The following is a 72,089-nucleotide window of genomic DNA, read 5'->3' as shown; positions in this document are numbered from 1 at the left end:
TACTTTAAAGAAAAAATACACACCGGTATTCCATTTCTCCCTAAACATTTTAAGCATCGAAGTCTTTAACTATCATGTGAAATAGCATGTAAAAAAGTGGTAGTTTTAAGCTTTTCTGCTAATATAATATGGAATCGCGTATCTAATGAAATTAATAACGATATGATTATATTCGTGTACTGCGACAGGGCTGTGTAGGGCTGTTTCACCTCTTTCTTCATGTGACTTCCCTAGTAGCCCACTGGTCTATGTGCCTGACTACTAAACCTACAGGTTATGTGTTCAAATCCAGCTGGCTCTGCGACTTTTCTTTTAACAAACATTTCTTTGAAAAAAAAATAGCAATATTATGGACAATTAATTGATTTTTATATTTCTAAATATCACAATATGATCGAATTTAAGTCATTTTAATAGCAATGAATAGTCACCTATGCGTTACAATATAAACATTTCTATTGATTTAAATTGCATTTTGATTTAAATTGCAAACACGTGTTTAACATATCACACAATATCAAACCATTAAAGCAAAACCATGCTCCAATTATCAACAAATCTCAATATCTTGTACGAATTATTCGTGATACAAACCAAAAATAGCCCGCAAACTCTCTCAAATTCATCCAGTTATCATAATTCTGCCCCTTATGCAAAACCAAACCCTCCTCCCATCCCAGTTTATCCTCTTTATCATAAACAAAATCCACCTCAATTTTCAACATAAAGCATTACACAAAATCAATACCTCAACACTCCAAACTCAACAACGATAATTCACAAACAACCAGAACATGTAACTCCACATTCCCAAATAGACCTTATTTCCATAGACCTGCCTCTTATGCAAACCAACATCCCTCCTCTGTTCTCTCTCTCTGCTGGCGTTTGTAATCGTTTTTGTTTTTAAATAAATTTGAGCAAAGTTATGTATTTTAAAAATCTTAAGATTTCTATATATATGTCTTTATTTAGTGGTTTCATTAGTGACAAAGGCTAAACTTTTTTGGAAAAATGTATTTTATGTAAACCATGTTTGCTATTAATTCATTTAGTGCTAGAATATGTTCATTGTCTTCCAATGAAAGAAGGGTTCCTTTCGCTGTAGTCGGGAGACAGAAGCTTGCCACGCTCGGACTGTTACACCAACGCATTAGCATGTTAAAGCGAATTCATTGAGGAGCTTAGCTTTCTTAACTAGTAAGTACTGTACTTACTGGGTTTTGGAGGGGGGGAGGTGTCTTTCGCTGGAAATCTTACCCCCTTCAACTTTGAAAATACCTGTGAAACCAGTTTGCTTCGTCACAGCCAACACTCCCGCAGAGAGGAGGGTTGTACTTGCAGTGCATAGGTATAGATGGGAAAGCCAAGCCGAGCGCTATGCCGCCCACGTGTTATGCTCTTCGTTAATATCTAAGCCGGAACACATCATTATATCTCATTTTGTATTTCTTTAAAAAAAAAATCGTTTGCCCAGCCTAACAGTATTGTTGTTACTGTTTTTATCCTGTAAAGCACTTTGAGGAGCCACCTTTAAAGGCACCATATACAATAAAGTTCATTATTATTACTATTGTTAATTTGCTGGACAGAGAGGTGAACATTATTACGCAGAAGACAAAAATAGCGATTTACGTTGCATTGTGCATTGTGCTGCTGTAATACAGTTTTAAATAATTAAAAGCCTAAACACTATCAGCTTTATTTATGGGTTTGAAATAAAGGTGATTTAAATGCGATTTAAATCAATATAAATGTTTATATTGTAACGCATAGGTGACTATTCATTGTTATTAAAATGACTTAAATTCGATCATGTTGTGATATTTAGAAATATAAATTTGTTTGGTACGAGTGAGGTTTTATTTAATCTCTGACTCAGAGAAAAGTTTTATTTTTTCAAAGAAATGTTTGTTAAAAAAAAAGTCATGGCTCCAGCTGGATTCAAACACGCAACGTGTGATGTGTGAGTCAGGAGTCACAACGCCACCAGCAAGGTCGCATGAGGAGTGTTGAAAAAGCCCTACAAACATCAACAGTCATCGTACAGCATGTACTATTCTTGTGTTGCAGTACATGAATATAATTATATCGTTATTAATTTCTTTAGATACGCGATTCCATATTATATTTCCTTTTAATCAAATTCTAAAAGTATGCTTGTTGACTCCGGTGACACGTTAGTTGAAGACTTCAATGCTTAAAATGTTTAGGGAATTATGGAATACTGGTGTATATTTTTTCTTTAAAGTACCGAGACCAGCCATATACTGCATGTTTATGTTCCAAAATTAATATAGTTTATGGCCTTCACACGCGTTACAGTATGCTCCTATTCTTTTTATGCTCAGCTACAAAGCTGCCTTTATTTTTCTTCTCCATCACCACCTGGCGGCCCAGGTCTCCCGCGCCCCCAACAAATGACAGACAGCCCCTGCCCACCAATAGCGTGAGCCAACACACTGCCTGCGCACCCGAGAGAGAGAGAAAAGCGAGAGAGTAACACCCAGGGGTGCAGAAGCAGGGAACTATTTACAAGGAAAACGGATACTTCCCCAGACTGTACACCCGCTTCACTGTGGGACAGCCGCACTGGTCAGTGGCCTTCCTAAGCCCCGCCCTGACCACTTTCACTCCTGTCCTGCCCCTCCCCGCGCACCCCAGCCGGGAAGCTCTTCGGCTTCTGCCCGGGCAAATGCGCTACAATATGTAGTTTAGATATTTAGATATTTGGACCCTCGCGGCACCGAGAGAGCGTCTGCATTTATAACTTAGTTTTTAGAATTAGTCAAACAATATGAAGCATCTCTTTTTACTTTTAAGTCCCTTAATTATCATTAAGCACAGCTTTCTCACCACTTAGACTACTTTTTGATACCATCCTTAGACAAAGCAGAAACTTGTTGTTCTTTCTAATGACATTACAAGTGGAAAGATTACAGATTTTAATCGTCTTTAATTTTGTTACGTTATACATTTTAGAAACGTTTCATCTATACAAACACCACAAAACTATTCTAGATTGTATTTCTGAATGTTACACTTAGTTCACTGTTTTAAATACATCTAATTAAGAAAGTTAGGTGTTAGCATAAACTATTAGTAATCAATAATATTGAATTTAGCACTGTAATAAATTGTTGAACTTTCCCTTGCATCTTGCCAAAATATATTTTCATTGTTCAAATATACAATAAATCTGATGATCATATAATAAGTTAAATACAAAACTAAAGAAAAAACAGGGTAAAATATCATTCAAAATATTTTGCTAACAACGTTAACTGTTTATAAATAATAAAATTTATTAACCAAGAAGTAGGATGGCACAGTTGTTAGTATGCTTTTTGATTTGTTTCTTTTTCATAAATACAACAGTAGTACCTGATGTCTCAGTGGCTTTCAAAATTAAATTATGCGTGCAAACCTGTGAACTACAAAGATAACTAAAATATCCATCCATTTCAAATGGTGGCAAAGTGATTTGCATTGCTATCTTGCAGCGCTGGGGTCCTAGGTTCAATTTTGCTGTCCTATGTGTGTGGGCTTTGCATGTTTTCTCTGCGTTACATGGTTTTTCTCCATATGTGTGATATGACTCCCTCTCGCACTCCAGAACATACTGGTAGGTTAATTGTTTTATGGGAAAACTGGCCTTGGTGTGTGTGTGTGTTTGGCTCTGTCTGTCCTGTGATGGACTGGTGCTATGTCCAGGGTGTATTCTGCCTTGTGTCCATTGCTTTCTGGGATAGGCTCTAAATCCTCTGTATTGGATAAAGAGATTAGAAAATGGATGGAAGTAAAGGCACTGTGTGGATGGAACTATACACAGTGTTAGAAGCCCACTATGAAATGGCCCCATTCCTTCAATTAATGTACATGCAACACACAGTTCAATGCTAGCAACTACACAATAAAACGTGATTTAAATCAATATAAATGTTTATATTGTAACGCATACTGTACAGCCTCCATTTCTCTATAAAAATTTAAAAGATCGTTTGTGCAGCCTAAGAGGGGGGGTCTACTCTCAGTGACAGCTGACAATCCTCCATACACCCAAGTGAAAAATTAATAATGCCAATGTAAACATCGTATTTACAATTTGTTGATAATAGAAATGTTAAGTTCTCTAAAGCTTTGTGATAGTTTACCCAGGCAGCAAAAGATCAGCTACACTGGGAAGATGCGACACCGAAGATATGATTAATAACCTTTAAAATCTGAAGGGACACACACACACACACACACACACACACACACACACACACACACACACACACACACACACACACACACACACACACACACACACACACGATAGAAGCAGGAAGTAGAATGTCGTGGAATTTTATCAAAGACGAGCCAGGAGAGGTATTCTCATTCACTCAGTAGGGTCTTTATTCATATTGCAATATGGGAGCCCTGCTGTCAAAAAATCAATTAATTGTCCATAATATTGCTATTTTTTTTCAAAGAACTGTTTGTTAAAAGAAAGGTCGCAGAGCCAGCTGGATTTGAACACATAACCTGTAGGTTTAGTAGTCAGGCACATAGACCAGTGGGCTACTAGGGAAGTCACATGAAGAGAGAGGCGAAACAGCCCTACACAGCCCTGTCACAGTACACGAATATAATCATATCGTTATTAATTTCATTAGATACGCGATTCCATATTATATTAGCAGAAAAGCTTAAAACTACCACTTTTTTACATGCTATTTCACATGTTAGTTAAAGACTTCGATGCTTAAAATGTTTAGGGAGAAATGGAATACCGGTGTGTATTTTTTCTTTAAAGTACCGATTCGTGGAATCTAACTGGTTGACACCCTTCTGAAGCAGTTCCATAATATCTGGTATACGGAAAAGAAAGCGTTGATAAAAAAGCCTGGATTCTCATGTATCTGATACAAGTATCTTTTAATACAGTCTTTGATGTGCTCTTGAGGATCCTTGTGATATTTTGAGCTCTGGTTGAATGATAAGTGTCCCAGTTTAAATAATTTTCGTAGCTAGAAATTATGAAACTCTCTGTTAAAAGCAAGGGAGTTTTTATGTCCGTTGCAGTAAAAGAAAATGCCTGACAAAGTAGGGCTTGGACAGATTCCAAGTGCTTGTACAAATGTGCGGAAGAAATTAGCAAAAAAAGTAATTCCTTTATCGTATTGGCTAGCTAATGTCCTGTCTTCGTTAGTTAGATCCACAAAATGATGTGGTGTTTGTCAAAGAAAAAACTAAAAGTATTTTCGTTTAAAATGACGGTTAGAAAGAATGTGGACCAGCGTAATACTTTGAGTTTTCAGCTTGTCCAAAGTCATTCATTATTAATACTATTTGTAATATCTTCGGTAAAGGCTTTGATGCATAAATATTTCTGATAAAGGTAGGTTGTGTACTTTTGTCCAACTGAGCAATCTTGCTTTCATAAAATATACCAAATTTTTAATGACTTATGATTAACATGCTGTAATAGACAGTCTTTGTTGTGGTCTTGAGGATCCTTGTGATATTTTGAGTTCTGGTTTAATGATAAGTGTCGCAGTTTAAATAATTTTCGTAATTGGAAATTATGAAATGCTCTGTTAAAAGCAAGGGAGTTTTTATGTCTGTTGCAGTTTTTTTGAATCCCCAGCGGAACACATTCCATAAGAATCAATGCTTTTATATACCGCCTTTAAAGGTGGCTTCTCAAAACGCTTTACAGGATAAAAACAACAATAACAGCAACAACAACAATATTGTATTTCATTGCACTTTGACAGATCAGCCTTAAATCAGTTGTTGACTTTTCTCTCTTTACTACTGAACTTGTTTGGATTGACTGAGCTCCGTTCTGTACCACACAATGATCCCCCCAGAGTCTCTGTCCCGGGTGATTTGGGTTTTTTTTGACAGAGGGTAAAAAACTCTCTCTCTCGCTTGCCCTCCCCCCCGTGTATTGTCTGTTTTTTTTGTGCTGTCCTTTGACAAAACAAGGCTCGTCAGATAATGTGAATCGAAACCTGTTTTTCTAGCTTTTAAAGTCGTGCGATGTGTAAGCCACAATTAAAATAGAGAAAAAAGAGCTGACTGACAAGATTTAAGATGTGGCTATCAATGTTGGATTAAAAAAAAACACATTACCCGACGTTTGTTGCATTGCTTGAAAAATAACTTTATTTCGAGAGACTGGATAAGTAATTCAAGTGTTTTTTTTTTAACTTCCTGAAAAACAACTAATAATTTAACTATATGTGCAAACATTTTATGATATGTCGCTGTTGTGAATGTCTGTGGACATGTGCTGGATGGACAGGAGGCTCTACTGTACACAGAGAGTGGCAGGAGGGGGGGGGCAAGCCGATACATACTCTAAGAGTTTGATTAATAGGGAATATAATATAAAAATATAGTACTAAAAATAAGATAAACTCTACAGACATTCACAACAGCGACTGTCAGAAGATAGGACACAGCGGCTCAGACACCCGCTGAAGTGGCAATTATGTTCTGTATGGCTAATACTAAAGCCAATACTTTAATATTCTTTTCTGAATGTTTAACAATAGTGGGTACTGGCCTAATTCGGCCCTGCCCCCGTTGTTAGGTGTTAATGTGTTGTTGTTAAGTGTGTTTTTGTACCTGTTTCCCTGAGGTCTGACTTTTTTTCTGGAAAACCATAACTCTGGTCTTGTCCAGATTGACTGTCAGCACCCAGGTCTGACAGTGCTGCTCCAGCAGTGCCAGGTTCTGCCGCAGCCTCTGTTCTGTGGGCGACAGCAGGACCAGGTCGTCTGCAAAGAGCAGGAACTGGATTTCTGTAATTAATGCAGATCAGTAAATCAAGGGAAAAAACCGCACTCAAAATGCAATTTAGAGCGTTCTGGCAAGAGGAGACACCCAAATTAATAATGTAACATACCACTGTTTGTGTATGAACAAGGTTATACTGCTATATCCTTAGATACGTGATTAAAAATTTTTTTAAAAAAATTTGAATCCCCTGCGGATCACATTCCATAAGAATCAACGCTTTTATATATCGCCTTTAAAGGTGGCTTGTCAAAACGCCTTACAGGATAAAAACACAATAACAGCAACAACAACAATATTGTATTTCATTGCACTTTGAAAACCAAGTAATAACTTAACTGTATGTGCTGTAATCATAGCCGGCCCAGGGACGCCAAATATGTAATGTTGCCATAGCCAAAATGTAAATGTAGTGGCTCTCTGAATTCACATGTTCTGTAGGGTTTGGGCATTTACTGGAAAAATTATTAATTGTAGCAGTAAATCACAAAGTTGATTCTTTTGATGGCTTTATAATCCAACCATGCGATATAACTCAAACAACGCACACACACAGGTACTAATACACGAGGATACATTTATTAATACATAGAATATGCATGTAAACCTAACAGATCTTATCGAGAGGGTTATCAGAATACATAAGATATATATTCAGTTACAAAGAGTTACATATATCAAGAGGACATACGTTCAGTATATCATTCATTAAGACCGTTTCATAAATGAACTTGGTTATAACTTCTACATTAGATACTCAAAACAAGTACATAACTCTTAGGAATTAAATTGATATCAACTGGTTGGGATAACAATTGAATTCTCGAGCTGTAATGCATTGAAGTTGAATACTCATCCAATCTCTGGGGATTCAGATCTCCTGCGGGCACAAAGAAACAGTTGCAGGCTGTTGCTGTCCAATCCGCGCTCTCTGGCTCCGTGCCAGGCTGTGCTGTGCGGCTTGCGACGGTGCGCTGCTGATGCTCACTGTTGGCCACTGTTGGCCTCACTTTCTCACCGGAGAAAAGATGACTGTGTGTCCCAGCAAGTCAGGAAGAGGACCGGTTCGTTCCTGATGAAGAGCTAGTTCTGAATAGTGATTCAGCTGTCCACAGTTCAGACCTGTTCACGAGGCTTGCTGCTGGTGCTAACCTCGGGTGGATCCTCTGGTTACTCTCTAGGCAACACTGGCCGTTCCGTGGTTGTCCGGGCTGGGTCTCAGGATGGTCAGGAGGTTTGCTGCGAGAATGTCCTGCCCTTGGGAGCCTTCTGCTCCTGGGCCGTCCTGCCCTGGAATTCTCCTTTTAATTCCCTTTAGAACAGTCCACAGAATTCTCCACTGAATCTCCTGAATCTTACTGAATCTCACTGAATCTCTCAGGCTCTCTGTGTTGCCTGTTTTTACCTGGAGGAACTTCAGCTCGTTGATTGGCTGAAAATTCCATTGGCATCAGAGTCCCACGTGGGTTACTCGGCCCTACCAGTCCCTGATTGGTTGATCAAGGTGAGATATGAGTCACTTACTCCTGACACTAGGCGCCAATGGATGACCATTGATCATGATAGCCAGGCTTAGCTAAGTGCATCCCCCTTTGGGAGCTGTCCTTTATCAAAGGAACCTTAAATCAGGCTGCATGAATAGTTTCTCTATGGCTGCATCACAGAGATGAACAGAGATGGGGCCTCATTTGGGAAAGCTCAGAAACACTTAATTCTGCCTTATTAATAAGCCTCGCCGCTACAGTGCAAAGGTTTTATGATATGTCACTGTTGTGAATGTCTGTGGAGTGTATCTTATTTGCCTGTCTGTCCTGGCTCTCTCTCTCGCCCTCCCCCCCTCTCTCCCTCAATTCAATTCAATTCAAGGTGCTTAATTAGCATGACAGATGGGTACAATCAGTGTTGGGTATTTACTTTGCTTTGAGATGCCACTTTTAAAGGTGATATATAAAATCAAGGCTTTAACTTGCTTTAACTCCGCAAGTCTGAGTTCTCGTGTCTGTCCTATCCGAACTCGAAAGTATTACAATATGTATTTTTATAGCAGGTGGTGTACAGCTTTTTAGTATAGATTACACTTTTCTAAAATGTATTTAAAAAATAAAAACGATTACAATCTAATCTTTCCACGTTTGATCCCAAGATCCCAAGAAAAATAAATCTAAACGGGGAGAAAGCTATGCTGAAAGTTTATTAAGATACTTAGAAGACAACTATATCAATTTATGTTGCATTTGTCTGATTTTGAAAAATCTGAAAAAAATGTGTCAAAAAACACAAATATTTAAACCCGCGTTTGCGATTTAAATCAAAATGCGATTTAAATCAATATAAATGTTTATATTGTAATGCCTAGGTGACTATTCATTGTTATTAAAATGACTTAAGTTCGATCATGTTTTGATATTTAGAAATATAAATTTGTTTGGTGCGAGTGAGGTTTTATTTAGTCTCTGACTCAGGGAAACGTTTCATTTTTTCAAAGAAACATTTGTTAAAGGAAATTCATGGCTCTAGTGGGATTTAATCACAGACTGTGTGACGTGGGAGTCAGGAACCTAACCCACTGCGCCACCGGCAGGGTCGCATGCAGAGTGCTGAAAAAGCACTACAGAAACATTATCAACAGACAATGTACAGCGTGTACTATTTTTGTGTTGTGGTACATGAATATAATTATATCGTTATTAATTTCTTTAGATACGCGATTCCATATTATATTCCCTTTTAATCAAATTCTAAAAGTATGCTTGTTGACTCCGGTATCACGTTAGTTAAAGACTTTGATGCTTAAAATGTTTAGGGAGAAATGGAATACTGGTGTGTATGTTTTCTTTAAAGTACCGAGACCAGCCATATACTGTATGTTTAAGTTCCAAAATTAATATTGTTTATGGCCTTCACACGCGTTACAGTATGCTTCTATTCTTTTTATGCTCAGCTACTATGATTTCCCTTCAGTGGAAAAATTCCATATAAATATTCAATATTTAAACGGGCACAGTAAAGACATTAAATATACATATACATACTGTATACAGTACAGTTTACATACGGTAATATGTTTATGTTCCTAAATCAATCTCTTTTATGAGCATGTGAAAGGCATGGTGAATCGATTCTCAAAAATTACTGTACTTTGCATGATTGGAAACAAATGCGTGATTGCGAAATGCTGTGGTGTTACTTTTACAAAGACGGTCAATGAAAAAAAGAATGTGGACCAGGGCAATACTTTGAGTTTACAGCTTGTCCAAAGTCATTCGTTATTAATACTATTAGTAATATCTTCGTTAAAGACTTTGATGGTGACAGCTCAAACATGAGAGGTTGAGCTTTATTAGCTCCACCTTGCAGAAATTCCAGATACTATTATTTTGCTTGCGGTACTATAGGAGAATTTACGGTAACTTGTGGTAGACTGCGTAAAGCGCACTGCAAAATAATGCGGTATTGCCCACGCATTTTGAATGGCTGCATCTGTACTAGGATAAGAGCAGAAGTTAAGATTATATTATGGGTTGGGTACTGCATGAACAGATGTGTTCAGATGTCCAGAGTGTTCCTAACTGAACTAAATAAGATACATAATATAAAACAGATACATTCAAATATATCTGTTTGAATGTTTGTAAGTGGGCTTTAGAGGGATTGCGCAACCTTTTTTATTAACTTGCCTGGTAAGCTGGGTAACATCTGTATTGTACATGGTAGGAGTATTGGAGAATTAATTGATCAGGATAGCAATCTTGGTGAAGTTCAGGGGGGAGTATGTAGCCAAGTGTGTTGAGCCATGATTACTTTATGTAATCATTTTAGTTTGTTATGGTATTTTATTATTTTATTTTGGTGAACTTCCCCAAATTTAGTTCCCTTTTTTTATGTACATAGCTGGGTTTATGACATACCTTGTTGGTTGTTGGTGGTGGGGCATTAAATCATGCACATCCTGGGTGCAACAGGGATCACATTCTTAGGGTAAATTCTCAGATGCATTGTGGACGCTGATGGGGTAAGATGCATGTCTCTCTCCAATTAAATTCTGTAGTTTTATTTTAATCAATGTATTTTTGTTTTAAACGGTTAATAATGTGGTGTGATATATTGGTGACTCCTTTATTAAGCATGTGCTGCACTTTTAGGTTGCAAGTGATGTTTTATTTGATTAATTAGAATGTTAGGATGTCCAACCTTAAGGGTCTGTTATGATATGTTAGCGTGCCATAGAGGTGTAGTGTGCTAGTCTATCAACACATGGTCATCAAGGTTAGCATGCTAACATTTTTTTTTCTTTTTGTCTTTATTGCAGGTTAGTGTTGCAATGTTATTTCTGAGAATATTGCGGTTGTATGTTAAATTAATGATGGTATCGAATAAGTGTAATGTTTAATGAATTGTACCATGTTTAACCACCTGTTATATTTTGTTAAGCAAGGTGGAGAGACATTTAGTGTGTGTAACGCCCATGTGTTTTATGTCCTACAAGGTATGTTGTCATTTCCTTGTAACTTACTTTTTCTTTTCTTTGATAATTAAGATCTGTCGGTTTTATTAACCAAATGTCAATGTATAACCAAAAAAAAGAGTTGCATTGTAGAATGTGAAAATGGAGTATCGGATTATATCATACTGTATGTTGTGTAGAATAAGTATACTGTGGTGATAGATAAAACGTATGTATAAAAAAGAAGGGGCAATTTATGCATTTATTATACCTGTTGTAAATGATTTAACATTAAAGAAATACTCTCATGCCACAACAACAAAGGTTTATGCTACTTACAGAGATGTTTTTGATGTCGCCTGCCCTATACAAGAGTTAGCATCAAAAATATTGTAAGTCTTGTTGGAGTTTATGAAGTTCTAATTAGGAGACCAAAAATTCTGGAGAAAAAAGTCCTATGTATGATTTGTTTCCTTGTCAAACAATATTATCTAACAATGTGACTTAACCATACATAAGACAAATTATGTAATGAATAAATAAAAATGATTCATTATAAATTCATTATAAAATTATTTGATTCATTATAAAACCACTACATCAACACAGCTAATGCATGTTTTTTTCAATGTTAAAATGCTAAGACAGAACCTGTGATAGTACAGCCCCAACAACCACAATACTGGTAAAACATATGTGTATGACTTAAATATCAGGCAATAAACAGTAGAATCACATTTATATTAATCATTGAATTAACAATTACAACAGATACAAATTTAGAGAAAATACAGCTTAGGACTGAGACAGCAGCCTTGGGGAGCTCCAGTGTTTAGGATTACTGTGGAGGAGATTTTGTTGCCAATTTTCACCACCTGAGGTCTGCCCGTCAGGAAATCCAGTATCCAGTTTAAGACAGAGCTACATCTTCCCAGATTCCTGAGTTATGGGACCAGCATGGTGGGGACAATTGTGTTGAAGGCCGAGCTGTAATCTATAAACAGTATCCTAACATAAATGCCCCGCCTGTCTAAATGTTATAGGGCAGTATGTAGTGCTAGAGATATGGCATCATCAACTGACCTATTTGAGCGGTAAGCAAACTGAAGTGGGTCAAAAGAGTCTGGGATAGTGCAATTTGTATTTGACAACTCAAGGCTTTCCAGGAACTTCATGTCGACTGAAGTGAGTGTCACTGGGGAGTAAATGTTCAAACAACCTTGTCTTCTTGGGCATTGGAAAAAAAAGTGCTTTTCTTGAAGCACTCTGTACAACTGACAGGGACAGAGAGAGGTTACAAATGTCTGTATATACAGATGCAGCCATTCAAAACAAGCAGGCGATACCACATTATTTTGCGGTGTGCTTGACGCAGCCTACTGCGAGTTACCGTAAATTCTCATATAGTTCCTCATAATACCACGTGGTACCGCAAGTAAAATAATAGTATCTGGAATTTCCGCAAGGTGGAGCTAATAAAGCTCAACCTCTCATGTTTGAGCTGTCACCATCAAAGTCTTTAACAAAGATATTACTAATAGTATTAATAATGAATGACCTTGGACAAGCTGTAAACTCAAAGTATTGCCCTAGTCCACATTCTTTTTTTCTTTGAATGTCTTTGTAAAAGTAAAACCACAGCATTTCGCTATCACGCATTTGTTTCCAATCATGCAAAGTACAGTAATTTTTGAGAATCTCCGATTCACCATGCCTTTCACATGCTCATAAAAGAGATTGATTTAGGAACATAAACATATTACTGTATGCAAACTGTACTGTATACAGTATGTAAATTTATATTTAATGTCTTTACTGTGCCCGTTTAAGTATTGAATATTTATAGGGAATTTTACCACTGAAGGGAAATCTTAGTAGCTGAGCATAAAAACATTAACGAAGAGCATAACAAAGGTCATAAAGGTCATAAACGATATTAATATTATGTAAACTGTATGTTGCTGTTGGTATTTTAAAGAACAAATACTGTAAAATCCTGGGTTCGGTACAATGTTTCAGGCATTCATGTGAAGGACAACAGAGCTTTCACTGGCCAATTATCAAACTTTATTGATAAAACAAAAACAAAAACTATCCGACCAAACCAGAAAAAGAAAAAAAGAATAACGGACACAGCGCGAGCCTGCATTCTCTCCTCAGACATCAACACCACACTTTTCCCTGGGTCAGAGATTAAATAAAACTTCACTCGCACCAAACAAATTACCACACACTGAACCCTGAAGATGTTAACCCAAATATGTCTCACAATACTTTTATGGTACATTACTTTGCTAAAATATATTAAAAATAAAAACGATTACAAATGCAAGCAGAGAGAGAGAGACACACACACACAGTTCTTCATTGACAAAAAGTAATTGTTTTTTACTTTGTCGGCACCCAGACAAACACAAACGCGTTATTCATGAAATGCTTTTATTCATTCTTAATCGAACTCACAAGTTGTCATCTGCTGTTGAAGCTCTGTGAGACTAGACTCACACATGGCTAGACTTGACTATTTAACCATGAGATTATGTTTATGTTTATTAATCTTCCTTGTTATGCACTGAGAATGATAAGCATCCCAAACACGAGTTTGGCGTAGCGGTTGACTCTGGCTTTCCCATCTAAACCAATAAGTACAAGCCCCCCTCCTTCTCTTGAGTGATGGGCAACAGTTGGATATTTGGGAGAATTGTTCGTTCCACTGGCGTCTGTGAATTCTGCTGTGTAAACGGTGCTTCCTGAGGGGAGATAGATGGCGGGGACAGCGTCAGCCAGGTCCTGGGCGGTGGTGAGCAGAGAAGCCGGGATGGAGTGTCCTGAGGCGGTGTGTGCTCTGGGGGGGGCAGAGCTTCTGCCAGGCATTGCAACCTGCACAGTGGGGGGAGGCACTCATCGGGAGACAGCTGCTCAAGCGTTTGACTGCCGGTACACAACCCTACACAGGTTTTAAGGGCATAAGGGGAGATATCATCTGGGCCAGCTGCTTTACAGGTTTTCACTATCTTAACCTCAACTCATCTCATGCCAAGAGAGCTGTAACACAAACTACCCCGGTTCACTGTGAGCCTTGATAGCAGGTTTAGTATTCTGAGCCTCAAAGAGGGAGTAAAAGGCATTCAGCTCATCTGATATAGCATCAGCGGAGGAAATACCACTTTATAATTTGTGACAGCCTGCAAGCCTTGCCACATGCACCTTGAGTCACCCCCAAGCTGTTTTTCTATTTTGTCCTTGTATTCCTGTTTTGCTAGTTTATTAGCTTTCTCTACTTCGTACCTTGATTTTTATACAGTTTTCTGTCACCTGATTGGAAGGCAGCAGACCAAGCTTTACGTTTGCAGCAAATGTCTTTGTTTAACCAGGGCTTCTGATTAAGATATATCTGGATCTTCCTGGTAGGAACACATCTGTTCTCACAGTAGTTTTTGGATGCATTGTTTCATATTTTCTGATAATGCTGTACAACTCACTCCTTCAGTTTTAGCATGTTGGTGAATGTACACAGCGGACATAATAATAACCATAAATTCCCTTGGTAGGTAAAAAGGGCGACTTTAAATAGTGAGGTATTCCAGATTAGTTTAGCAAGATATGTAGATTAGTTTTACATCATTGCACCAAAGGTAATTAATCATGAAACACACTCCACCTCTTTTCCCCTTGCTGGTAGAATCAGCTGTGCGGTCTGTTCTATAAAGCAAGAATCTAGCAGTTTGTACAGCAGCACTGGTGTTAAGAATTAGTAGTGAGGACCCTATGCAGAAAACCAGGGCAAACCCCAAAAGGTGTAGTCGAAAGAACAATATGAAGTCAGAAAACCATAGGTAAACTAGCCGGTGCTAAAGTACAAATAACCAAAGGCAGAGCCATAATCCGTAAGGGAACCGAGAGTCAAAACCAGAACGAGAGCAAAAGTACCAAAACCGAAACCAGGAGACGTAGACGGAGAACAAACCAGGGTCATGGAGCCAAAAACCACGTAGTGAATAACAATGAGACTGGGAGTAGCTCTAGCCAGGAAAACCCTAATACTGAGCACCGAGAAGACTGTGAGGCAGCATTAAATAGGCTGGGGAAAAGGGCTAATTGAGAACTGTGCTGGAAGGTGGAATGCCGATTCCTCCGGGGGCATGGCGTAACATTACCCCCCTCCCCAGGGGCTGCTCCCAATGCTCTAGAGGATCAATGGAGAGACGTTGGCGGAAATCGGCAATCAGTTGTGGGTCCAAAATGTCCTTTTCAGGAACCCAGGAGGGCTCCTCGGGTCCGTAGTCCTCCTAATCAACGAGGTATTGTAACTTGCCACGGAACCAGTGAGAATCCAGGATCATATTAACAGTGAATGCTGGGAGTCCATCAATGATCCGGGGGGTTTGGGGCCGGGGCTGGGGTCTAGAAAGGGGAGATCTGCAGAAAGGTTTGAGAAGGGAAATGTGAAAAGTGGGGTGAATCTTCAAAGAGAGAGGGAAGGCAAAGCGATATGTTACTGGGGTGATTTGTGCCTTTTGTACAGAAGGGAAAAATAAAGCGAGGAGCAAGTTTGTGGGATGAGCGACAAAGGAGAAGGTTGCGGGTAGACAGCCAAACCAGTTGCACACACCTGAGCTGGGGTACAGAAATGTGATATTTATTCGCAGATGTCCTTTGGCGGGTACTGGTGCGAAGGAGAGCCAATTTAGCCATTTTCCAAATCTTCTGGAGGTTGCATATGTAGATTAAACTGACCCAGGGACGCCAAATAATGTAGATTAAGCCGGCCCAGGGACGCCAAATAATGTAGTGAAAACCGGTTCAGGGACGCCAAATATGTAATCATAGTGGCTCTCTGAAGGCACCAGTTCTGTAGGGTTTGGGCATTTACCGAGACAATTATTAATTGTAGCAGTAAATCACAAAGTTGATTCTTTTGATGGCTTTAGAATCCAACCATGCGACATAACTCAAACAACGCGCACACACAGGTACTAATACACGAGGATACATTTATTAATACATAGAATATGCATATAAACCTAACAGATCTTATCGAGAGGGTTATCAGAATACAAAAGATATATATTCAATCAGTTACAAAGAGTTACACATCAAGAGGACATACGTTCAGTATATCATTCATTAAGACCGTTTTGTAAAGTGAACTTGGTTACAACTTCTACATTAGATACTCAAACAAGTACATAACTCTTAGGAATTAAATTGATATCAACTGGTTGGGATAACAATTGAATTCTCGAGCTGTAATGCATTGAAGTTGAATACTCATCCAATTTCTGGGGATTCAGATCTCCTGCGGGCACAAAGAAACAGTCGCAGGCTGTTGCTGTCCAATCCGCGCTCTCTGGCTCCGTGCCAGGCTGTGCTGTGCGGCTTGCGACGGTGCGCTGCTGATGCTCACTGTTGGCTTTAACTAGCAAAGTTTGTGCACAGGAGAAAAGATGACTGTGGGTCCCAGCAAGTCAGGAAGAGGACCGGTTCGTTCCTGATGAAGAGCTAGTTCTGAACAGTAATTCAGCTGTTCACAGTTCTGACCTGTTCACGAGGCCTGCTGCTGGTTACTCTCTGGCAACCTCCACTTTAGACTCTTAGAACAAAGGAAAGTTCTGGCACTCGGACACACTGGCCATTCCGTGGTTGTCCGGGCTGAGTCTCAGGATGGTCAGGAGGCGCGCTGCGAGAATGTCCTGCCCTTGGGAGCCTTCTGCTCCTGGGCCGTCCTGCCCTGGAATTCTCCTTTGAATTCCCTTTTTAGGATTGTTGAATCTGAATCTCAATCTGAATCTGAATCTCAATCTCACAGGCTCTCTGTGTTGCCTGTTTTTACCTGGAGGAACTTCAGCTCATTGATTGGCTGAAAGTTCCATGGGCATCAGAGTCCCACGTGGGTTACTCGGCTACCAGGTAATCAGGTTACCAGTCCCTGATTGGTTGATCAAGGTGAGATATGAGTCACTTAGTCCTGACACTTAGGAATGCAATCCAGATGTCCAACTCGCACTCCCTAGACAGATAGGCACCAATGGATGACCATTGATCATGATAGCCAGGCTTAGCTAAGTTCATCCCCCTTTGGGAGCTGTCCTTATCAAAAGAAAACATCTTGCATGAATGGTTTCTCTGTGGCTGCACCACAGAGATGAACAGAGAAATGGGGCCTCATTTGGTGAAGCTCAGAAACACTTAATTCTGCATTATTATTAAGCCTTGCCGCTACATATCCCCCCTTTTTGAAGGCCACGAGGTCCCGAGGCATTGTTGCCTTCAAAACAAAACAGAGTTAAGTGATGTCCCTTGCCATTAGAACATTAATTTTAAATGTCTACATTACTCCTCAAGAATTCATACCGGAACCAGCATTGGATACAAACAGGATGAATAACATCTGGAGTATGTATAAACACGGTAGGAGACATTATCTCAGTCTAGGAATTACACATCAGGAAGTTCACTGTCAATATCTGATACCTCTGTGGTAGATATTTGGGGAGAAGTCACTTCCTTTCTTTTGACATGCTACCTTTGACTCATTCATGCTACCCAGAGTACATCTTGATGTGAGAGTACAGCATTCAGAGTACACTGTCAGTCATGATCCAGCTACTCGGCAGTAGTGCTACAATAACAACAGTTCCTGTTCCCAGCCCCCGATAAACCACAACACCTGTGTTGGGTATCTGCTAGGGTCGTTTGGAGGTTTGTTCCATTAAAGCAAACTCAACTACCTGTACCTCCTCAGGGCTTACTGTTTCTTGGATTTCTATCCAATTGAATAGTGTGGCACCTGAAGGCATCTTAGACCTCAAGTTTGGTCTTATTGTCTGGTTCTAGATAATACAGTGTTAAGTTACCATGCTGTACTATGGCCTCTTCGGGAACTTACAGGAAAACTATTGGTTAGGTAGCTGCATTGTGGTAGCTGTATCATACCTGTCACAAGTCAAAGTGTCAGTTAAATGTGGTGTGTTGACCAGCCATTTACTTCCCACCTGCTCTTTGTGGGGTTCATTAACCTCCCTCTGCTTGTTAGTAGCTTTACACCCTTCATTGGTGAATCGTTTAGACACAGCCAATGGATAGCTTTGGTAGCCATACCCATCTCAAGATTTGGAACCGAATTCAATCTTGGATTGCCTTCTGGGTGAGCTATGAGCGATGGGGTTAATGTCACGCACTCCTCTACTGAGAAGAGTGGAATCAAGTGGGTTGGGATTTGTGCCGTGGTTAGACTGGTTACAGTGGCACTAAACTCCCTTAACAGGTCTTGTGTCAACATTCTGGCCTGTTGCACACAAGCATAAACCCACTGTATAACACCGGCAATCATGTCCACTGGTTTGGGAATAAGGTTTAACCCTGTTGCATAGGAAGTTGCCTGTAGGGTTTTCCCTAGGCCTTCCAACTTTTGCTGCTGTTGATACAGTCTGTCACTACCCTCTGGCATCTCTGACACCTGCCTTCTTGGGGCAGTCAGGGTGAGAGTGCCAGTAGCACACAAACCTACCAGAAAAAGCAAACGTGCAACAGTGGCGGCAGCAATCAGTCCTCCCAAAAGTCTTTTCGGGTGGCTGATCCCAGTCATCTCCTTCTGGGTGACTGTTGCCTTTCTAAGCTGGCGCAGCATGTACATGGTGTCTTCCTCAGTATGCCATGTGGCATCTTGGGCACCAACCTCCTGGAAATCTGGGGAGATCTGACGCAGCGGCTGATGCTGCTCCTCCTTTTCCAGGGCATCTGCTTTTTCGATTTGTTCATGCCTGTGCTCTAGGAACCCTGCAGGGGCGGTGCAGCGGTGGAGCATGCCTGACCCTCGGCTGAGTGGTCATCTGGAGCACCTGAGTGATCTGGGATTGTTACCCCATTCTCACTGTTCAGTTCCACCCTGCACACTTCCTGATTGAGGAATCCCTCTATCGGCATGTTTACAATCGTTCGCTGGGGGTAGGTGTAGGACACCTGCTCGCTCCCCCCTTCCCTCGCTAGGGGTTCAGGGAGCTGCCCCAGCAGTGAGATAGCTAGTTCACTGTCTTTGAACTTACTATCACTCACCAGGCCCATGTCAGTGCAGGCTGGGGTTCTGACACCCCTCTTTGCGATGTCCTGCACTGGCAGGCGGGTGGCTTGACCATCCAGCTCCAGTCTGGGTGAACCACTGTTGGTCAGACTCAGACTGACAGACTGAGCTGGTGGCTGTAAGAAAACCGTCTCGGCTTTCATTCCCTGTTCCTTCTGGGGGACTGGGTGTGTTGGCAACCCTGCCGTTGAGGCAGGAACAATCAGGTCAGTCTCACTCACTACCTGGTAGTTGTGAGAAATAATGTTACCTGACTGCAGGTTCCCTGGGTCACAGCAGAGGGAATCAGCATCTGGGATCAGGTGTGTCCACAGTGCAGTAGTATCAGCGTCCAGCTGGACCTCCTGTCTAACCTGTGAAGGTTGCACCAGGGGCACCTGGTGGTGGCCCCGTGACAGCTGCTCAAGCAGATCCTCACTAATAGAGGACCTCTCAGGGCTAAGGGTGAGGGCTACATCACCAACCTGCTCTCCTGCCATCTGGATCCCTTCCACCACTGCGGGGTGGTGGTCCTGACCCCTCTTGAGTGCCAGGGTGCACAGGGAAAGCTCCTTTTCATCGCCAGGTGGGGAGATCTGCTCCTCTTTAGGGACGTAAAAGGTGTGTGCTTTACCTGGTGGATCAGGCGGCTGCTTGGAGCACCGCTCCTGTGGCATGGAGGCTGTTGGGACCTCAGCCGGGACACGACTTCCCTGTATATCCGGGGAACAAGGAAATATTTTTATTTATTGTCCAGAGGGAACAGAAGGAATCTCCGCATAGGCTTCTGTGCTCGGTGGGCACTGTGTGAGCACAGTCTGCCTCTTGGCCCCCCTTTCCTTCTGTACAGAAGGCTTAGGAGCCTTGACCTGTTTCCACACTTTGCCTTTCTGGTGATCCACCAAAGGTTCCTCTCTGAGTCGCATGCCCTTTTCTTTTTCTACCCGTTTGAGCTTGCCGTGTGACATCAAACACCTTTCAACCTCAGTGTCAATCAGTGTCTCACTGGGTAAGACATCTCCCATGGCAGCCTTGAGGTAAAAGCTTCTTGCTTTTCCTCTGCGTTTTACTGCCTGCTCTGTGACTTCAGGGGTGGAGTCAGCACTCGCTTGGGAGTGGCTGAATTCATCCAGGCAGGAACCCTTCCGCTCAATCAGATAGACTGAGGGAGGGAGAGGGGGCGGGTCTCCGCCTCCTCCAGTGGAGAGTATCGGCTCATTCACGCTTCCGGCAGCCGTGGGGAGCGGTTGTCCCTGTCCTAATAAAGCTTGTTCAAGCCTGGCCAGGCGGGCGGCTACTGAATCCTTTTGTTCAGCCTTTCCTAGCCCTTTCCCTCCCCCGGTGTTCTCATGGCACTTAGGACACTGGGTGCGGTCCTGTGTGAGTGCTTTGGAAAGGGGCTTAGCCAGCTCAGGAGCCTGTGCTCCTTCGAGCAGGGGGGAATTAACCCTGCTGGCTCTGACGGCGAACGCAGTCGCTTTAACAACTTTTTGCTCAGAGCGACTTTGGACATCATACTCCCAGGCTTTCTGCACGAATCTCTTAATATCAGTCATTTTCATGGTCTGTGCATCTGTATGCATTACGATCATCTTTCTGACTGATGGGTGGAGATTCGCAATGAATAAACCCTTGAAATGTGTGTTCTCTTCGCAACCCTCATCATTTTGCCCTGCCAAATAAGTTCGTCTAAGTCTCTTGTAATATTCGCGAGGGGACTCTGCTCTCTCGTGCTTAATGTTAAGAGCGGCGGCAATCGCAGCAGTCGGATCAATAAACGCACTGTATTCTTCGATAAGTGCTTGACAAAGCTGCTCAAAGTCATTACAGACTTTCTTCATCTGCCTAGCCATCCACTCATGTACAGCTCTGCTGGTAGTTTTTCTAACCAGAAACACTTTCTCCTGTTCTGTGGCGTTTGGCAGGTACTGCAGGTTATACCTGAGGTCTTGAATATAACTCTCGATATTATTCTCTGACACTGCGGGGTCAAATCTCTCTATGTCCTTCGCTAGCTCTCTCAGAGAATGGAGATTTATTCTCCTAGCTTCTCCGCTGACGGAGATATGGAAGAGATCGTGGTCAGACTTGTCGTTGCTAGAGAGAGTGCTTAATAGCGACTCGAATTCAGACCTTTTAGCAACCATCGTTAAACTTAAAGAGTATTACTTTTAAGTACGAAATCACAGTTTTACCACAGAAAACCACAAGATCAAGTATGCAATCAACCCGGTAGATTGCAAAAGATCACAAAACAATCAAGCACTGCTTAAAGAGCAAGGGCAACTTTTTCTTTCGGCTTTCAGCACACTGTATTGTCGTGTATGAAACCCGCAGCGTTTTATATTGAATTATTCCGCTTGGTTGACTCATTTCAGTCTTGCCACGCCCGTGCCAGGGACGCCAAATAATGTAGATTAAACTGACCCAGGGACACCAAATAATGTAGATTAAGCCGGCCCAGGGACGCCAAATAATGTAGTGAAAACCGGTTCAGGTTTAGGAATTAGGAATTAAATTGATATCAACTGGTTGGGATAACAATTGAATTCTCGAGCTGTAATGCATTGAAGTTGAATACTCATCCAATTTCTGGGGATTCAGATCTCCTGCGGGCACAAAGAAACAGTCGCAGGCTGTTGCTGTCCAATCCGCGCTCTCTGGCTCCGTGCCAGGCTGTGCTGTGCGGCTTGCGACGGTGCGCTGCTGATGCTCACTGTTGGCTTTAACTAGCAAAGTTTGTGCACAGGAGAAAAGATGACTGTGGGTCCCAGCAAGTCAGGAAGAGGACCGGTTCGTTCCTGATGAAGAGCTAGTTCTGAACAGTAATTCAGCTGTTCACAGTTCTGACCTGTTCACGAGGCCTGCTGCTGGTTACTCTCTGGCAACCTCCACTTTAGACTCTTAGAACAAAGGAAAGTTCTGGCACTCGGACACACTGGCCGTTCCGTGGTTGTCCGGGCTGAGTCTCAGGATGGTCAGGAGGCGCGCTGCGAGAATGTCCTGCCCTTGGGAGCCTTCTGCTCCTGGGCCGTCCTGCCCTGGAATTCTCCTTTGAATTCCCTTTTTAGGATTGTTGAATCTGAATCTCAATCTGAATCTGAATCTGAATCTCACAGGCTCTCTGTGTTGCCTGTTTTTACCTGGAGGAACTTCAGCTCATTGATTGGCTGAAAGTTCCATGGGCATCAGAGTCCCACGTGGGTTACTCGGCCCTACCAGTCCCTGATTGGTTGATCAAGGTGAGATATGAGTCACTTAGTCCTGACACTTAGGAATGCAATCCAGATGTTCAACTCGCACTCCCTAGACAGATAGGCACCAATGGATGACCATTGATCATGATAGCCAGGCTTAGCTAAGTGCATCCCCCTTTGGGAGCTGTCCTTATCAAAAGAAAACATCTTGCATGAATGGTTTCTCTGTGGCTGCACCACAGAGATGAACAGAGAAATGGGGCCTCATTTGGGAAGCTCAGAAACACTGAATTCTGCATTATTATTAAGCCTTGCCGCTACACATACAAAATCTTGTACAGATGGCACCTGGATCTCTGTAAGGATATCCGGGAAGAAAGAGAATTGATAGCCAAGGGAACACTGAAATGGAGACATACAGATGCAGCCATTCAAAGTGCGCGGCACAGACATGTACCGGAGGTAATTGGCTACGGCCTCGCGCATCATGACGCGTGTTGACGCAAAATACCACAGTACGTGATTGGTTTACCAACAGGGGCACTCATGGTGCATTGGTCGGTCGTAGAAAGATTTAAATGTCTTAACTGTGCCTGTTTTAGTATTGAATATTTATATGGAATTTTACCAGGGAAATCTTAGAAGCCGAGCATAAAAAGAATAGGAGCATACTGTAACGCGTGTGAAGGCCATAAACGATATTCATTTTGGAACATAAACATAGAGTATATGGCTGGTCTCGGTACTTTAAAGAAAACATACACACCAGTATTCCATTTCTCCCTAAACATTTTAAGCATCTTAAGCCTTTAACTAACGTGATACCAGAGTCAACAAGCATACTTTTAGAATTTGATTAAAAGGGAATATAATATGGAATCGCGTATCTAAAGAAATTCATAACAATATAATTTTATTCATGTACCGCAACACAAGAATTGTACGTGCTGTGAGATGTCTGTTGATAATGTTTTGTAGGGCTTTTTCAACACTCCTCCTGTGACGCTGGTGGCACTGTGGGTTAGGTTCCTGACTCCCACTTCACATACTGTGTGTTCAAATCCCGCTGGAGCCATGACTTTTTTTTAACAAACATTTCTTTGAAATAATAAAATGTTTCCCTGGCTCAGAGATTAAATAAAACTTCACTCGCACTTAACAAATGTATATTTCTACATATCACAACATAATCGAATTTAAGTCATTTTAATAACAATGAACAGTCAGCTATGCGTTACAATATAAACATTTATATTGATTTAAATCACGTTTTGATTTAAATTGCAAACGCGTGTTTAAATATATGTGTTTTTTGATTCACAATAAGACAAATGCAACATAAATTGATATCTTTGTCTTCTAAGTATCTTAATAAACTTTCAGCATAGCTTTCTCCTCATTTAGATTTATTTTTCTTGGTATCTTGGGATCAAACATGGAAAGATAAGATTGTAATCATTTTAATTTTTTAAATACATTTTAGAAAAGTGTAATCTATACTAAAAAGCTGTACATCACCTGCTATAAAGATACATATTGTAATACTTTCGGGTTCAGAAAGGACGGACAAAAGAACTCAGACTTCAGAACTCAGAACTCAGACTTGTGGAGTTAAAGCAAGTTAAAGTTAAGGCACCTTGAATTGAATTGAATTGAGAGAGAGAACACAGCCAGGAAAGACAGGCAAATAACGTACACTCCACAGACATTCACAACAGCGACATATCATAAAACGTTTGCACATATTGTTAAATTATTACTTGTTTTTCAGGAAGTTAAAAAAAAAACACTTGAATTACTTATCCAGTCTCTTGAAATAAAATTATTTTTCAAGCAAAGCAACTAACGTCGGGCAACGTGTTTTTTTTAATCCAACATCGACAGCCACATCTTAAATCTTGTCAGCTCTTTTTTCTCTATTTGAATTGTGGTGATTCAAACAACTTGGGATAACAAACTATATTAGTTTTGGAACATAAACATACAGTATGTAAACTGTATATGGCTGGTCTCGGTACTTTAAAGAAAAAATACACACCAGTATTTCATTTCTCCTTAAACATTTTAAGCATCACAGTCTTTAACTAACATGAAATAACATGTGTATAAAAAGTGGTAGTTTTAAGCTTTTCTGCGAATACGCTCGATACTGCAATCAGCAAGCATACTTTTAGAATTTGATTAATAGGGAATATAATGTGTAATCGTGTATCTAAAGAAATTAATAATGATATAATTTGGTTTCTGTCAAAGCGCAATGAAACCTATAACTTGATTCTTATGGAAGCCAGGTCGCGCCAGGGATTAAAGAAAAACATGGAATCGCGTATCTAAAGAAATAACAGTATACAGTAACTGTGTTCATGCTCAAACAGTAGCATGTTACATTATTAATTTGGGGGTCTCCTCTTGTCAGAAAGCGCTAAATTGCATTTTGAGTGCGGTTTTTTACTTTTTTTAAATTACAACCCATAGATAAGCTTATACTGTTAAGACTTTTAATTATTTTAAACTGTATTACAGCAGCACAATGTGCTTTTTCACGAAACCTAGAGTAACAAAATGTCTTCCGTTTTACAGCTTTTCAGCTAAATATATTTATCGCTTACATCTGACACTTGAGGTGCCCGACAAAAACCGGTTGAACAGCTCTGTTGGAGGTTTGATCAGATCAGATTCCCTTGCCCCCACAGAAAGACAGACTTATTAGTCGCTATTCACTGCGACTCCAATTTCAGGCGTAAGCGATAGATCCCAATTTAGCTGATCTTGTTACAGCATGTTACAGTTTACTCTTATTAACCATATTAATTTTAAGTCTATGTCCATAACTTCGCAAGGGAATCAGTGCGAATTGTTATACTAATTAAATGACTGCGGGCACTTTCCATCCCCTCTGACAGCAGGAACATAACCCATTCTCAGCTCAGCAGCTCATTACAATATAGGGTGTTCGAATCTTTTGCTGCCTTTTGCTGCCTCACAAAGCTTTAGAGAACATTTCTATTATCAACAAATTGTAAAAACGACGTTTACACTGGCATTACTAATTTTTCACTTGAGTGTATGGAGGATTGTCAGCTGTCACTGAGAGCAGTTAATTAAATGTATTTTTTTATTCACAATCAGACAAATGCAACATAAATTGTTATCTTTGTCTTCTAAGTATCTAATAAACTTTCAGCATAGCTTTCTCCTCGTTTAGATTTTATTTTTCTTGGGATTTTGGGATCAAATGTGGAAAGATTAGATTAGTAATCATTTTTATTTTTTAAATACATTTTAGAAAAGTGTAATCTATACTAAAAAGCTGTATTTATTTAATACCACTCGATACTTCTATTAACAGAGTTTAGTTGATACTGTTTAAACTTTTAATTATTTTAAATTGTATTACAGCATTGTACACATGCTTAAAAGAGGAGAAAAAACAAGCATTCTTCAGGTGTGAGGGTCTTCTGCTCAGAATGAAATGCTAAAATGTAATGTAGGCTCTGAATGGGTTCAATTATTATTTGGGCTTGATTAAGGTCGCTGCCTTTCATCCAAAATCCTGCTTGAATCCTTCTAAACTAAAAATTAGACACAAGAAGGGGCTCTGGTGAAATTTCTCTTTTATTAATTTCTCTTTTTTTCTTGGAAAAATATCTTACCCGCTGCAATCTGGGCACAGAAGGATTAAAAGAAGCCAGACAGGCAGGTGGAAGAGTGAGTTCTAAATAAAGAGGTATCCAGGTAACAGAGAAGGTAACAGCCGCAGACAGGCCTACTTAGCGTGCCAGGGTTACGCTACTCTCCCGGATGAGGCCCACCTGGAGATAGCGCTCAAGGCGTTCCTCTTGGCCCTGGCGCTGACTGAGGTGCAGTGCCATGTGATGCTGGCTGTGCTGGTCCTCTTGGAGCAGGCCTTGGCTTTGGCTGAGCAGGCTTATGCTGTATTCGAGGAGACCAATGGAGGGCACCAATGGAGGGGCGCACGGGGAATCAGATGGGGAGGAGGATACGCCCAGCCAGGCCCTCGTCGACACCGGTTCAACCATCACCTTGCCAGACCTGGTATCCGGCCGGGCACCAAGGCAGCCGGACACCCAGGGCGCTCACCGTGCACTTTGGGGCTGCGAGTGTGAAACACCTCTTCTACAGTACCTTGCCCCAGTCCGTGAGGACTGTATTCTGGGGTTGGATTGGTTGCAGCAGGTGGCTGGTTGCCTTGACTTGGGACGGCGAGAGTTGGTGGGGCAGGGGGAACTAATCAGTTTTGCGGTGGGCGGGGCGGGAGGTGTTCGGGGTGTGTGGGATGACTGGAGTGGGAAGCGGAGGTGGCAGCGGCGTGCGTCGCCTGGGCCTGCCGGAGCCACAGGTGTCGTAGCGAGCGTGCCAGAGCTCATTTCCAGTGCAGTAAAATAAGCTGTAAGATAAGCTTACAGACCCGGTCTGTAAGGCACTCTGTGCACTGCGGGAGGCCTGGGATGTGAGGGACGGGGTGCTGCGCCGGGGGTGGCAGGTGCCCTCCAGCGGCGAGGTCACTGCTTGGCAGCCTCCGGCTGGCCGTGAACCTCTTGGAGAACTGCCCCACAGAGCGACCGCAACACCATAAACTGCCACGTGACCTTGCCGCTGGAGCCTACCCGCCACCCCCGGCGCAGCACCCCATCCCTCACGCCGAAGTCAAGGCAACCACCCACCTGCTGCAATCAGTCCAATCCCAGGATACAGTGCACACGGACTGGGTCAAGGTAGAAGGAGTGTTTCAGCCTCGCAGCCCCCAAGTGCACGGTGAGCGCCCTGGGACAGGACACCAGGCAGCAGCAGGGTGATGGTCGAACCAGTGTCGACGAGTGCCTGGCAGGGTCTGGCCTTGGTGAGGCAGGGAAGGAATAAGCCAACTTTTCCCTCAGCAGACAGGGTGAAGCGCTCCATGCTTAGAATAGCAATATTATGGACAATCAATTGACAATAAATATAGAAAAGCACATATTAAATTTGGTAAATTTGATTTCAAAAGTCCTCATATCAACGATGCCTATACTGTGTTCCTCTACAGTATGTTAATCTATTTTTGTGCATTCGCCCCCCTCTTAGGCTGTGCAAACAATCTTTTTTTATAAAACAAAAAGGATTTTTATTTTTTAAAGAGAAATAGAGGCTGTACAGTATGCGTTACAATATAAACATTTACTGTTAATTTTTAAATCAACAATTGATTTAAAGACGATCTGTCAAAGCGCAATGAAACCTATTACTCGATTCTTATGGACTCCCGGTCCCGCCAGTGATTAAAAAATAACATGGAATCACGTATCTAAAGAAATAACAGTATACAGTAACTATGTTCGTGCACAAACAATAGCATTTTACATTATTAATTTGGGGGTCTCCTCTTGCCAGAAAGCACTAAATTGCATTTTGAGTGCAGTTTTGGACTTTTTTTTTAATTACAACTCATAAATAAGCTGTTTAGACTTTTTTAAAAACTATTACAGCAGCACAATGTGCTTTTTCACGAAACCTCCTAGAGTAATGAAATGTCTTGTGTTGTACAGCTTTTCAGCTAAATACTGTATATGTATCGCTTACGCCTGACATAAGAGGTGCCCGATAAAAACCGGGTGAACAGCTCTGTTGGAAGTTTCGTGAAAAAGGAGGTTTCGTGAAAAAGCTTCAGGAGTGCCAATAGAAATCGTTTTTATTTTTAATCGTTCAATGCAGATGGCTGGTGGCATGTTTCATAAGAGTACGGAAATTAAAAACCAATAATACTTTCATTGGAGTTTAAATAAAGTTTATGTTTTATCTAGGGGCTGCTCGCTCACAGGCGGCTGAAGAGCGACTTCTAAACTGTGAAAACATGGCTGTCTTTCTGTAGGGGGAAGGGAATCTGATCTGCAAGGCCCTTTGGCTACAAAACTAAAAAGAAGGCGCTCGCTCGCTCTCTCTCTTTTGATTATTACATCCAATAATCAAAAATGACACAATAAACATAATAACCATAATAACGACCAACCAACAAAAACAACCATATAAACATAATCCCAACTAAAAACATAGGTAACAACCACAATACAAAATCAAATATATCAAACCATTAAAGTAAAACCACCCTCCAATTATCAACAAATCTCAATATCTTGTATGAATTATTCATAATACAAACCAAAAATAGCCTGCAAACTCTTTCAAATTCCTCCAATTATCATAATCCTGCCTCTTATGAAAACATAGAACATGTAACTCCACATTCCCAAAGAGACCTCATTTCCATAGCCCCGCCCCTTACGCAAAACCAACATCCCTCCCCTGTTCTCTCTCTCCGCTGGCGTTTGTAATAGTTTTTTTTTAAATAAATTTTAGCAAAGTCATGTATTTTAAAAATCTTAAGATTTCTATATTTATGTCTTTATTTAGTGGTTTCATTAGTGACAAAGGCTAAACTTTCTTGGAAAAATGTCTTTTATGTAAACCATGTTTGCTATTAATTCATTTAGGGCTAGAATATGTTCATTGTCTTCCAATGAAAGAAGGCTTCCTTTCGCCGTACTCGGGTTGACATTAGAAGCTTGCCTCGCCCGGACTGTTACACCAATGCATTAGCATGCTAAAGCGATTTAATTGAGGAGCCTAGCTTTCTTAACCAGTAAGTACTGTACTTCCTTGGTTTTGGAGGGGGGAGGTGTCTTTCACTGGAAATCTCGCCCCCTCCTACTTTGAAAATACCTGTGAAACCTGTTTAATTCATCACAGCCAGCACTCTCGCAGAGAGGTGGGTTGTACTTGCAGTGCATCAGTATAGATGGGAAAGCCAGAGCCGACCGCTACGCCGCCCATTTGTTATGCTCTTCATTAATGTCTAAGCCAGAACATATAATTATATATCTCATTTTGTATTTCTTAAAAAATATATATTTTGCCCAGCCTAACAGTATTGTTTTATTGTTTTTATCCTGTAAAGCGCTTTGAAGATCCACCTTTAAAGGCGCCATATTCAATAAAGTTCATTATTATTATTATTATTATTATTATTATTATTGTTAATTTGCTGGACAGAGAGGTGAACATTATTACGCAGAAGACAAAGATAGCAATTTACGTTGCATTGGGCATTGTGCTGCTGTAATACAGTTTTAAATAATTAAAAGTCTAAACACTATCAGCTTTATTTATGGGTTTGAAATAAAGGCGATTTAAACGCGATTTAAATCAATATAAATGTTTATATTGTAACACATAGGTGACTGTTCATTGTTATTAAAATGACTTAAATTCGATCATGTTGTGATATTTAGAAATATAAATTTGTTTGGTGCGAGTGAAGTTTTATTTTATCTCTGAGCCAAGGAAATGTTTTATTTTTTCAAAGAAATGTTTGTTAAAAAAAAGTCATGGCTCCAGCGAGATTCAAACACGCAATGTGTGACATGGGAGTCAGGAATCTAACCCACAGTGCCACCGGCGAGGTTACATGAGGGGTGTTGAAAATGCCCTAGAAAACATTATCAACAGACATCGTACAGCGTGTACAATTCTTGTGTTGCGGTACATGAATATAATTATATTGTTATTAATTTCTTTATATACATGATTCCATATTATATTCCCTTTTGATCAAATTCTAAAAGTATGCTTGTTGACTCCGGTATCACGTTAGTTAAAGACTTCGATGCTTAAAATGTTTAGGGAGAAATGGAATATTGGTGTGTGTTTTCTTTAAAGTACCGAGACCAGCCATACACTGTATGTTTACATTCCCAAATTAATATCGTTTATGGCCTTCACATGCTTCTATTCTTTTTATGCTCAGCTACTAAGATTTCCCTTCAGTGGTAAAATTCCATATAAATATTCAATACTTAAACAGGCACAGTAAAGACATTAAATATACATATACATACTGTATACAGTACAGTTTGCATACAGTAATATGTTTATGTTCCTAAATCAATCTCTTTGATGAGCATGTGAAAGGCATGGTGAATCGGAGATTCTCAAAAATTACTGTACTTTGCATGATTGGAAACAAATGCGTGATTGCACAATGCTGTGGTGTTACTTTTACAAAGACGGTCAATGAGAAAAAGAATGTGGACCAGGGCATTACTTTGAGTTTACAGCTTGTCCAAGGTTATTCATTATTAATACTATTAGTCATATCTTCGTTAAAGACTTTGATGGCGACAGCTCAAACATGAGAAGTTGAGCTTTATTAGCTCCACCTTGCAGAAATTCCAGATACTTTTATTTTTCTTGCGGTACTATAGGAGAATTTACGGTAACTAGTGGTAGACTGCGTAAAGCGCATCGCAAAATAATGCGGTATTGCCCGCTTGTTTTGAATGGCAGCATCTGTACCAGTAGCAGAGATAGAGAGGGAGTTGTGGGCATATTCCACCCAAGGGAGTAGGGAAACCTAGTTGTCCTGCATGGTAGAGATGTACGCTCTTAGAAAAGTCTGAAGGTCTTGATTGGTACGTTCTGTTTGCCCATTAGCTTGTGGGTGGTATGCGGAGGTCAAGGAAACGGAGGCTCCAAGAGCTTACAAAAGGCATGCCAGAACATGGAAACAAACTGACAACCCCAATCCGAGACTATGTCCTTGGGGATTCCATGGAGTCTGAAAACACGCTGAATGAACAGGCTGGCCAGTTCCTGGGCGGTGGGTAAAGAGGGCAGGAAAACAAATTGAGCAGATTTTGAGAACAGGTCGATGATGACTAGGATGGTGGTGCAACCCTGGCTGATGGGGAGGTCAGTGACAAAGTCCACCGAGAGGTGGCTCCAGGGGCGGTCTGGATTGGGTAGAGGCTGAAGCAATCCAGGAGTCTTAGTGTGAGGAGTCTTGATTCGGGCACAGATAGTATAAAGATCTAACCTGGACTGTGAACACTGACTCTATCATGAAGAAGGCTCAGCAGCGCCTTTATTTCTTGAGGTGCCTCAAGCGATGGGGGATGCCAATACATGTGTTGGTGAACTTCTACCACTGCACTATCGAGAGCGTCCTCACCAACGGGATCACCGTGTGGTATGGCAACACCTCTTCGCGAGAAAGAAAGGCACTGCAGAGAATGGTCAATATGGCCCAGAAGATCATCGGCTGCGGTCTCACCGAGATTAAACAGCTCTATGAGGACCGCTGCCGTGGTAGAATTCTGGCCATCACAGAGGACAGTCACCACCCAGGGCATGAGCTCTTCACCCCACTGCCCTCAGGCAAGAGATATAAGAGCATACAGACACTTACCACTAGATTCTTCAATAGCTTCTATCCACAAGCAGTGAGACTGGCGAACACATTTAGCCATCCCCCTCGGACCACACCTACACCATCACCATCTACCTCATTGTAATTTATTAATTATACGTCTCCAGTCATTGTTTACACGTCTGTATTGTTTACATTCAAACTGTCTGCATGTTTACTTGCACATTGTCTATTGTTTGTTTGTACATTGTCTTGATGCACTGTTTGCACTTTGTTTTGTTTTTTACACTTGTTTTATAATCGAGAGACTTTCTGTAAGTAAGAATTCCATTGTACCAGTACCGGTTACATATGGCAATAAAGTTCAAGTTCAAGTTCAAGTTCAAGTTCAAAATAGTGCATACACGGACGTAGTCACCAACATCCTTCTTAACGGTAGACCACCAGAAGTCACTAGAAACCAGCTCAAGAGTGCGTTTGATGCTCTCCCCGCAAAGTGGGAGTCGTGTGCCCATTGAAGGACTGCAGACCTGACCGAGTTGATCACATGAAGTCTATCCGGGGGACACTGTGGGGGTACGGTGTGGCCTTCCAGGGCGCGTCTTACAGTTTGTTTAATATCCCAACTTATGGCAGCCAAAATCCTGCTGGGCAGGACGATGTGCTCCAGGGGTTGTTGCACATTAGGAGGTTCACAGAGGTGGATAAGGCATGTGCTTTGAGGTTCTTGGTACCTGGGGTGTAGGTGATAATGAAATTGAATGTAAGAGGAAAATATAGACCACCTTACTTGCCTGGGACAAAGACGTTTAGCCGACTGAAGGTAAGACAGGTTCTTATGGGGTCAGTGAGAATAAGAAAAGACTGTTGTGCCCCCTCCAACTAGTGTCTGCATTGTTCAAGTGCCAACTTGATGGCTAGGAGTTCACGATCTCTGACATCGTAGTTAATCTTACCACCGGTCAATATTTTGGAAAAAAAAGCACAAGGGTGCAGGATGCCTTTGTCCCCTTGACGCTGAGAGAGAACAGCCTCGACACCGTAGCCCAAGGCGTCAACTTCAACAACAAAAGGGAGGGTGGGATCCGGGTATTTCAGAAGAGGAGCAGAGGTAAAAAGGTCCTTTAAACCTTGGAAGGTGTCATCGGCTTGAAGGGTCCATTTACCCTGTTGCAGGCTCAGTATTCCGTTAAGAAGTAGTAGTGAGGACCCTATGCAGAAAACCAGGGCAAACTCTAAAAGGCATAGTCGAAAGAACAATCCAAGGTCAGAAAGCCGTAGGTAAACTAGCCGGTGCTAAATTACAAATGACCAGAGGCAGAGCCGTAATCCGTAATAGACGCAGAACAAACCAGAGCAGGAAACCATAAAAACAAGTAGTGAATAACAATGAAACTGGGAGTAGCTCTAGCCAGGAAAACCCTAATACTGAGCACCGGGAAGAGTATGAGGCAGCATTAAATAGGCTGGGAAAAAGGGCTAATTGGGACCTGTGTTGGAATGTGAGGTGGAATGCTGATTCCTCTGGGGGCGTGGCCTAACAATTGGGAACATTGGGTTTCAGCCAAGTTTCAGAGAAACAGAAGATGCAGCAGTTTTTCAAATCATGCCAAGTATTGATGCGACAGTGAAGTTCATTGATCTTACTGTCCAGCAATTGCACATGTGTAAGCACAATATTGGGGAGCAGGGGCCGGCAGGAGCGTTGCTGGAGCTGTGCTAACATGCCACTTCTCTTACCCTGCTTTCTGTTGCGTTCATGTCCCTGTTTGCTCTGTGCTTGAAAAGCAAAGCCGTGTACTTTCAATTCCACTGAAGTCATATCTGAGGCTCTAATATGTGTAATCTTTCCATGTGTAATGTCATTAGAAAGTACAATAAGCCTCTTCTTTGTTTAAAAATGGTTTCAAATATAAAACTAGCTGGTGAGAAAGCTATGTTTAATGATAATTAAAATATTTCAAGTTAAAAGAAATGATTTTATAGGCAGACACGCTCAGTGCAATAAACACTGCAAGCTGCAGAATGGTCTCCTTAGAATGTGATTGTACTATATCTGTATGAAATGTGTTGCATTTACATAATTAAGGTGTTAACATTTTTTTATTAAAATGTAAAAAAAACTTACAGCTTACGCAAAGATTCTAAGCTGATCACAAGGAAAATCACCTTTTAGTTTATTTAGTGTTTTTAACTAAACTCGTGTTTTATGAGTTTTAAAATCATGCAATGTCTGTTTTAGGCAGACGTTATTTTTTCTTACTTTTTATTTTCTTTAAACACAATATTATGCCACACAATATTATGTTACATTTTTATTTTTGAGAGACTTCAGAAGGCTTCAACTGATGCATAAAAATATAACATAATGCCTTGTGTTATGAAGTCACTTGCACCTAGGATCCGCTTTATTCAAACTAGGTAACTAGGTAAACTGTAACTAGGGACTAGATATTGTTTAAATAAAAGCTGTGAAATTCTTCCCAAATTGCTATCTTTAAACTTGTAGGTTCCAGGCTATTTGTCATTTGTTCTCAAAGTTATTGACATCTGAAACATTTTGTCTAATAAATAGGAATTTTGATAACTGAAGCTTATGAAAGTGAAGTAAAAAATTACTCTGGAAAAGATACAAGAAGCTTGAATTTATTATTATTATTATTATTATTATTATTATTATTATTATTATTATTATTAAATTAATACTGTTAATAATGACCAGACACATTATTATAGTTTCAGTGGTATTTTTAATACCACTTTGTTATTCTCGATTCTAATTACAATATATATGATTTCGTTTTAGGGCTTGAGGCGTCTGTTAAATTGCCCCAATGAATAAATTGTTTAGAATTAAACTGGTTGAACTGTTGACAGTATTCACATTTGGTCACATTCACGTTTTTATTTCATTATTAATATAACTTAACCTTGAATATGTTATAATATATATACAAAAAAAATAAAATAATATAGTGTGCAGTATTTGTAAGAAAAAAAACTTACCCTAACCAGGTGTTGAACTCAGATCGTCTAGACAGAACCCCTAGAGGCAAACCCACTGTACCAACGGGCTGCTCAGAAACACAACTGAGACAAACAGCTTAAAAATGTTTGAATGAGTCAAATTAAAAATAAAAAATTGTTTACAAAGAAAGCAGATTATAGTAATACTACCAGCTATATAAATACATATCTTTAGATCCTGAGATTAATATAGTTATTCATTTCTTTAGATAAGCGATTCCATATAATATTACCTGTTCAGCAGATTCTAAAAAGTATGAGGTTTTTTACTGCGATAACAAGCACAAGTATTTATAGAAAAGGTTAAAACAGAGGGAATACAGAGGGAGTTTCAGAAATTTAACAGAGGTCTGGAACACCTTGTTTTAAAAATAGACATTTAATAGAATATTTGTGAAAACAGTGACAAAATACCCCAAAATACAATTTTGAAATAAAAGCAGCTTGAAATGATTAGTTGTTATTAACAAATCACTTAACTTTGAATGTGTTGTGATATTTTGAAATACCAACAAATTCAATATAGTGTTGATAATATTTACTATTTTAGTTTTTTTAAAGAAATGTTTATTTGTTAAGAGAAATCTCATGGCAAGAGCTGGGTTCGAACACCCGACCTCCAGCATGCAAGTCATATGCCAAAGCCATTAGCCAGCTTAAGCTTAAGCTATAGCTGAAAAGGGCAGGCAAAAAGTTTCCAAGTAATCGCAGGTAAATGAGTTAAATTGATGCAGATGTTTACAAAGAAAGTGTAGTACTGTAATAATTTGAGCTATATGAATATAATTATATAGTTATTAATTTCTATACACGATTCCATTTATATTCCCTTTTAATCTAATTTTCTAAAAAGTATGTGTTTTTTTACTGCTATAACAAGTGCAAGTATTCATAGAAAAGGTTAAAACATTATAACTTTCTATGAAGTATATAAACTTAATATAGTCAGAAGGAGCACATAAAATCTTTTCCAAAATAACCACAGTATGTAACCACATGTAAGACTTTGATGCTTAAAATGTTTAGGAACAAAGTGGAATACTGGTTTTATTTTTTAAACTAGTAATACCAGCCATATACAGTTTAAATAATATGTCTATATTCCTAAATTAATATCATTTATGAACTTCAGACATGTGATGACCTTCCTCTTCTTTTTATGCTCAGCTACTAAAATTTTGTTGTAAAATTCCATATTAATATTCAATACTAAGCGGATTTAAACATGCACAGTAAAGAGATTAATGCACCACAAGTGCCGACTGTCAGTCATTTTGGACAGCCAATCACGTACTGTGGCATAACACACAAAATTGCAGATAATTTCACTCAGTACAGGGTTTTACAACGCATTTTGAATGGCTGCATCTGTACACGAGAAAGCGCCTTGACAAACTTTGATGAATGCAATTGGTTATACAGATGCAGCCATTCAGAAATAAGCACACCAGGTCCAGTTTTCCCAGAAGTGAATTAACCTACTGGAATGTTATGACTGTGAATGGGTGTGGGAGGAAAGCCACGTGAACACACACATAAAATGCAAACTCCACACAGATAGCACCCCATGTTCATTAGTGCATTAATAATATTATGTTCGTATTTACATATACATATTGTGATAGTTATATATAATTAATAAAGATACTCTTGATCCTTGTTCCTGAAGCTTATAGACAACGATTTCTAAATCATCATAAAGCGTCAGGCCAAACATTTGTTGCATTCACCAGAGAAAAGGGAATTCTCTTTGATAAATGGTATGTAGCCAGTAAAGTGAGCAACTTTAACTAATTGAGTGACTTCATGTTATTAGAAGAATTTAAGAACTGTGCCTGAACGCGTTGTTGTCTGAACATTTGAATGAACGTCCTTCGCTACCCATTAAAGGGGTAAATTTTATTTTAGGAAATGACCTGGCGGGGAGTAGAGTATAGCCTATTGATTGTTTTTTTTTTCCCATGCTTTAACAAACATTAGATGTTTGTTTTCATGGGTTGGGGTGTTATGTCCCAGTGTTGGGCCCATGTGTGTTTTTGTTGCTATGTTCCACACTTCCTGACCTTGATTGTTCTCCCTCCCCCATTGGTCCATCAATACACCAGTGTTTCCATATGATGTCATCTTCAATTAACTCTCAACCAATCAGAACTCAGCATATTCAGTATATAACTTGGTTTTTAGAAGGAAGGGGCCTTTCGATTGACTTCGGTCCTGCTCGGCTTAGTTTTGGTTTCGTTTCACATTTGGTTTTGCTTCTGCTTCATTTTCGTTCGTTTTGCTTCGTGTGTATATTCATATAGCTATGGCTTTGATGGTTTGTTGGTTAGCTGGTTTGTGTTTTCCTCGAACTTTCGTTTCTTTGTTCGTGTTTATATCTAACCTAACATATTATATCAACCTCTATGTTCTTTTGTACCCTGTTCCTGTTGAGGGGTATCAGATGTCTTCGTGACCTTTTCTCCACTAGACGCAGGACTGTTTTTTTTTCTTCCAGGCTTCACCCCCAGAATTCTAAAAACTAATTTTTCCTTTGCCATGTTGCAGCAAACCTCACCCTTCGATACTGACAAAAAAGAGAAAAAGCAAACAGGTTAATTTAAACATCAAATACAATACCTATGATATAACAAGGACATATAACAAAAGCGGAGCTTTGCTCTACACTTCTACCTTCATTTTGTTAAAGAATCATTCGAGTGATTCTTCTGTGTGAAATGGGTCAATCGGTAAGCTGTTTTTTTGTATTGCAAAATCCGCTCTCAACAAATATGTCATATTATTGTTAGACATTTAAGAACTTTATAGTTTTGTCTTAATAGTGTTCCAGTTGTCTGAAAATATATTTTCCCATCATCAGATTACAAAGAGAAAGCTAAAAGAAAATGAAATGAAACAATTATAGGATGCTATAAATTTCATATACAGAATGTATCTTTCTTTTGTTTATGAAATGCACTTACCAGGCATATGCATCAGTTTTCATCCTCCTGTCCTTCTAATGCCTATTGTGTTGGCAAAGTTGGCACTTAATTTTGCTTTTTAAAATATATCTTTGTTGAAGCCACTACATCAAATTCAAAGTTTTTTTCTTTGTTGGGCTGCCACTTATCATTTTAAATAATTTTATCTTCAAGATGTCATATCGCCTAAAAGAAACAAATACAAAGAAACGATTGATAAAACACAAACAGGTTAAAAACACAAAAAAAGCATCTAAAATGGATTAAATTACGTTTGTAAGTGTTATTGTTTCAATTTACTTGCCAATTTGTTGTGCATACCAATACAATAAATGAGATGTATGCAACAGGATGAAAAAAAAGTTTTATTTCACGTATGGTGTAGCTAAAAGCATGTTGATAGACCATTGATAAAGGTTAACTGCATACTTATATGGCATGTTTGCAGTATGTACAGGTGCAGCCATTCAAAACGAGCGAGGTATGCTGTGGTAAAACGCAGTGGGCAAATCACATCACAATGTGTCATAACGCGGCTCACCATATCATACCACAGTAATGATAATAGTGTCCGGAATCACCACCAGATGGAGCTAATAAAGCTTAACCTCTCATGTACAGCATTTGAGTTGTCACCAGAAAAACGCATGGTTTCAAATCCCGGTCACTGAAAAAGGACAATCGTTTTTTCCAATTATGAATTTATGTTGTATACTCTTTAGACTTGTATTAATTTTAAACTGTGTATTACAGCATGTTAACCATTAAACATAAAAAGTTGGTATATTTTATAAAAGCAAGGTTGCTCAGTTGGACAAAAGTACACAACCTACCACCTTTATCATAAATATTTTAATTATGCAGAAATATTTTATGCATCAAAGTATTTAAGGAAGATATTACTAATAGTATTAATAATGAATGACTTTAGACAGGCTGTAAGCTTAAAGTATTACCGTGGTCCACTTTCTTTGTAAGCGTTTTTGTAAGATGTTTTCATTGACAGAGAGTAACACCACAGCATTTCGTTGATCCGATCATGTATTCATTTCCAATCATACAAAGTAAGTTTTGAGAATCTATGATTTACCATGCTTTTAACATGCTCATAAACTATATTAATAATTAACTGTACACAATTATTTCAACAGCTGCCATTGCACAGCTAGCAATTAGTGCACCTGGGAAATACAATGAGGTTTTACAGTCTCATACCGGAAGGACAAAGCTGCTCGATTTTGCAATGCTCTGTTCAGCAGTGATAGTGAAATAAAATACAAAATTGAGCTAATGAAAATGGTAGCAAGTTGCTTCCTCTGAAGAACAAGAATACTTGCTGTTAAGTGTTGAATTAGTTCAAATGTTAAAGGTCTTTCACTGCATTTAATTGTCTTTTACATTTTTAATTTATCATGTTATTGTTTCTCACAGTATTTCTCATTTTATGCCAATTCTGAGATCTGTACAAAAATAACCTGTACATTGGTTGCAACAATGAACAAAAATAACCTGTACATTGGTTGCAGCAAAAGGAAATCTGAAGCATTGTAAGTTTTTCATGGCGTTGAAAGTATTAAGCCCTCCTTCCCTGTAGAAAGATTTTTCTATTCTTTCAGTATAGCAACATAATTTTGTTATCCGACTTTCTTATTTAATTGTATCTATTTTCTATATTAATAGTAATGTTTACTTTGTTACCATGCCACAGTGCTCTTATTGAAAATATAGGGATTTTTTTAAACTTAATGTCTGTGTAAAATACATTTTCATTAACATACTGTAAAGTTAATTTGTCCAAGAATTCTATTTTTGTACTTGTATTTGCGAAATGTTTTTATAACTAATACAGTGGTTACAATTATTGTCATTAAAAGAAGTTTAGAAAATGTGGCCTGTATTATTGGCACATTTAATGTGTGGTTTACAAAGGCTTTATTAATGTCTATTAATATAAAGTTTACTGCAATATGATTTTGCATTAATTAACATGAATAGGTTCACACTTTACACGGGGTACTGCAAAAACATGAACACGCTGGAACAAGAGCTTTACTAATGTCTATTAATAGTTTACTGCAACATGATTTTGCATTAATAAGCATGAATGGGTTCACACTTTAAATGAGGTGCTGCAAAGAATGTTTAAAGGGTTATAAAGCCTTTGCAAATGCCTGTTAATGATATATATCAACCCAATGTGTGGTTAGTAAATAGGAAGGTTGTTCATAAGTCTTAGTCTGTATGTGGTTGATAGTTATAAGTGATAGAATACTGTAACAGCCCATTCATAAAAGAACATACTGCAATTCTACCACTGTCCTGGATGAAAGGAGTCAACAGCCTGGAGCTGCATACACACTCTCTTCAAGATGTTTCCCATAAATATCAAGTATACCTTCAATTGTGATACTGTAGTTGAGTAAGCTGTGGATCTCTTCAAAAGGCGTTCTATAAAGCACTCAAGTGCGCCAGAGACAGCTTGTGTTGCTCTTCCACAGAGCAGAGAATTCATGTTTAGCAAAACAAAAATTGACATCTGTTAATGTGTTGTTCACTCTTTAAAAAGTATGAGTTTGTGTTAGATCTATTTTAAGAAAACATTTACAAAGCATGAAAATCAGAGTTAATAAAGGCCTAAGAACACCTTTGTTAACCCTTTACTAATACTTTGTTATTTTTTAATAAACTATGAATCATTGTCAGTTCATCATCAATAGAGCATTTAAAACCCCTTAATATTGCAACCTTGTAACATTGTAAAGTGCTAACAATATTATTAATAGTACTGCTTGTAATAGACAGCAATAGTAAGTCAGTCTCCTAACAGGTAGTACAGTATGTCATATTCTACAAATAAAAAAATAATTGTAATCAGTCATGACACAAGTTCATTATATTGCAGCAGTTCTGATTTCATTATGAATTAAATAAATGAAGAAATAAATAATAAGAATACTTCAAAGGAGTACACGCTTGTTTAACATCAATAAAAAGACACCGGCCTGAGCTACACAAATGGTTATTTTACAACAAATTACTTGTTTACACCTGACAGTTCTGCTTGTTGTGCTCTGCTACCAATTACTGGTATATTTTAGCATCATTATCAGAATGCTAGATTTGCATTATTAAAGTCAGACTGTACCTGTCTTACTCATTAATCACTGCTCAATGAGTGCTGTCAGGAATTTATCATCTTTGACACCATATTATTCACTACATTCCTTCTTGTTATCAGCTAAATCAAATAACCACCTGCTGTGGTTAAAGCTAGTCTGCCACTGGTTTCAAAGGTGACCTCTTTAATACATCGGAAAGGCTGACTTTCTTTTGTATGAAATGTATTCTGAATTTAAACTTCAAAAGAAAGTGTTTAGAAACAGCAGCACTTTAAAAATAACTACTTTGTCTAAACTTTGTCTTCATTTTCTTAGGATGTAAAAAAATCTCAAAAGATTAGTATTCAGAATTGCTCATTTGAGAGGCTATTTTAATTACTTTTATACGGACATAAGATTTGTTTTGTGATATCCCATGTTTCATCAAATGCTATGCAATATGTACAAAAAACTAGAAATCTACCTGGCTTTTAGAAACAGTTTAGGGACAACACTACTTATTAGTAAAACATCACCTAGTCTTTTTCTTCTCCCTATACTGCTATAGGGAAACATGTCTAAAATATAAAATACACATATTTATCATCCACAGTGCTGCTGTGAAATGGCTGTATGCTTGGTTTCTCCCAGTAGTCTTGGTCTTCTTTTATTTGTAAACTATAACAAAATAGTTTTTTGTATAGTGCTACAAACTGTAACAATATACAAAGGTTGCAACTGATGTTGCTGGTAGGATTTTATTTTTTTATCGCTTGCTGTCTTCAGGTCATGTTTACTATTTGTTGCTACACATGAACAAGCACTTAGTGAATTTTCAAATAACATTTTATATTTATAATTTTATTGCAGTGATTTAGCAATTCAATAATATTTACACCACTGTGACTTATGTAGCTAAAATAAAATATAAAGTTGTGTTGCATAGTCCCTGTAAACGTAAAGTAGGCATGTTGAGGCTATTGAATTATCTGACAGCTAAACAGGTTTCCTGTATTTTTTATCTGTGAATCAATCTTTTGCATGATTTGTTTAAATGAATGGAATTCAAAAATAATTTATTTGATATTGCATATTTGGGTTAAATTTGAATTTTTGCAGACCTTGAATTTTGCTACCAGAGTTTAGCATTTTGATTGTTTTCCTATAAACAAATAAATAAATATTTGAATAATAGTTGTCTGTTCAAGAAATCACTGCTGTATGCATTGGTTTATTTTATTTCAAATATGAAGCCAATCTAGCTAAATTTAGTGTTTTTTTTTTCATTTCAAACTTTATTATCCCCTGGGGGAAAGAGGTTTTGCAGCAGTGTCAAGCACAAAAATACAACAAAAACAAACAACGGTAACAAAGAGTTCAGGACGATAGATAGGATAGCTATTTTACATTGTTTAAAAATGAAATTGCTGAAAAGATTAAATATTTACTATATAAATGGGAGTAGGCTAAATTCACAATGGAGGGAGCTAGCCACAACTCATTAATTCTCTTATTCCTCTTTACAACACAGAGCATATTAAGTTTGATCTCATTTCTCCCAATTATTTTTCTGCTTATCTTCACTTTTTCAATCTATTACATTTTGCAATGCTGATGTTACCAAACCAACAATTACATTTAGTATGAAAACACTTTCAATAAATGGTGTGTAAAAAAGTATTAAAATAGTTTTGTCTCCTTTAAAGAAGCTGAGTTTTCTAATAAAGACATTCTTTGTTGGTCTTTTTCTCTAAACGGTGTTATAAGATGTTTTTTTATTATGATCAGTCTCAGATACTTGTAGTCATTGACAACCTCTGCATTCTGACCATTAATAACATTAAGTTGAGATAGATAGATACTTTATTGATCCCGTTAGGGTTAGAGTTAGCGGTTCAACAGCAGCTTAACACAGTCAACACAGCAACAGTGTAACGAAATTATATAATAATACCACCATACAATACATACAATACAATCAGTACAGTCAGTGAGAAGAGCACTAAGAAGAGTTGCTCACAGTCCAGAATATACAAAGATCAAACCAGAACAGTACACAAAAAGTTCTATTGCACATTATAATTATAAATATATTGCACAAGTCCCTGGCATATATTGCACAAAAAACATTTGTAAACGGCAAAAGGCAGATGTAAGCAGAGTTTATCACTTAGTCCAAAAAGGTCAATATCAATGTTGCCACTGCCTAGACACAAAGTGGATGCGTTGTAGTCTTATGGCAGAAGGCAAGAATGACCTCCTGTAGCGCTCCCTGTCACACTGTGGTTGGATCAGCCTATTCCTGAATGTGCTCTTCATTCTCACAAGCATGTCATAGAGAGATAGAGGGGATGGGAGATGTGGTTCCCCTCTGTTACACCCCCAAGCCTGTTTGAAGCCAGTGATCTCTCTCATGCTGCTCCAAACGTCCGTCACCCTATTCCTTTGCAGCTTGTCCTCTACCTGCCTCCTGTAGGCGTTCTTGCTCTCTCTTAACTTCTGCTTTAGTTCCCTCTATACATGCTTAAAGTCTTCCCTGCCCCCCCTCCTAAAGGCTTTCTTCTTGTCATTCAGAAGAGCCTTCAGGTCACTGGTGATCCAGGGTTTGTTGTTAGGGAAGCAGTGTATGTCTTTGGTGGAAATTGGTGTTGTCTACGCAGAAATTAATGTAGTCAGTAACACAGTCCACCATGTTGTCTATGTCGTCCCCATGTGGCTTGTACAGCACATCCCAAATGGTAGCCTCCAAAGCACCACGTAGATTCTCCATAGCCTCCTGAGACCATCTCCTCACAGTCCTCATGGTCACAGGTTGGCCCTGGACAATAGGCTTGTATAGTGTTGTAAGAAGGACAAGGTTGTGATCTAATCTGCAAAGGGGAGGACGGGCTGTGGAACTATATGCGTCCTTAGCATTGGCATATAATAAGTCCAGTATTTTGTTTTCTCTGGTCGAGCACTTAACAAACTGGTGGAAAGTAGGCAAAGTGGTGGAAATAGAGACATGATAAAAGTCCCCTGAAATAACCATAAAAGCACTAGGGTGTTTTGTTTGAAGCCTGGCTGCGACTGTGTATGTGACATCACATGCTGCCTCTTCGTTTGTCGTAGGCAGAATGTAAACAATAACAAAGATGGCACATGTAAACTCCTGCGGCAGATGGTATGGACACAGTCCGATAACAATCAGTACAGTGTCCGGGCTACATAAGCACTCCTTAACATGAATATTTCCAGGATTACACCATCTGTGGTTAACAAGCACCGCGAGCCCCCCTCCTTTCCTCTTACCGCTCTCGGTGGTGTTTCTGTCCGCCCGCACAGTCTGAAAGCCGCCGATGGTATAATTCGAGTTCAGAATAAGTTCCTGCAGCCATATCTCAGTGAAACACATGATACTGCATTCTCTATACTCCATCTGGCCACTCACCAATGCTTTGTTCGCTAAAGACCTCACATTTCCCATAATGATCGAAGGAAGATAGGGTTTAAATCTCCTTCTATTCACCTTTCGCATTGCACCAGCCCTACAGCCTCGGCGTTTCCTCCTCAGCTTCTTTCCGGTGAGTAGAGCCGGATGCGCTAGCACAATCAGCTGGTTACAAGTGTAAACAATGCCTCTATTGCTATTGGCTTTGCAACCCGAAAAAAAAAAAAACAGTGGTCCGAGTAGCAGAAAAAACAAGAAAAAGTATCTCAGCTCCCTAGTATACATCATGTTGTGTTCGCAAATCTAGTTGCCAGCAAAGATATGAAAGAAAAACACTAACTAACACTAACTAAAAGAAACGAAAAGACATCAAAAAGACACAGAACTCCTGTAACAGGCTGCCACTAGTACGGCACCATCTTGGATTTGGCAAAGTTGGAGGGGGTTTGTATTTTTTCCTCAAATTAATGATTAGTTCTTTTGTTACCAAAACATTTAACTCCAAAGAGAACTCATTGTACCATTAAGTACTATCATTTAGAATGAGCTTATGATGATTGTCTGGATTTTTCACTAACATGACCAAGATTGTGTCATCAGTAAATTTATAAAGAAGTCATAATGTGTGTTTGTATTGAAAATTGTTAAGCCTGTAGTTGTTAAGCCCGTTTGATTTTGCATTATTTTAAGGGAATAATAATTGCTTTCACAGAAGGGGATTACACCACTCCATACCCAGCCATTCCATCCTGGTATCAACCATAGTCACAATATTTTTCTAACTCTTATTTTTCTTGATTTCCCTTTCACCTCTTTCTGCACTACTATCCTTAGCTCTATGTCCACTTGAGAAAAAAAGTTTATTTTTAAGGAAAACTTGTTTGGTTAAATCTTGGTTACCCAGGGCATGTCATTGGTAAAACCTTTAAAGCATTTCTTTGGAATAATGGAGTCTACACGGAAAGCAACATCTTATATTCCATCAAGAACTTTGAGTGTCCTTCACAGCAGTATTGTAACTGTTCAATATTATCTTTTACCCAACCATTTTACTGTTTTCATTTCTGTTTTGTATCAGTGGCTGATAAATAGCAAAAGTACTGCATTATTATCAGAGTTACCCAGTAGAGTCTGGCAAGGGATGAATAGGCATTTGGAATTGCCCCATAGAAAAGATAATAATTCTGTTAATTTGCAAGAGGAAGAGTACCAATTGATAATATGTACAAAGTATTTGTTTTAAAATCTCCCAAAATTAACTTAGGAGAATTTGGAGACACAACATCCGATTTCTGGGTAACATCAAAAAATATTTAAGGTGTATTTTCCATATTATCTTTAGAATTGATATAAACAATTATCATAAAAAGCATGAAAAACATTCGAGAAAGATAGAAGGGATGCAAAGAGATGCAAAGAGACACTTAATAGTTTAATGTCAGCCATAACATACACATACTCTCAAAGATTATAATATTTTGGCACAAACAGATATTTACCATTAGACAGACCCTTAATCCACCCTTAAACCAGCTGTGTCTCCATAAAAACAAGTATGCAGGCATCGCAAAATTCATGGAAGAACAGTGAACCAGTAGTTCCTAGAAAACAGCAATAACAAAGCAAATACAGATGCAGCCATTCAAAGTTATTTAGATACGCGAATCCATATTATATTTCCTATTAATCAAATTCTAAAAGTATGCTTTTGTTTACTCCGATAACGAACATATTTGCAGAAAAGGTTAAAACGATCACGTTTCACAAAGTATATAAACGTACAGTTATATGGTCAGAAGGAGCACATAAAAACATTTCCGAAATAACCACATGTAAGACTTTGATGCTTAAAATGTTTAGGAAGAAATGGAATACTGGTGTGTATTTTTCTTTAAACTACCAAGACCAGCCATATACAGTACAGTTTACATACAGTAATGTATTTAAGTTCCTTAATTAATATCTTTTATGAGCATGTGAAAGGCATGGTTCATCAGACTACCTATCAGTGTACGTTTTCACCACCACACCTCCGTCTCATCTTGTACTTGAGCACTAGTCTTTCCCTACCTCCTCGCTCAGAATTGGTTTTCCATTTGAGCTTCTTTGTTGTGCTTCTACCCTATTGTTACTCTTTTAGTTACGGACTTTGGTTTTCTCCTTCGACCACGGTTTTTGGATTACGACTTGGCTTTGGTACTCACTCCCTGATTTTAGGTTTACTGGCTTCCCTTTTGGACTTGGTTTCTTTTTTACAGTTAAGATCTCGTTCAGGGTATTTTGTTAGCTCCTGCAAGTGGGTTCATTATTTGGTTTCGGTTTTACTGGCCGGAGCCTTAACAGTATGATTGGAAAGGAATGCGTGATCAGATCAACGAAATGCTGTGGTGTTACTTTGTGTCAATGAAATAATAAAGTATTTTCGTTTACAAAGAAAGTGGACCAGGGTGTTACTTGGAGCTTACAGCTTGTCCAAGGTCATTCATTATTAATACTATTAGTAATATCTTCGGTAAAGACTTTGATGCATAACATATTTCTGCATAATTAAAATATGTATGATAAAGGTGATAGGTTGTGTACTTTTGTCCAACTGAGCAATCTTGCTTTTGTAAAATATACCAACTTTTTAATGTAAAATGATTAACATGCTGTAATACCCAGTTTAAATTTAAAAGTCTAAAGAGTATACAACTTAAATTCTTAATTGGATAAAGATTGTCCCTCAGCAGTGATCGGGATTCAAAACCAAGTGTTTTCTGGTGACAGCTCAAATGCTGTTTATGGGAGGTAAAACTTTATAAGCTCCACCTGGCAGTTTTACAAGGTGATTCCGGATACTATTAACATAAACTAATTTGCATACGGTACATCGCAAAATGACGCGTTAAGATGCGTTTCATTGTGACATGCCTACCACGTTGTACAGCAGCACACCCCGCTCGTTTTGAATGGCTGCATCTGTACCTATATACTTTTCATCATATTGTCACCAATCATCCTCCACTTGATTGAGCATCAAGCAATTAAAAATTGAAAATAGAAAGCAAAAGAAAAAACAACAAAACAAAGAAAGAAATGTGGATAAAAATGTGCCGCAGGTCACTACAGAGCATGGTCTATGTCCATTACTGGATTCATGCAGGTACTCCGAAAAATATTCAGCTCTTAAAACATCCACAACACATCAACAATAATATTTATGAACAGAAAAACTGTAAAGACCATTGTTGCACACCTTTTATTTTACTTTTCAGATTATTTCTTTAATTTAGATTATTGTAAATTGAATTGGTACTTTGCCAGATGTGTATAATTTAATAATGTTTATAAGTAAGCAGGAGTGGACCAACATAACACAGGGGCAGCTACATTGCTGCTTGGGACAGCAATCTATACCATGGAATAGTAGCTACTGATTTAATTAGCTTTTCTATTTGTTAAATAGATTTCAATTTTTGCTGTCAGAAAAAACACTAATGTGATGAATTTAAGCACTGGCCAATTGTCAAGTGCAGTAATAGAATAAAACTGGTAAACCATAGAAAACCACATCACATTTTGTCAGATATGCTTTATGATATTGATAGACGTTAGTAACACATCTTCATCTTTTTATTTATCAATGCCATCTATCCTATTCCATCTATCCTGTTCATTAACAGCAAGGTTAAGGGGAAATTTGTCTTCTTCAATATTCTTTGGTAATGGCTATTAGCTTTTATCATTTTAAAATCATTTAACTACAGTAGAAAAAAAGTATTCTCTGACAATTATAGCAAAGTATAAACGTTTGAAATACAAATAACCAAAAGGCGATGAGTCTAAAAATATGTCGGTACAATCATGTGAAACTGTATGAAAGTTATATATACAAGAAACGTATCTTTCATACATTTTTATCTGTAGGTTTTACTTGATTCCTAAGTTTCATAATATGATTCTTGGCATAAACATGAATAATTAATTCAGTGCTTTATCAAAATTTATGAAAATGCAATGGACATTGCATCTAACATTAATCTAATATTGCTAATTCTAATAAACAAATCCATGCTTATTTAGTAGCTATAGTAATTTAGAAATTATTCCATTAAATGCAAGTTGTAAAAAGACAATTTCTTATTTTGCACAATAAATTGTTGCCTTCCGTTGATCTTATTCTGATCAGTGACACTGCCAATTTGTATCCAGTTATACAGATGTAGCCATTCAAAATGCACGGTAAACACCATACTGCAGGATTTGAGCTATAGGCAGTTACAGTACATGATTCACTGGCCAAAATGATTGACAGGTGGCACATGTAGTGCATTAGTTGTTAGTGAAAAGATTGCTTCATTTAATCTCTGTACTGTGCATGTTTAAATCCGTAAATATGGAATATAAATACAGAATTTTTCCAACTAAATGGAAATTTGGGTATCTGAGCATAAAAATAACAGGAGCATAATGTCTCTGAATGTCATTTCCTCATAAACAATATTAATTTAGGAATATAAATACATTATACATACTGTATATGGCTGGTAGTGATAGCTTAAATAAAAAGTACACAACAGTATTCCAATTTTTTTCATAAGCATTTTATACATCAAAGTCTTTAACTCAGTCACTTACTGTGGTTATTTTGGAAAACTTTTGACATGCTCATTCTGACTATATTAAGTTTATATATTTTGTAAAAAGCTTTAATGTTTTTACCCTTTCTATGTTAGAAACTAATTTGCTCGTGATTACGTTGGAAACATTTTAACCTGTCTGTTTAAGCACTGTTTCTAAATGATGTTTTGGTCAGTGTTCAGTGATCAGTGTTCGATTCCCTGTCAAGGCACGTGTTTTTCTTTTAACAAATAAAGACTATTTTTTTTTAAAAAAGTAAATATTATGTACATTGTATTGACATTTTATTTTTAGATATCACAATGTGTTCAATAAATAAATTGAAAATACTGTCAACAGTAGCAGTAAAAAACAGTTCAGCCAGTTAAATTCAATTCAATTCAAAATACTGAATCCCAATTGGGCAATTCAAGACAAGACATTACAACAAGTCTTATAATGAAATAGTATATATTACAATTATAATCAAGAATAACAAAGCAATATTAAAAAAACACCACTGAAACTGAACTATAATAACATATCTGATCACTATTAACAATATTAATTATTAATAACATTATAATATTGAATTTAAAAAGACTCCTTTTTAACATATAGAATAGTAAATATTATGTACGCTGTACTAACAATTGTTTATTGTTTTTTTATATATCACAACGTATTCAATGTTAAGTGATATTAATAATGAAATAAAAACGTGAATGAGCAAGCATGGTTACTGTCAACCAGTTTAATTCCATTCAAAACACTTTATTTAGTGGGGAAATTTAACAAAAATCTTTACAAAAAGCCTTAAAATGAAATTGTACATATTATTATTAGAATTGAGAATAACAAAATGGTATTAAAAAAGACCACTGAAACTATAATAATGTATCTGATCATTATCAACAGTATTAATTTATTCATAATAAATAATAATTTCAACCTTCTTGTATCTTTTACAGAGTCATTTGTTTTCTCCAGTTTTCATAACCTTCGCTTTCTTATTAAAATGCCTATTTATGAGGTACAATGTTTCAGATGTCAAAAACTTTGAAAAAATGGCACAGCGCCTTCAAATCACAGACATTTTAAAGATTGCGATATATGAAAAGATGTTCACAGCTTTTATTTAAACAATATCTAGTACCTGGTAGCAATTTTATTCAAACGAGTGTAGACAAGGAATAGGGTACAAAAGAGCACAGAGGTTAATATAACACGTTAGGCCAAGGTAATAGCAAAATAAAGACCAACACAAACCAACAAATCCGAAGCAAAATGAAAGCGAAACGGAGTCCAGTGAAATGCCCCCTCGTTCTGAAAACCCCCAAGTTAAATACTGAAGAAATTGAGTTCTGATTGGCCGAGAGGTGGTTGAAGATGATGTCACAATGGCAAAGATTGTGTAGTGATGGACCAATGGGGTGGTGGGGGGGGGGGGTAGCTGAATACAGGAAGTGGAAAAAAAAACAAAACATACGGACACACACAGGGACTTAACACCCTCCACCCATAAAAACAAACATGTTTGTTAAAGCAAGGAAAAAAAAAACAATAGGCTGTACTCTACCCCTGCCAGGTCATTTCCTGAAATAAAGGTTACCTCTTTAATGGGTAGCGAAGGAAGTACCTTAACTAGGTCTCATTGCAGATGTATACGATGTAAAGACACTTTCATAAAACTAATTTCAATGCCTTGAACTAATGCACTGAAACCACAGAAAGACTGAACAGATAAGAGCGGTGCGTAACACTTAGTTTGAATAAAGTGGATCCCAGGTGTAAGCAAGTTCATTACTCAAGAATGCATTATGCTACGTTTTTATGAATCAGTTGAAGCGTTCTGAAGTCTCTCAAAAACATAAAAAATGTCACATAATATTGTATGGCATGATGGGCAACTGATTATTTATTTTTTTAAAGAAAATCAAAAATAAGAAACAATAACATGTCCCTGCTAAAATTAAGCATTGCATGACTTTAAAAGCCATTCAAAATGGGTTTAGATTGTTAAAAACACTTGAGTGAAAAATGGGTAATTTTCTTCCCAGTGATCATCTTAGAATCTTTGATTCACTTCCCAGTGATCATCTTAGACAACACGGATTTCTCACACAAAAATATCACATTCTCCCCTCTCCCTGTGGTGTGAGGCAGATCAGCAGGTCTTTTAATAACAGAACGAATGAATGAACCTCCAGACCATCTCCAGCATACTCGGAAAGAAGGAATTGTTTCGTGCCAGCCAGCTAGCGTATTATCACCTCGCAGTAGGGGAAGGGAAGTGGGCTTTAATTTCACTCTCCATCAATACAAATTCCCAATAGTCACTGATGCAGCATTAGCCAAGTAATTCCTAGTTCAAATTCCTGGATTAAAGAGAGACCGTGATTTTTTGTGCATCTTTGATTTGTTTTGTGGAGCCGATATTTTTTCCTTGGCTTCACACGTACTGAACTGGAAGTTGTTTTAGTTTGTAGTGGTCCATTGTATTACAGGTACTAATGGTTATATTACGGGTAATTGTGGTGTCTATCGTGGCTTTCAGTTTAGAGGATTTTACTCTCCGCCCGACTCTGGAGCAGTCTGAGAAATTTCACAAGGTTTTATCGATAGCAGGCTTTAGTCTCTCTGTTTACTGGGGATGTATCAGATGGTAAACTGAGGAAAGGATACAACCCCCATGCCCCAGACAGACAAAGGTAATAAAGGTGATAAAAATCTATTCAAAAGGGTGCAGTGTGTTAACACAAAGTCTTATAGAGCCATTTGTAAGATCAAGGTGACTTTCTGCTCAATTACACAAGAACTACAAAGTCAGTCAGATAGATTTTAAATTCTTTAAGCAACATTAGCTTTGTCAAACTCGCCTACTTTGTACTTCTGACTTCTGGAAAGGTACCTTTTTCTCTCTCGCAAACTCATGAAAGGTTTATTTTTTACCATTCTGAAACTTGGACGATATGCCTCAGGGACTCATATTATAACCAAAATAACACCCCATTGGTCAGGATGCTGACGTAACACCCCTTCTCATTTCAAGAAATGCCCTGGGATTTTTAATTACCTCAGAGAGTCAGGACCTCGGTTTTACATCTCATCCGAAGGAAGGGTGTAATGACCTGAAAGAGGCACATCGTGTTTAAAACAATCTATAATAACAAACTATTTTTACACATCTAGCTATGTAAAAAATATAGCCAAAAGGATCACTATAAAGGTTAAATTCCAAGCTGAAAAGACCAAACTCGATGTGTCTTCTCTATAACTCGTCAGTTTCCAGTTCATCCAAGGTCATTAATCATTAATATTATTAATAATATATTCTGTATTGCATTTAAATTGGAGCATTTTTTACATATATAAAAAGAGGCAATACACAATGTGTCTCCTCTTTAACTCTTCAGTTTACAGAAAAATGCCCGCAGAGCCACACAATATCATTACTGGCTCAACAGTCGCTGGCTCACTTAAAGGTGTAACACGTCTTCACTGCCATGATAAGGTTTCAACATATTGATAAGCTGTTCTCCGGTTACTGGCAATTATAAAAATAACCCTTCTTCCCTCCTTTGTTTAACTTAAAGAATTCCATGAAGAAAACCTTCATCAAGAAAACCATCACTTATAATAATTCATCTAGATACACACACTATCGCCAGAGCCAATTTTGCCAGAATCAACCTCCCATTAAGTCTTGGACTGTGCAGTACTGTACAGTACAATATACAGTTACATTGTTGGCTGATTACTGGGTGCTGACATTTGGACAAAATATATATATTTGGATGTAAACCTGAAAGAGGCACATCTTGTTCACAACAAGCTATAATAGTGGACTATTTTTATATAGCCGGATATGTAACAAACACAGTTTGTTTTTAAAATAAACTAATAACAAAATATTTCCAAACCATCCACTTGTGATATTTTCACTGCTTAGTTACACGATTCAATATTAATATTATTGTCAAGTGGTATTAAAGCAGTACAACTTTTTTTTTACCATAACAACAAGTGGTGTTTCTTGAAAAGTATAGAACGTTACTACTTTTTATGAAGTACAGTATATAAACTTTATAATGTTAGAACAAGCATGTTAAAACCACAACCCACTGTAAGTCACCAAGTTAAAGACTTTGATGCATAAAATATTTATGAAGAAGGCGGAATACTGTTGTTTATTTTTCTATATTTAGCTACCACTGCCATCTACGTTGTGTACAATAGATATGTATTACATTATACTACTGTTTTTATTTTCAGCTACCAAAATTTATCTTTAAATTTTCTATATGTGGATGTAAACCTGAAAGAGGCACATCACATTCTCAAGCTACACTATGATAATAAACTCTTTTTTTTATATTTCCAATTGAGCAATCTGGCTTTTATAAAATATACCACCTTTTTCATGTTAAATGTTTTAAATGCTGTAATATACAGTTTAAAATTAATAAACATCTAAACAGTATAGAACTTAAATTATATAATTGGAGAAAGATTGTCCTTGACTGGGATTCGAACCCAGACATTTTCTGGCAACAGACCAAGTGCTCCATACGCCACATTAAGCTTGTCTCTGCTCCACCTGGCGGTTTCACAAAGTAGTGCAGCCTCATAACCGAGTATTTCTAAAATGCTGTGGTGCCCCTTAGCCCCTGAACTGGAAACAACTGCAGTATCCCCTGCGCATTCTCAATGTCTGGATTTGTATAGATAAATGCATTTCTTATATAAAATAACTGCATTGCACATTTAAGCAGACTTGGTATAGTATATAGAAGTCTATAAAATTACATATAACTTCATATATAGTTACAGCTGTAGTTGACTGAGAAGTGTCTCTTGGATTTTACAGTGTGATACTTGGCAGAGTAAACACTTCAAAGCTTCAGCTTCAAAGCTGAGAGGATGTTTGCTGAGGTCTGGGGGTCCCTTGAGGAGAAACAATAGTAAAGTTTACCTTAGTACAGATGCAGCCATTCAAAACGAGTGAGGTACACCACGGAACAATGCGGTGGGCGTGTCGCATCATAACGCGGTATGATGCAGTGTAACGCGTTATATGGCGTCCTACCGGAATCACCTTGTAAAACCGCCAGGAGGAGCCAATAAAGCTTAACCTCTCATGTACAGCATTTGAGCTTTTAAATTAAACTGTGTATTACAGCATGTTAATCATCAGTCATTAAAAAGTTGGTATATTTTATGAAAGCAAGATTGCTCAGTTGGGCAAAAGTATACAACCTACCTTTATCATAAATATTTTAATTATGCAGAAATATTTTATGCATCAAAGCCTTTATTGAAGATATTACTAAAAGTATTAATAATGAATGACCTTGGACAAGCTGTAAACTCAAGGTATTACGCTGGTCCACATTATTTGTAACTGTCATTTTAAATGAAAATACTTTATTTTTTCATCGACAAAAAGTAACACCACAGCATTTCGTTGATCTAACTAACAAGGATGGGACATACGCTAGCCAATAGGATAAAGGAATAAGTTACTTTTTTTGTTTATTTCTTTTTTTAGCACATTTATTTGAACATTTCCATCGATTGTACAAGCACTGAAAAACTGTCCAATCCCTAGTTCGTCGGGCATTTTCTTTTAGTATAACAGACATAAAAACTCCCTTGCTTTTAACAGAGCGTTTCATAATTTCTAACAACCAAAAATTATTTAAACTGCAACATTTATCATTCAACCAGAGCTCAAAATATCACAAGGATCCTCAAGAGCACAACAAAGACTGTTTTAAAAGATACTTGTAACAGATAGATGAGAATCCAAGCTTTTTTATCTACGCTACACTAAAATTTCTTCATCACACAGTGAAGTAAAAATTCCAGGATGTGCCTATGTTAGAAAATATAGGACTTCTTCGAATGTATGTTGGGCAATCAGACTTCAGGACCGGAATTATCTGTTTTATAATGGGGAATATAGTGTAAAATCCTGGGTTCTGTAAAATGTTTCAGGCATTCACGTGAAGGGCAACAGAGCTTTCACTGGCCGATTATCATTATTATTAATAATGATATTAATTTAAGGGTCTAAATATCTAAAAATATGTATCTATATAGCAGATCACTGTATTCCACTTTCTTTGTAAATACGGAAAAACAGATTCACAACGTGACACTGTGTCACTGTGTAAAAAAAAGAGAGAGTGAGAGAAACACCAAGTGGTGCGGAACCACTTTGTTTAGAAGGATTCAAGCAGGATTTTAGATGAAAGGCAGCGACCTCAATCAAGCCCAAATCATAATTGAACCCATTCAAAGCCTACATTACATTTTAGCGTTTCATTCTGAGCAGAAGACCCTCACACCTGAAGAAGGCTTGCCTTTTCTCTCTTCTGTTATAAGCATGTGTACAATGCTGTAATACATTTTAAAATAATTAAAAGTTTAAACAGTATCAACTAAACTCCGTTAATATAAATATCGAGTGGTATTAAATAAATACAGCTTTTTAGTATAGGTAACACTTTTCTAAAATGTATTAAAAAAGTAAAAAAAATGATTACAATCTAATCTTTCCACATTTGATCCCAAAATCCCAAGAAAAATAAATCTAAACATGGAGAAAGCTATGCTGAAAGTTTATTAAGATACTAAGAAGACAAAGATAACAATTTATGTTGCATTTGTCTGATTGTGAATAAAAAAATACATTTAATTAAACACACGTTTGCGAATTAAATCAAAATGGGGGTAAAAGGAACTCTCTTTCTTATTATCAACACTAGTTCAATTGTGGCTCTTCTCAGATACTGTAGTTCGGCATTCAAGTAGATTGCCAGGTGAAATAAAAACAGGTTTCGATAGTCAACAACCACTTTTTATGCGCGAAACACAGGTGATTTTTCTTCCTCCTGATCAGTTTCTAAATCTGGTACGCTGTAAGGTTTTTACTTCCTAATTAAACTTTTAAAATATGCTTTTTTAATTAGAAGCAGCATATGCTGTTGTCTACCAGCTATGTAGAACAGATCAGCAGGTTTTTTTTCCCCAATCAGAGGGGTGTCAGCCAATCACCATTCTGAAGCCGTACCGTAATCTCTGGTATAGGGACACCCCAGAATTCTGTCGCATTTTTGTTTTAGGAAATTATGAAACGCTTGGTTAAAAGCAAGGGAGATTGTCCATTATAGTGGACATAAAAACAAGTTTGCAGCGGCGTTATTGGAAACCCAATTTTAACATAAATCGCCGGCATTATATCCTAGAAGACACAGACCGTCACCAGTGGGAGCGTAAAAGAAAATGGAGACGAACTAGGGATTGGAAAGTTTCCAAGTGCTTGTACAATCGATGGAAATGTTCAAATAAATGTGTAAAAGAAATAAAAAAATAATTTATTCCCTTATCAGATTGGCTAGCTAATGTCCTCTTTTTGCTAGTTACCTGTGGCTGTGTTTCTGCGTTGCGTAGCAACGAGTGACTATATTCTCAGGCGGAGGAACATACAGAGCTTAATTTTTGTGTTAAATATTTTTTTTTTATTAAAATTCATTCTGTACAGCAATCACATATTTGGGGACCGTTTCATAAAACTTTGATGCTTAAAATGTTTAGGGAGAAATGAAAGACTGGTGATTGTCAACCAATCACGTACCGCGGTACCGCGTGTCATCGTGCTCCACAATGCGCGACGCCGTAGCCAATTACCTCTGGTACGTGTGTGTACCATGCACTTTGAATGGCTGCATCTGTATGTCCTCTTGATATGTGTAACTCTTTGTGACTGATTGAATATATACCTTTTGTATTCTGATAACCCTCTCGATAAGATCTGTTAGGTTTATATGCATATTTTATGTATTAATAAATGTATTCTTGTGTATTAGTACCTGTGTGTGTGCGTTGTTTGAGTTATACTGCATGGTTGGATTCTAAGGCAATTAAAGGAATCAATTTTGTGACTTACTGCTACAATGAATAATTGTCCCAGTAAATGCCCAAACCCCTACAGAACTGGTGCCTCATGACAGCACACTACAGTGGTAAAATTTCATATAAATATTCAATACTAAGCGGATTAAAATGTGCAAATTAAAGAGATTAAATTATTAAATCTCTTCACTACCGACCAATGCACCACGAGTGCCCCTGTCAGTCATTTTGGCCAGCCCATCACTTACCGCAGTAGACTGCGGTGGCTTATGGGTAGTTGCGTGTGGTACGGGTTTGTACCATGCATTTTGAATGGCTACATCTGTATATCTAGGTAAGTTGCGGATTAATGATTGTCAAGGAGCAGTACAGATACACGCAATATAAGATCACATCAAGAGCACAGAGAGATGGAAGAAACAAGAAGCAGGCAAGCAGAAATAATTCTGGAGGAGTTGGGAGTTGAAGCTTGGGCCAGGCAACGGCCCCTACTTAACGATCATCCAAACCAAACCTGACTGGAGGTAAGTATTTGAATCTTGTTAGAAACGTCTTTCCTGTTTAGGGTGCATTTTTATGGATAAGGATACAGGCTCCCATTTATTTTGTGGCATCCAGGGTGCAGAGAAAGAGAGATTTAACTGCAGGTTGCATAGTATTTAGTTAGAAGGCAGCTCATCTCTTATGTGGGCTCTGTAGGCATTAAGAGTTTAACTCCTTTCTGTCTGGTCTCCTTTTTACTCTGTATTTTTATGCTGTATTATAGTGTGCTGAATGTTTATTCTTTAGAATGATTACTCAGAATCATTCACTGGAAATTTCCCTTTGATCAGTTGTGTTTACCTGTCTGTAAGATCACTCACAGCTAGGTAAACACTGAAACTGAAATTCATTATTTTTCAATTTTACAACCCACACCCAGTTGTAATAGTATTGTCTCTTGAGAGATTATAGCCCTTGACTGAAGTAGATGGAGGTATAATATTTCAGAAGAAACCAAGTATGTTGAGACCCACCCAAAGAGATCAGATCAATGAAGCAAAGCTCTCTCACTCATCTGCTCAAACTGCAAGAGTGTGCAAATTCTTTATTGCCCCTATCTTTTACTTCTGGATTAATGGAAATACCCAGTGACTTCACACTGATGTATGTTATAATATTTTCTGATGCAATATTTATGTAAATATGATAAAGCTATTTAATTATTGGAAGGCCACTAAATGTATTTACGTTTCATTGTTAATTTTATAGAAATATTTATTGCATACTAGAAAATCTTTATTAAGATTATCGGGATGTTATTTCCATAAAATATTTTCTCTAACAAAAATAAGCCAAAAATAATGTAGTGACCAGTGTGCATTTTTAGGTATTATTTATTTTTTGAATTTTTGTATTTTGTTTTCATTTTCAGTATAAACATTGTTTGTATTAGAATGTAATTTTCATTTTGATTTTTTTCAAAACATTACAATTGATTGCCTCCAGGTTTTAGAATTGCCGTTAGACAAAAACAGTAAGACCTTCAGGTTAGTCATTAGTGCATGACTAGGTTTGTAAAAGAAGAGACCAGCAAACCTGAGGGGATGGCAGTGTAAAGCCAGTCTTGATTGCTTTGGGACATGTTTCCTACCACTAGGCAATCTGAAAATCATTTTGTGTATTCAGCAGGACGTAAGCAACTCTCATGAATCATATCTTTCTTAAACGGAAAGAAAAATGTTCTTGGAATATGTCACTCTAAACAAGGCTGAACCTGTTTGATAAATTAATTAACCAGATTTTTTGGCAATGTACAACTATTAATTTTAGAAATCTCATTTAGAAATCTGTCATTCACTAGATTATGTGTTTTTTAATGTCAATGGCTATTTGGAGATAAATCTGGAATTTGTGTATCTTCTTGCTTAATGTTATTATTAGAAGGCTTATAACAATATTTTAATCAAAACTTCTTTAGAAATCTGATATTTATTTTTTAGATTATTATTATTTAGATTTAATGTTTTTTGTACTTCAGTAGCCAACAAAACATGGCCATACTGTATGTATCTGTCAACATTGTTTCCTTGTACAAAAACAAAACAAAAATTATTCTGTTGGGAAAGTTTTGAACTTACAAATTAAAAGCAGTGTAAAGAAATTAACTATACAATGGCATATACCATCACATGCATAAGAATAGTTCTCATGGTAGTGAATGTATTGTTATTTTCATTGTATTTTGCAGGCTAACAATAATATGTTAGGCTATAGTCCCACCACTTTTCCTTTAGGAGACCATATTCTGGCTAAGTAATTGGAACTTTGTAAGTCTCTAAGGTGCATTGTTTACTGTAATGAATAAGTAATGTATGTTTTGTAATGTTTTGTGTCATTTAGTTTTGTCTTACTTTATTTGATAAGAAATATTTGTCCACGTTTTGAACTTGTTATTCTAGCCAGAGCTGCACCAGTGAATGAAAATAAATATTTTTACCAGAACTCACATGTCTCAAAACATATCTACCCCTTGGGTATTATTTGGATTCCATCCATCAATCTCTTTTCTAACCTCTTTGTCCAGTACAGGTTTGCAAGGGTGTTGCAGTATTTCCTTGCAAGCAAAAGGTACAAGGCAGGAACTCCTGTCCATCACAGGGCACACACGGACACAAATACACTCACACTTACACCAGGGCCAAGTTTACCAGAGGCCTTATAATCAACCAGTATGTCTTTGGACAGTGTAGGAAAGTGGAGCACCTGGCGGAAACCTATGCCAACATAGGGGAACATACAAACTCCAAGTAAATAGCACCCCAGGACATGAACTCAGAGTCCCAATGTTGTACATTAGCAATGGTAATCACTGCACCACCCTATAACCCTAATTTGAATGTATTCATTTTAATTATTTGATTTCCTGCCATCTATTTTCCTCACCTTTTTGTAACAATATCAATTGCTTTTCTTTAAGTTTGCTTTATCATATATATTGCAGTGTGATTATTTTGGCTAAATCAGGTGAAGAGAACCTACATTTTACTTTGTCAATATTAGCCTTCTGTGAATGATACTGTAGCTCTAACATTATGTGAAGTACTCTGCTTTCAGACACATAATTCAAATCGAAAGGTCATATAACTGGTACATTTGGAATTTGTTGATAAAGAAATTTGCTTTTGAAATTGAAGCCCCAATCTATCATAAACCTCATTAAATATGTTAAACATGTTCAAAATTGTCTGACATCCATTTCTATCAAGACACATACAGTAGTTTATCGTCATCAGATTACTGGAGCTTGATGAGTGAGATGAGAATGGTTTTAGTTTAGGAGTGGCTGGAGGTTAAATAATTCACTGTCCATTAGTTCCTTCAACTACACTCCAGCAACAAGGTTACCTGTTATCAGATTGTGTATGGCACTCAGAAATTTAAGTATACAGTACAGTTGAGGCAATGACACATTTTGTGACAACTGTCTCAACTTCAACAGGCAGTATAATGGATCCATTAATGAGGATTACTCCAACCATATCATCATGAAGTAGGCACAAAATGCTGATAAATGTTGCTGCTTCAGGAACATCTTTCAGATCACCACGTGTTTCAATCACATTTGTTTGTGAAGAAATGCTAATTAGAGATGTTGGTAATGTTCATGGTATTTTTCCTGGCAATTATACAAAATAATCAAAAACCTCTTGAATGTCTGAAAGAAATACATGGATTCTCAGTGAAGTTCTTCAGCAAAAGCAATAAGTTAATTCAGAGAGTTTGTATAATGATCGTGCACACATTAGTCAGCAGGGAAAACTCCCTGTAACTTCCACAGACTAACTTTCTAACTTTTTGAAGACTGTCACAATCATGCAATTTTCTAAATCATTTAGGAAAATCTTTTTCTTTCCAGATCTGCAAAATGAGAATGTGGAGGTATTGTGTTAGTTCCTATTCACCATGTATCAGATTTCTTTGGGAATTCCATAATCTCCTGCTGCTCGCTTGTTCTTCATTTGTGTGATGGCCTTCAATTCCTTATGTCTTGGTAGAGTTCCAAACTTATCACCAATTAGATACTGTAGAATGGAACTGAATATAATTATTTGATGGTTGATTTGTGATTTGTGAAATAAGTTTTGTCCAATTGATATTGAATGCCAAATGCTCAGAGCATGTCCTTTTTTTCAAAGAAAATAGATGCAGAATATTCTGACATCATCAATGGTCAAAGCCTGGAAATACAAATATGTCCACATTACTAAAGCAATGACAGGGAAGAATTTCATAAAAAACTCCTTCTAGAAACAGTTAATATTCCTTCTTAAATTCCATTCTTTCAGTTTCTTAAAGTTGACATCTTCCCACCTCTATGACTAAAGTGCCAAAGAGAAATGGCTTAAGCGACATACACAGCTGAAAAAAGTCTGGTGCAATCTACTCCACTTTAAAGGTACACTCCTTGTGGAAGAATTTTCATCTCAAACATTTGCCCACCAGTTAACATGCAGAAACAAACTGACTACAAAATGTACTTTCAAGAATAGCAATTACAAACATTTAAAAATAAACATACTTGCTTTATACTGTTATACTGTACAGTGTATTAAAATTGACACTCTATGGGCACTACTCTGTAAGTAACAATGCCCACAATGCCTACAAAGTTGATTAAAACTCATACAAAAGGGTGTGGTGTGTTAGCACAAACTTTGCTTAACAGAGCCGCTACAGTACAGATTTTTTAATTCTTCAAGCAAAAGTAGCCGTTTGTCAAAATCAGCTACTTTGAAAGCAGTACACGACTTCTCAAAAGGTACCTTTTGTCTCTCGTGCAAACTCAACAAAGGTTTATATTTTATAAATACTGAATAATATGCCTCAGGGACTCATTAATAGTATTGTAGCGAATACGGTTCACACAGGAAAGTCAAAATACCGCCCCCGCCTCCCGCTGTTCCAAAGCCATATGATTTCAAAGTGAGTGTGAAATATCTTAATAACTCCAGTTATTAATCAAATCAATTTTTACTCATTTGGCTATGTAAAAAATACAGCCAAAAGGATTGCTGTAAAGGTTATAATCCAAGCTCAAAAGAAAAGACTCAAAGTATCTTCTCTAACTTTCTTCACTTTACAGCTCGTCCATGGTCATTCATTATTAAATCTATAATGTCAGCACACAGCAATATAAGTTTGCTGTTATGACACTGGGATATTGCCTTACAGCTCTAGGGAGTCTTGACAGTTCACAACTATTTTGGATCAATTCTGTCATGATCTGAATGATCATTTCTATGCTGATATTACTCTATGTCTATACAAAATCTAACATTGAAGTTACAATCTCTATTCTCCAATTGTATTTCTGATACATTTTCCTTTTTTAAATTGTGATAAGACTGAGGTTATGCACCTCCAATCACCTAAATAAAACCAAATGTTGTTACCCTATCCATGGCCGGCACTGTGCTTGAACTTCAATCCAAATTGAAGAATTTAGGAGTGATATTCGATCCTTGCTTGACCTTTGACCATCATGTGCAGAATATTGTAAAAACATAATTCTTCCATCTCAGAAATATCACTAGACTATGTCCTGTGTTGTCTTTGATTGTTATAGAAAAGTTGGTTAACACATTTTTTTAATAAAATAGATTACTACAACATCCCACTCGCTAGTGTAGCTACAGTAAATGCACATTGAACAAACTTCAATGTTCAGATGTTCAGAATTTGAAAGCCAGAATGCTGACCAGGTCACATGCAAGGAATCACATTACGCATGTATTAGAGTCTTTGTACTGGCCTCCTATTCGAGTTGACTACAAAATGCTCACGTTCATCGATAAGGCTCTACATGGCTTGACAACTCAGTCACTTTCTGAGTTATTATCTATTTGCTTTCCACCTCGCAACCCTCATTCATCTGATGCAGATAATCAATATGTCTGCAAGCCTGTTAGTCATATAAAGCGACACCTCTCGTCAAACTTTTGACAGGTGACACACCCCTTTTTTCAGCCAATGGGTGTCCACGGTGGGTGGATGCCAGCCAATGGTGGGTTGTTATGGGTGCATGTCCCGCCCCCTCAGGAGCCAATGGTGCATCGTTAAGGGTCGGAACCCGCCTTCCCCCTGCCGGTCAGTCCGGAGCCTCAGGGTCCAAAAGCACCAGCTGCCGCATCCCTCGATTTATGTGTGTGAAAGTGTGTATTGGTTTGGAAGGGGACCATGTCTTCCGCGGGGTTCAGTGCGCTCTATTATAAACCTAGGGAATCGGGGAGTAACGGCAGCGTGGGGAGCCTGGTGAGGGCCGCGAGATCCCGGGGTTTGAGTGGCGCCAGCTGCGGCCGGGTGGCCGAGTGGTTGTTTGGCCAGGCAGCTTGTACGCTGTACAAGCCGTGTCTCAAAAGCATCAGGGTTGTAAGCATACACACACTGACTGCGTAAAGCCTCATGGAAAGAACTCGCAGGACAAACAGCATGTGAAATGTGAACCGCTTTATTTCATCAATAGTTTTTCAAACACCGAAACATTGTAGTACACACATTTCACAAATGTTACAGACTCCAGTTTGCAAGCATGTGAAAGGCGAACCACTTTATTTCATCAATAGGTTTTCTTCAATTTGTAGAGCAGAGGAACCCAATCTTTCTCCACACAAAGAAGCCATCTTCGCAGCTCCCAACACCGGGCGGTGTCTGACAGCTCCAGGGACGCACCTGCGCCCCTGTCAAGCCGGTGCGTTTAAAAATATGTGCCAATAGTGTAACCATGCCTACATAACACAAGACATTTTGGTTGTGGTGTTTTAGAACGACATCCCCCCCTGAAAGCCCCATGTGTTTTATTGAGAGCGAAAAGTATTCACTTATCAGTTTATAAGTTTTAAACTTTAAAAGTATTAACACACAACACAAACACAAATGATGTGTTTGCCCTGAAAATACATTTTTAAACATGTGGGGTTGGTCTTAAAGTTTTAAAAATAATGTAATAAGACACAGCTTATTTTTAATAACACATTCGCAACGGCTTTTTCAAAAGTTTGAAATGAAGTTCCATGCACCGCACACGTAAAAGTCTTTAAAGTATTAACAGGCAACAAATGATGGGGTGTTGTTCTTTATATTTTAAGGTTGGTCTTGTAGTGGCGAGGCTTATTAATAAGAAAGAATTAAGTGTTCTGAGCTTTCCCAAATGAGGCCCCATTTCTCTGTTCATCTCTGTGGTGCAGCCACAGAGAAACTATTCATGCAGGCTGATTTAAGGTTCCTTTGATAAGGTTTCCTAGGACAGCTCCCAAAGGGGGATGCACTTAGCTAAGCCTGGCTATCATGATCAATGGTCATTCATTGGTGCCTATCTGTCTAGGGAGTGCCAGTTGGACATCTGGACTGCATTCCTAAGTGTCAGGAGTAAGTGACTCATATCTCACCTTGATCAACCAATCAGGGACTGGTAGGGCCGAGTAACCCACGTGGGACTCTGATGCCCATTAAACTTTCAGCCAATCAAGGAGCTGAAGTTCCTCCAGGTAAAAACAGGCAACACAGAGAGCCTGAGAGATTCAGTGAGATTCAGAAGGAAGAGATTCAGTGAGATTCTGGAGAGACTTCTGAGACTTTTCTAAAGGGAATTCAAAGGAGAATTCCAGGGCAGGACGGCCCAGGAGCAGAAGGCTCCCAAGGGTAGGACATTCTCGCAGCGTGCCTCCTGACCATCCTGAGACTCAGCCCGGACAACCACGGAACGGCCAGTGTGTCCGAGTGCCAGAACTTTCCTTTGTTCTAAGAGTCTAGAGCGTAGGTTGCCAGAGAGTAACCAGAGGATCCACCCGAGGTTAGCACCAGCAGCAAGCCTCATGAACAGGTCGGAACTGTGGACAGCTGAATCACTATTCAGAACTAGCTCTTCATCAGGAACGAACCGGTCCTCTTCCTGACTTGCTCGGACCCATAGTCATCTTTTCTCCTGTGCACATCAGTTCTCCTTTAACTTTGCTAGTTAAAGCCAACACTAACCAGCCGGCCAGTGAGCATCTGCAGCGCACCGTCGCAAGCCGCACAGCACAGCCTGGCACCGAGCCAGAGAGCGCTGATTGGACAGCAACAGCCTGCAACTGTTTCTTTGTGCCCGCAGGAGATCTGAATCCCCAGAAATTGGATGAGTATTCAACTTCAATGCATTACAGCTCGAGAATTCAATTGTTATCCCAACCAGTTGATATCAATTTAATTCCTAAGAGTTATGTACTTGTTTCGAGTATCTAATGTAGGAGTTATAACCAAGTTCATTTATGAAACGGTCTAAATGAATGATATACTGAACGTATGTCCTCTTGATATATGTAACTCTTTGTAACTGACTGAATATATACCTTTTGTATTCTGATAACCCTCTCGATAAGATCTGTTAGGTTTACATGCATATTCTATGTAGTAATAAATGTATCCTCGTGTATTAGTACCTCTGTGTGTGCGTTGTTTGAGTTATGTCGCATGGTTGGATTCTAAAGCCATCAAAAGAATCAATTTTGTGATTTACTGCTACAATTAATAATTGTCCCAGTAAATGCCCAAACCCTACAGAACTGGTGCCTTCAGAGAGCCACTAAACTTACATTTTGGCTATGGCAACATTACATTTTTGGCGTCCCTGGACGGGCGTGACAAGACTGAAATGAGTAAACCAAGCGGAATAATTCAATATAAAACGCCGCGGGTTTCATCCACGACAATATAGTGTGCTGAAAGCCGAAAGGAAAAAAGTTCCCCTTGCTCTTTAAGCAGTGCTTGATTGTTTTGTGATCTTTTGCAATCTACCAGGTTGAATGCATACTTGATCTTGTGTTTTCTGTGGTAAAACTGTGATTTCGTACTTAAAAGTAATACTCTTTAAGTTTATTGATCGTTGCTAAAAGGTCTGAATTCAAGTCGCTATTTAGCACTCTCTCTAGCAGAGACAGGTCTGACCACGATCTCTTCCATATCTCCGTCAGCGGAGAAGCTAGGAGAATAAATCTCCATTCTCTGAGAGACCTAGCGAAGGACATAGAGAGATTTGACCCCGCAGTGTCAGAGAATAATATTGAGAGTTATATTCAGGACCTCAGGTATACCCTGCAGTACCTGCCAAACACCACAGAACAGGAGAAAGTGTTTCTGGTCAGGAAAAGTACCAGCAGAGCAGTACATGAGTGGATGGCTAGGCAGATGAAAGAAGTCTGTAATGATTTTGAGGAGCTGTGTCAAGCACTTATCCAAGAATACAGTGCGTTTATTGACCCGACTGCCGCGATAGCCGCCGCCCTTAACATTAAGCACGAGAGAGCAGAGTCCCCTCGCGAATATTCCGAGAGACTTAGACAAACTTATTTTGCAGGGCGAAATGATGAGGGCTGCGAAGAGAACACACATTTCAAGGGTTTATTCATTGCGAATCTTCACCCGTCAGTCAGAAAGATGATCTTAATGCATACAGATGCACAGACCATGAAAATTACTGATATTAAGAGATTCGTGCAGAAAGCCTGGGAGTATGATGTCCAAAGTCGCTCTGAGCAAAAAGCTGCTAAAGCGACTGTGTTCGCCGTCAGAGCCAGCAGGGTTAATTCCCTCCTGCTTGAAGGAGCACAGGCTCCTGAGCTGGCTAAGCCCCGTTCCAAATCAGGCATACAGGACCGCACCCAGCATCCTAAGTGCCATGAGAACACCGGGGGAGGGAAAGGGCTAGAAAAAGCTGAACAAAAGGATTCAGTAGCTGTCCAGGTTTGAACAAGCTTTATTAGGACAGGGACAACCGCTCCCCAAGGCTGCCAGAAGCGTGAATGAGCTGATACTCTCCACTGGAGGAGGCAGAGACCTGCCCCCTCTCCCTCCCTCAGTCTATCTGATTAAGCGGAAGGGTTCCTGCCTGGATGAATTCAGCCACTCCCAAGTGAGTGCTGACTCCACCCCTGAAGTCACAGAGCAGGCAGTAAAACACAGAGGAAAAGCAGGAAGCTTTTACCTCAAGGCTGCCATGGGAGATGTCTTACACAGTGAGACACTGATTGACACTGAGGTTGAAAGGTGTTTGATGTCACACGGCAAGCTCAAACGGGTAGAAAAAGAAAAGGGCATGCGACTCAGAGAGGAACTGTTGGTGGATCACCAGAACGGCAATGTGTGGAAACAGGTCAAGGCTCCTAAGCCTTCTGTACAGAAGGAAAGGGGGGCCAAGAGGCAGACTGTGCTCACACAGTGCCCATCGAACACAGAAGCCCATGCGGAGATTCTTTCTGTTCCCTCTGGACAAGAAATAAAAATATTTTCTTGTTCCCCGAATATACAGGGAAGTCGTGCCCCGGCTGAGGTCCCAACAGCCTCACTGCCACAGGAGTGGTGCTCCGAGCAGCCGCCTGATCCACCAGGTGAAGCACACACCTTTTACATCCCTAAAGAGGAGCAGATCTCCCCACCTGGCGATGAAAAGGAGCTTTCCCTGTGCACCCTGGCACCCAAGAGGGGTCATTACCACCACCCTGCAGTGGTGGAAGGGATCCAGATGGCAGGAGAGCAGGTTGGTGATGTAGCCCTCACCCTTAGCCCTGAGAAGAAGTGAGGATCTTCTTGAGCAGCTATCACAGGGCCACCACCAGGTGCCCCTGGTGCAACATTCACAGGTTAGACAGGAGGTCCAGCTGGACGCTGAGACTACTGCGCTGTGGACACACCTGATCCCAGATGCCGATTCCCTCTGCTTTGACCCAGGGAACCTGCAGTCAGGTAACATTATTTCTCACAACTACCAGGTAGTGAGTGAGACTGACCTGATTGTTCCTGCCTCAACCGCAGGGTTGCCAACACACCCAGTCCCCCAGAAGGGATAGGGTTTGAAAGCGGAGCCAGTTTTCTCACAGCCACCAGCTCAGTCTGTCAGTCTGAGTCTGACCAACAGTGGTTCAGCCAGACTGGAGCTGGATGGTCAAGTCACCCGCCTGCCAGTGCAGGACATCCCAAAGAGGGGTGTCAGAATCCCCGCCTGCAGTGACATGGGCCTGGTGAGTGATGGTAAGTTCAAAGAAAGTGAACTAGCTATCCCACTGCTAGGGCAGCTCCCTGAACCCCTAGCGAGGGAAGGGGGGAGCGAGCAGCTGTCCTACACCTACCCCCAGCGAACGATTGTAAACATGCCGATAGAGGAATTCCTCAATCAGGAGGTGTGCAGGGTGGACCTGAACAGTGAGAATGGGGTAACAATCCCAGATCACTCAGGTGCTCCAGATGACCACTCAGCCGAGGGTCAGGCATGCTCCACCGCTGCACCGCCCCTGCAGGGTTCCTAGAGCACAGGCATGAACAAATCAAAAAAGCCGATGCCCTGGAAAAGGAGGCATCAGCATCAGCAGCTGCGTCAGATCTCCCCAGATTTCCAGGATGTTGGTGCCCAAGATGCCACAGGGCATACTGAGAAAGACACCATGTAAAAGCTGTGCCAGCTTAGAAAGGCAACAGTCACTCAGGAGATGACTGGGATCAGCCACCCGAAAATACTTTTGGGAGGACTGATTGCTGCCGCCACTGTTGCACGTTTGCTTTTTCTGGTAGGTTTGTGTGCTACTGGCACTCTCACCCTGACTGCCCCAAGAAGGCAGGTGTCAGAGATGCCAGAGGGTAGTAACAGACTGTATCGACAGCAGCAAAAGTTGGAAAGCTTAGGGAAAACCCTACAGGCAACTTCCTATGCAACAGGGTTAAACCTTATTCCCTAACCAGTGGACATGATTGTTGGTGTTATACAGTGGGTTTATGTTTGTGTGCAACAGGCCAGAATGTTGACACAAGACCTGTTAAGGGAGTTTAGTGCCACTGTAGCCAGTCTAGCCATGGCACAATTCCCAACCCACTTGATTCCACTCTTCTCAGTAGAGGAGTATGTGACATTTACCACCCCATCGCTCATAGCTCACCCAGAAGGCAATCCAAGATTGAATTCGGTTCCAAATCTGGAGATGGGTATGGCTACCAAAGCTATCCATTGGCTGTGTCTAAACGATTCACCAATGAAGGGTGTAAAGCTACTAACGAGCAGAGGGAGGTTAATGAACCCCATGAAGAGCAGATGGGAAGTAAATGGCTGGTCAGCACACCACATTTAACTGTCACTATGACTTGTGACAGGCATGATACAGCTACTGCAATGCAGCTACCTAATCAAACAGTTTCCTGCAAGTACCCGAGGAGGCCACAGTGCTCCTGAACTTAACACTGTACAGTCTGGAACCAGACAACATAAGACCAAACTTGAGGTCGTGGATGCCTTCAGGTGCCACACTAAGGAATTGGATAGAAATCCAAGAAACAGTATGCCCTGAAGAGGTACAGGTAGTTAGTTTGCCTTAATGGAACAAACCTCCAAACCACTCTAGCAGATACCCAACACAGGTGTTGTGGTTTATCGGGGGGCTGGGAACAGGAACCGTTGTTATTGTAACACTACTGCCGGGTAGCTGGATCATGACTGACAGTGTACTCTGAATGCTGTACTCTTGCATCAAGATGTTCTCTGGGTAGCATGAATGAGTCAAAGGTAGAATGTCAAAAGAAAGGAAATGATGTCTCCCCAAATATCTACCACAGAGGTATCAGATATTGACAGTGAACTTCCTGATGTGTAATTCCTAGACTTAGATAATGTCTCCTACCGTGTTTATACATACTCCAGATGTTATTCATCCTGTTTGTATCCAATGCTGGTTCCGTATGAATTCTCGAGGAGTAATGTGGACATTTACGGTTAATGTTCTAATGACAAGGGACATCACTTAACTCTGTTTTGTTTTGAAGGCAACAACACCTCAGGACCTCGTGACCTTCAAAAAGGGGGCATATGTTGTGGCGAGGCTTATTAATAAGAAAGAATTAAGTGTTCTGAGCTTTCCCAAATGAGGCCCCATTTCTCTGTTCATCTCTGTGGTGCAGCCACAGAGAAACTATTCATGCAGGCTGATTTAAGGTTCCTTTGATAAGGTTTCCTAGGACAGCTCCCAAAGGGGGATGCACTTAGCTAAGCCTGGCTATCATGATCAATGGTCATCCATTGGTGCCTATCTGTCTAGGGAGTGCCAGTTGGACATCTGGACTGCATTCCTAAGTGTCAGGAGTAAGTGACTCATATCTCACCTTGATCAACCAATCAGGGACTGGTAGGGCCGAGTAACCCACGTGGGACTCTGATGCCCATGGAACTTTCAGCCAATCAACAAGCTGAAGTTCCTCCAGGTAAAAACAGGCAACACAGAGAGCCTGAGAGATTCAGTGAGATTCTGGAGAGACTTCTGAGACTTTTCTAAAGGGAATTCAAAGGAGAATTCCAGGGCAGGACGGCCCAGGAGCAGAAGGCTCCCAAGGGCAGGACATTCTCGCAGCGCGCCTCCTGACCATCCTGAGACTCAGCCCGGACAACCACAAGCAAGTGTGCACAACGGAGTAATGGGGGGGGGGTTGCTAAAATTGACCTCATAGCAAGGGGGGAGTGTGTGCTAAAATTGACCTCAGGGCGAAAGTTCATAAAATGTTTTCATTTTAAGCAGGTACAATTAACAGTGACAATAAACGGAAAGACATAGGAGTTATAGTTTTTCAGTTGTTTTAAATGCTGTTTTGTATATACATTTTAGGTCTATATTAATGTAAAGTTTTCTAATTTATAATCACCACATGTATTTCATGCAAAAATGTTCTTAACATCACATTGTGAAAAAATAAAACCTCAAAACATCAAGGTTGGTTTGTGAACACGTTGCAATAAAGAATAGATACATTTTCTTATAGCGATACTGTTAATAAAAAACATTTTTCTTAATAATATTCTTAGTGGTCTGTTGATGAATCAAACACAGACATCGGGGAACATTTTCACCACAGCTATTAATTTTAACAGTTATTAAATTTAGACACTGTTGTATGTCTTAAAATAATATAGATTTTAACATTATAACGGTCTAAAACGTTTTCTAAAAATGTTTCTTAAAATAATTTCTACAGCCCAGCATGTGCAAGCCCCGTGATACCTAAGGTTAATGGTTTTATGGGTGGGACATGTGAGAAACATGTTTCTTAGAAGAGAATGTTTATCAGGTGGGGTATAAGAACCAGCTGTGTGGCAGGTAAAGTTTTGGCTGGATTCCAATTCTTTCAGTCTCGCGTTATCGACTAACTTGTCAGAATGGATCACACCGATCAATTTCAACAGTCTGAAGACAGTCTATTGACAGATTTAACACTGCTCAATTTGATAGACGAAGAAGAGGACTTCCCGCATTACAGCGGTATGTATATCTGGCTTATTGTGAGATAAAATTACAACGTCACGGTGCATGTCTCATGTTGACGTGTTGTTAGCTATAGTTGCAAATCATGTATAATATTTGTATACTATGCAATATTATAATTATTATTATAATGGAATTACCAGGGAGTTGTTCCGTAATGTGGCCGTGACTGTGTGTATCCAATCATTTCCATTAGCACCGAAAACAACAACTGTAAAAAGACCAGTTACGGCACAAGCCAACGCTGGTGAGTAATTACTACAATGTTTTGAATAATGCTTTATGACCATGTGAGTCTTAAAGACACACGGGTACTTTCTCCACATCAATACATGTGTGTGTCTATTTCACAGACGCTGATGAAGGGACAAGTTGGTACACGTTTAAAAAACCTCGTTTGGGGTTCACAATACCCCTCAAAACCTTGTGGAGTCATATGCAGATGTTCACGTTATACCAGAGGGTGCAGAGCATATTACCAGATCGCCTGGGAGAAGAGGTCGGTATTAAGGATTGTCTGTGTCGTGTTATAAAACATTCTTTTAGCATGCACATTTAAAGGTGTCTACACTAAAAGTTCCCACCGTTTTATTTTTTTTGGTAATTTGGGGTGTTGAGTTCTTTCACTAATGGTATTTTCCCTATCCGTGCAAAACCCGAACTTTCAAAAAATAAACTGCGACGCAACGCTAAGACTTTAAAACCGCGAACTCAAAACGTCTCAAATCAACAAACAAAGATTAATATAATTTAAGAATATTAATTCAGTGAAAGATCCTAGTTCACATAGTTTTTTGTTATTAAAAAAGCCTTATTTTAAAACTGCTTAGCCTTTAAAGTTAAAAGCGACTGGTCTGTGCCATGTGTCTATATGCTGTTAACCATACCACTTGACCCAGTAGCGCCACCACAGTCTTAAAGGAAACTGGTGTAACAACATGTCCGGGTAACTTGCTCCACTCACCCGCAGCCCTTTGTGTAAGGATGCGCCACATATGTGGCGTTTTTATCCTAGTTATCGTAGTTTTCTGATTTTGACCGTTTAGATT

Source organism: Lepisosteus oculatus, chromosome 8 (genome assembly GCF_040954835.1).
Source record: "Lepisosteus oculatus isolate fLepOcu1 chromosome 8, fLepOcu1.hap2, whole genome shotgun sequence".
Lineage (NCBI taxonomy): Eukaryota > Metazoa > Chordata > Actinopteri > Semionotiformes > Lepisosteidae > Lepisosteus > Lepisosteus oculatus.
Note: the sequence above shows the minus strand (reverse complement) of the source record.